The sequence below is a fragment of the Pan troglodytes genome, chromosome 2 (assembly GCF_028858775.2).
Source record: "Pan troglodytes isolate AG18354 chromosome 2, NHGRI_mPanTro3-v2.0_pri, whole genome shotgun sequence".
Taxonomy (NCBI): Eukaryota; Metazoa; Chordata; class Mammalia; order Primates; family Hominidae; genus Pan; species Pan troglodytes.
Window position 1 is genome coordinate 91531294 of NC_086015.1, and position 72089 is coordinate 91603382.

Below are 72089 nucleotides of genomic sequence, written 5' to 3' on the forward strand. Positions count from 1 at the left end.
TTGGAGGGTCTTCCATATGGTTGCTCCTAAGTATTTTGGCATTTTCCCAACTGTTACAATTGGGTCAGTGGGGGGGATTGTATAGGGGTAATAAAACAAGGGTGACTGCAGCAGGGAGGAGTACGATTACTACACACATAACAGCTTATTGCCTCTCATGCGTTCAAGCACAGCTCTATGCCATTCATTACAACAGACAGCCAGGGCAAACTGCCATAGAGCTCACTCCAGAAAAGGCCAGGTCTTGAGTGCAGAGACTAAATCTTCTCACTTACATGTCTTCCTAATGTTTCCTTACTTCATCTTCCCATATCTAGAATAACTTGAGGAGAAGCAAAACAATTACATCTTGCATATTACTACATCATTCTTAAGAAAGTTTTCTTGAACAGACTCTCAGCTAACTTTTAGCAGCAGCAGCAGCAGCAGCATTATCAGCGGCTATGAGGGCTTGGATATCTCAGGAGGGGAAAAAATGGGAAAGGCTGGCCTGATTATCATAAATAATAATCCTTGAGACATGATTCATAAATCCAGAAGTGGCTAATAATATTGGCATTATTGTTATAGTGTCAATATTACTAGCCACTTCTGGATTTCTTCCATATCAGAGATCATATTTATGAAAAAAAATGCTACCATTATTTTTATCCTGTGGAAGGCAGTGTTGCTTTAAACAGTAGAGACTATATACACGTACGCACGCATAGGTTGTATTTTCCATTTTATACATGCAAGGATTCTTTAAATAATTCATTACATTTTTTCTTTAACATGATATGCAGTTTTTCACAAAAAGCCCAAATAAACGGCTGTGAGGAATTCTAACAGGATCACCGTATAGCCATGACACTTTATGATTCATGATTTACAAGAAATCAAGAAATAGAGTTGGAGACATTTAGACCAGCCTACAAATTTGTGTGTGTGTGTGTGTGTGTGTGTGTGTGCGCGCGTGCGTTTTAATGTTTCCAGGCAAGAACCTTAAACAAAAAGTGTAGCATTAAAAAACTTCCCTTCGTCCCCGAGACCCCCCAACTCTAGACACTGGATCCCCGGAGACCCACGCTGGGTCGTCGGAGTCTGGAGCCGGGGTCGGCAGGTGAGCGGCTAGGGTCCTGCAGGGGTCTGCGCGGTGCGGGACAGGTCGCCGAGCCAGTCAGTGCCGAAAGGACCGTGAACTCCAGGGGCCAACAATCACCGGGTACGGAACTCAACGTTTCCGCCACTTCCTGGATTACTCGAATAAAAACAAACAAACAACAACAACAACAAAAATACTAACAGCAATGGGACCATAATAAATCAACTCGGAGTGGGTACAGGCGGTTCCGGGACAACCCACACTTAGTCTAGGAGCCCGGAGATCCCTCATCCAGCTTTCCCCGGGGCAACGGGTGAAGCGCTAAGCAAGGCTGATCACTGTCCTCAATCATCACCCAACCCACGCACAGAAGCCGTAGCCCCACGCTCTCCTATCCCCGCCAGCCCCAGACTCGCCCCGCCGCCAACTCCCGGCGCGGGAGGAACTGGCAGCCGCGGACGTGAGGAAAGCGGCCGCGGCTTCAAACTCCGTAGTGCGCAGGCGCGACACACAACGCGCAGGCGCCGCCTAGAAGTGACTTCTCCAAAAAGTGTCTTAGTTCCCGGTCACCTGAGCTCCGGGTGACGCGGCTGCGGTAGCTGCGGATACAAGCCTTCCGCGGGTCCTGCCTGGCGACCCCGACCTCCTCCTGCTGTCTCTCCGCTCCGCCACCCCGAACCCGCCAAGGTCCTGTCCTTTTCCTCCTGTCCGTTGCCAGCGTTGGGCCGGACCGGGCCGAGCCGGGCCGCCCGGGCGCGGTCTTTAACCATGGCGTCCCTCTTCAAGAAGAAAACCGTGGATGGTGAGTTCCAGGCCGGGCAGAAGGGGCCCAGCTCTGCGTTTTCTCGGCGTCTTTCGAGGCCTGCTGGCCGCGATTCTGCCTACTGTCCCTGGAGGCGGGGCTGGATCAAGTGGTCCCACAGGTGACCGCCCTCGCCGCACCACTTCTCTGCCTCCCTCTTGCTTCTGACTCACCTCACCTTAGGCTCACCTAGGCAGTCTGGTTGCTTCCCTATCCTCACAATTCCCCCACCCTCGGGTTTTCCTCAGCAGGATCCTGAGCGTTTCGAGGAGGCTAGCGGGGTGCTGCTGGCCCTTGAGTGTCAGTAGACTTGGAAATCCGATGGATTTCTTGTTGGTTTCCTCTGCTTCGATTGTTGCTCTTCAGTTGGGCGATATACTACTTGTAGGCATCCATACAGGAAACTGGCAGTCTCGGAATGGGGAGGGGAGGGGATAACAGGCTCCAGTTAGGAAATGAAGTTGGGTCTGGGTGAGTTGCTTCTTTAAGAACACCCCATCAGTAAAGAGATGTGAAACAAATGCTTTTTTGATTAACCCCAGTAGAAAAATAAACCCAAGGGAAGTGCCCAGATTTAGTTTTCATAATGGATTTTTCTCCCTTATGATTATTTTTTGCCAACTAAAGTAAGAGATGGGGTATATATTGTCTTCATAGAAGTTTAACATGTAAAGATAATTGTGTTGTTTCCCGCATTTAGCTTAATATCATCTTAAGAGGGGAAAAAAGTGAATGTAAAGGAATGTACAAGTTTTATGGTGCTCATATGCGATGCCTATAATGTGTTTATATAACACTTGATGTTTTCATTGATTGCTACCAGGAATTAAATTCATTCAAGTTATTTAAAAATTGTGTTCCCCATTATATGTTTAGTCTAGGTTGTTGCTGGTTCAACCAAAGAATCACTTCTTTGTAAGGGTCTAATTCTGCCACAAAAGGAGCAGTGGTAGCTAGACAGTGATTGGTACAAATAGGGTGCTCAGTCCAGACCTGGACGTAACTCCTTCATTCCTTTGTGTTGACTGTTCCAATGCCAGCAAAATTATTTTGGGGAGGATAACAAAGAAGTCATCTCTGCTCTGCTGCTGTACACTTCATTTCAACACATAATCTACTTTACCTCTAATTTATCAGATGACATAATACATTTTTCCTTACTCTGGGTGACTGAACATTTTTTTGATTTATTGACTTTTTATTAAGTACCATTTGCAATACCTGGAATAACTACCAACTTGGTATATAAGGTGATACAGTGATGTGAAATGGATTTTATGTGTGCTTTTCATGAGAATGCTGCTTAATCTTTAATATGGCACTTTATTTTTTCAGTGTTTTAGCTGCCACTGTTGAGAGCTTCACTTATTTTACAGTACTCCAGGGAGTGGGGGTGGGGGAACGATTTATTTTCTTTTTGCTTGAGTTTTATATAGTTACAGTTTTTTTTTGTTGTTGTTTAGTTTTATATAGTGAGAATTTACTAAATGGAGAAAAAATGGTTTCATCTCCCTTACTGTGTTGTTACAATTAGAGTTAATTTTTTTTTTTAACAATAAAAGCCAAGCATACTAGTTTTAATCGCCTAATACCTGTCAAATATTTTCAAAGACATAAATCTCAGTTCTGTGCTTCCTGGTGCTTTTGGAAATTTAGTGACTATTGTACTTGAAGTGTAGAGGAGAGAAAAAAAGACAATGGGGATGTGCAATGAGTGTTTAACTGTATACTCATTTGCAGTTAATTCTTCCAAGAAATAATGTTTTTGCTGAATAGACTTATTTGTAAAAGAGTCTTAAGGACTCTTGCTAGGAACTATGCCACTAAATTAACCATATGTGCAATTTCCAAATGTAAATTTGGCCAGCAGGTACATTTACTATAAACTACCAAGATGCATACTTGATGTTTTCTTATATTATTGTGTCAATTCCAGTCATTTACTGACATCTTAATAAATAGATCTGTATTTTCGTTATTTTGACATAGAGCTTTACTTTTTTTATTCCCTGTTTTATTGAAAGGAAGGTTTTTTTGTTTTGTCTAAAAGGTGACAACATTCTTCTTGGTAATGAGGCTGTATATTATGAATATGAAGTTTAATGTATTTTTATTTCTCTCAGATCGTTGGATTGATCATGAGCTCTTTTATTGTATGCTGACTTTTAAATCTGTTCCAGCAGTAATGAAATTCTGATAAATAAGGGAAATATGTACCTGCCTATAGATATGGGGAATAATTGAATCTTTTTTTCTGTTTGGATTGGCTGGAAGAGTTATATACTGTATCATTAAAGACTACTGCACATGTAAATTTAAAAGGAAGACAACATTACAGCACTTATTACTATTCAGAGTTATGTTTAATTCATTTTGACACAAAGATGAACAAGTCTCTGCAGTGTATACTTTGCTAAAGAAATTAATGAGATGTATACCTAAGAGAAGGGAAGGATTCTTTGGAATTTGAAATTACAGTTGAGTACTACTTGGTTTTTCTTTTACCTGTGTAAGGATATACATATATATAGTGTATTATGTTTACCTACAGTGTTTATTTTCCCCCTTTGTAGATTAATAGTGACCTATTTAGGGAAGCTAATTATGAACCTGTAAATCAGGATCCCGCTAGGACTTGTCACAAAAGCACAACTAAACATGCTTAAAAGTGAAGTTCTTTAAACACTATATAATTTTTGTCTGTTAACCTCAGTAAAGACAAATTTGACTAAGCCAACACTGTGCCAAGCATTGTGCATGCCATGTCTTATTTCTCATAAAACGTATAAGCACTCATATAACATCCTTATAAAATGAGAAAAGCAAAGGACTAAGTCGTGTGTTCAAGATCATACAGCTATTAAGTGTCAGAACTAGGACCTCATCCCTTTGAGTATTATTATTACTTTTTTCTTATTAGAGATGGATGCATGACTCAGTTTAATTTTGCTCTTATCAAGCACATGGAATTCTCAGCTTTTGGTAGATACCATGCAACGTTTACATTCTTTCTGGAACCAGACTTTTCTTTTGGAATTAGTGGTAGAACTTTACTTTCTAATGGTGGTGGAACTGGAAATAACCCACTCCTGACTCTCCCTGGACACAGCATTTCTTCGAAAGTATGGCCAGTTTCTTTTTGCTTTTCATCTAAACCTTTTGAAGGAGGAGTGATGTCTTATCTCCACTTCTTTACTTAATAGACTGCCTCCCCCACCTTACAGCAGTTTGCCTTGCATGGCATGCAATGAGATGTTGCTTAGATCATCAGTAACTTCTAGATTGTCAAATCTAATGGCCATTATTAGTGATCATCTCTTGGGCCTATGTTTTGCATTTGATCCTGATAATTAATTTATTCTCTGAAATTCCCTCTCTTAACTTCCAAGACATAGCACTCTCTTAATTTTCCTCAAATTCCTCTGACCACTCCTTTCTTTCTCCTTTCCGTATTTATTTTATTTTTTTTTCTTTTTCTTAAACCTACCCGTTATATGTTAGTGTTCTTCTTGGTTCCTTCCTACGCTACCACTGTTCTAACTGCATTCTCTCCCTGCATGATCTTATTTACTCCTATTTTAATTATAACTTAAGTACTGATGGATCCCAAATTTGTGTCTCTAGATGTATTTTTGAGTTTCAGGCCAGATATCCAACAATTTGCTGAATATCTGTACCTAGGTGTCTCACAGTACCTCAAACTCAAGATCCCAAACAGAACTCATCATCATATCCTTTGAGGTATCCTCTTCCAGTGTTGACAGTGCTTGATGTTGCCTTCTACCATCAACTAATTACCAAGTCATGCTTCTTTCGCTTCTTAAATATTGGACACATAGGATCTTCCTCTCTGTGTCTGCAACTCTTTCCTCTATTCAGATCCTACTTACCTTGCACTTTACGATATCACCTTTTTGCTTTTCTTTCCTGTAGCTTCATAGCCCTTAAATCCTTCATCCACAAAGTTGGGTATGTAATTGAAGCTTGAACCCAAATCTGACTATGTTACTCCTCAGTGTAAACCCCTTTATGAAATCTCTGGCACCAACAGGATCCACTGTGAGTGTTTTAATAATGCGTGTATGGCTCTCCTTGAACTGGCCCTTCCCTTTCTTTCTAGCCATGTCTCTGGACATTTTAGCATCCAGCAGCACTGTTCTTCTGTTCATTGTTATCTCCCATACTCTTTCTCACCCTGACATATTTTTGCTTTTGATGCCCTTATGCCTAGAATTCCCTTTTTCTCTTCCTCTAGCTAAGCTGAACTATCCTAGGTTTATTTCTTCTCAAAGTCTCTATGAAGTACTCCTTATGTTCCCCTTTTGTGGCATTTCTTTCTGACTTGGATTCACTAGAACCATAGTAGACCCTCCTGCACTTTCAAAGTTGGATAATGCTTATTCTGAGTCTCTTCTACATTCCATATTTGTAAGGGGCTTCAGAGTCTTCAGCAGAAATGAAAATATATCTGCAAGAGTTTCTAATTTAGAGATTAAATATCTAAAATAATATCATTTACTAACCAAAGTAGTGTTCCAATATCCAGGGCTTAGAAGAGTCTGGATCCACACTTTGCCACCCATTGTGAACTTTAGTGCAAGTTAGAGGTAATTTGAAGAACCCTACAGAGAAAAGAGGAACAAAGCTTCTTGGCTTTTGCCTCATTGGGATGATATTTGTATATGCTAGTTGTCTAGAGTTCAGAAACTGTGAGGTTTTGACTAAGTTGGGATAAATCCCCTTTCAATGTATTAGTTGTGATGCCACATTTCTGATGTTAAAAGGAAATAAAACGGAATACCCTTCAGAAACATTTTTTCTGTATTCCAGAATAAAATACACTATTCTCATGGTGGTACCTGCGGAATTCAGATCTTTCCCAGGATGCTGTGTGTTCCTTTAGTGCTTCTTATTCTGGATATTTAAAAAACTCAAATTTTACTTTCTACTTAACCCCTACATTCTTGACATACCAAAGAAAAATAATTGAACATGGGATTGAGGAACACAGTATACTCTTCTGAGCATTTTCTTAGAAAAAAACATTCTCCCTACTTTTAGAACAGATATTTCTGTAGGAAAAATGTGTTCCCTCTGTATTTCTGCATCCCCAGCATGACACCAAAGACAGACATTTCCTTTCTGGCTACCATTTCCTATCTTCAGGTCCATTGGCCTGTGAGGCTTTTCTTCCAGGACACATTGCCTCTCATTCTCTCATTTATCTAAGATGAAAAATGTGCTTTGACAGTTTTCTGAACTGCAGTTTTATTGATGATGTTACTAAAGCCTTTGCCGTTGAGGACCAAACGAGACTCAAAAGTCTACTGACATGAGCCCATCTCAAAACCATCTTTTAGCTCTTGAAAACCACTGGCATTTTTATGTTTATAAATTGGTTCACATGAATTCCTCAGGGCTTGAGTGACTTTTGAGAGTTACTAGTAGGAGAAAAAAATTATTTTTGCTACCGCATATGCTACTGTAGGGCTTGGCTTGACTCCCCAATTTCTCTTCAGTATTTTGCCTCTTCCAAGTCCTGCTGTTTTTCAGTTTAAACCTGGTTCTTAAGTTAGTTGGCTCTCTTGACGATGTATAGGTAGAATAAAGCTGTTGGCATGAACCCCCTTTGTTCTTTTTGTTTTCTATAGTTGCCTTTTGTTTTCTTTTTACCGTGTATTAGAACTGATTAGTTAAGCTGATAATATTTGTCCCTGAGTGTCAGATATACCATTCCCAAAACCTGAGAAGCAAATTTGGTTTGCATATCAAATTCTAATTACTTTGTACCCACTCTCACTGTCATTTTCCTTCTGCATTTGAATAAATCTTGTTCCTAGAACCAGAACTTTCTGGATAGTGACCTTTAATGTTTCTTTTTAATGCCTTAGCTTTTGAGTTTGTCATATTTTTGCAGTTTTTTTTTCTCTTCATCAAGTCAAGATGAAACATCCTTACGTAGCCAGGACTTCTTTTCACGTTACTGTTCATTGGCAAGCTCCATCATGCCTAGTTAGCTGAATTGACGCTCACTCTGGGCTTTTCTTATATCCATAGCACAATCAGGGTTTGTCCAGTGCTGTTACCAGTGTCACAGTGCTCACTATTCCCACTTACACTAGCTGTTACAGAGCTTGCAGGTAAAGTCTAAAGTAGAAGCTACCTCTTCCCTGGAGATCTTGATACCTTAAAACCAGTTAGTGGAGATTATAAAGTAGGATGTGGGAACATTTTGTTTCTATCTCAATTGATATGATGATTAGGTTTAGAGTAACTGATAGGCAATAAAATCAATAGATAAAAATATTTTCTCAAAAGAAATACATTTAATAGTAGGAAATTTGGCTTATTAGATTTAAAAGTCTGTTATGACCTTATAGTGAAAAACACAGCATACAGTATAGTGGCTACTTGTCTAGTAGATCAGCTTGAATCCTGCTGACCGATGGTGATTTGCATACTGTCCCAGCATTCTTGAGGCATTCATCCTGAACTGCCTTGCAAACTTGAGATAGCTCCCCACCTTCCCCCAAAAGAAAGGCACTTTAAAAATAGTATTACTCACAAATTAATGAATGTCCATATTTATACTTGATAATTACTTTTTGCTTTTATCCTCAAATGTACAAATTATATCTGAACTAATGGTAGGGAGGACAGGCATGATTCAAGTTGGGGCTTGGCCTCAAACCCCAAGTAGAGAATTCTGGTGAGCTAGACTGGACCATATGGGAGACCTTTTTTGTTTTGTTTTTATTTTTTATTTTTTGACTTTTTATTTTTTGTAAGCAGATAAACCATATTGACTCAGAACCAAAAAAGGCAGAAACACCTTGTGTCTCTTAAGTCCAAGATTTAAGTCTATGATCTTATCACTCTACTGTAGACCTGTGTATTTCCTTCAGTAAGAAGAACCTGAAAGACTTGAGATAGGCTTTTAATGCCCAGAGTGGAGCCGGCCTGGGTGGCCTTTTCTAAGTGTTGTGCTGGGCGTGGGTGAAAAGAGGGTGGTGGATGAATCAAGCTTCCAGACCCTTTTTATCTCACTGAATGGTAAGAGAGAGAATATACCATATCATATCCATGTACCTTTGGCATTTTTACAGTGTGAAGTTTTCTATTACCACCTATTATGATGTCTTTGAAACAAACCACAAGGTAGATGAAGTCCTAGAGAATGAAAAATTCTGTGTACACCTTTATCTGCCTGAAGAAAGAAGCAGAGGATAGACAGGAGTCAAGCACTCCATCTCTCTTAGGTGGCAGCAGTACCCTGTACATGTTTCTGTCATGATCTTGCCTCACATTGAAAAATCGGGAAAGTAGAAAGTTATAAGGAAAACAGCCAATTATTTCAATGTTCCACATTTCCATTGTAGAAAGCTACCTATCATGTTTCAGATTTTACTATTGTTAAATTATCTTTTTTGACAACTGATTTTGTTTTACGTTTTAAAGACATGTGTTAAATATGCCTGTAAGAGGAATCCTTTCACATTTCAATGTATATGTTTGTACTCCCATAGATCGCTAGTAAGTATGATATATTGGGATGCTATTTGCATGAAGAAAGGTGGGACTACAAACAAGCAAATAAATAAATATATGTATTCCCTTCTCTTAAAGAGATTGTAATCTTGGGATGGAATCATACCTACTAAGAAATAAATCTAGTGGATAATAAATTTGGCTGTAAAAACATTAAAATTGCCTCAGACCGTTGTCATATTATTCCTTCTGAATTATCTAGAAGACCAAATTATTAAATGTGGATTTAATATAGAGATTGTTTTAAAAAGAGAAGAGTAATATGTTAGTTTTATAGTATATTTCTATTGTCTCGTATGAAAATATGTTTTACTGTCTTTTCCTACTTACCATAATATGTTTTAAGGTGTTGTGATTATGTTTTAGTATGTAACATTAGCCGCTCTGAGTTTATAGCTTAGAACTGTTTAAATATTAATAGGCCTATTAACAACTATGAGGCTGTGGAATATGCAGTAGTTAATTTTCTTTATTTTTCTTTTTATGATATACAGTGACTGTTATGATACATATAGTTACATTAAATTGAGAAAAGTTAAAACAAACTATTTTAATTAAATTACATGTTTTGTTGAATTCTCATGTAATAATACTTGTTTTTCAGTAAAGATGGCTATATCTAGCCTTGACTCTGATTCTCAGACACCTATTGGGTGTTCAGCAATTCAGTTCACTTCTGACGGTAATTATCTAGAGTTAGGGCAGACTCTATAGGTGAAAGACAGTCCCACAAGACTGCCCTACTTCAGATGCCACTTGAAAGATACAGGTTGTGCTTCTGGTGAGTACTTCTGACTGACCAGGGTTTTCCTACAACTTCATCTTCAACTTTGATAATTCACTAGGACAACTCTCAGAACTCATCAGAGTGCTTTATTTACTGTTACTGGTTTATTTTAAAGTATACAATTAGTAATAGCCAAAGGGAAGTGATCCATAGGTCAAGGGTCGAAGGTGGAGGACAGAGCTCCCATGCCCTCTCTGTGTGTGCCATCTTCCTAGCATATCAGTGTGTTCACCAATTGAGAGGTTCTCTGAATCTCTTAGGTAAGGTTTTTTTATAACCTAGTCTCAAGCACCCACCTCTCCTGACATATGGGGGTGGAGTTAAAAGTTCCCACCCTTTAGTCAAGTGTTTGGTCTTTCTGGTGACCAACCTCATTCTGAGGCTATCAGCTACCCTCCCACACCTACCCCATATACTCAGATATGGTACAAGGAAGCTTGTTGTGAATAACAAAAGACATTCCTATCATTCAGGAAATTCCAAGGGTTTTAGGCCCTCTGTGCCAGGCACCCAGGATGAAGACCACACTTATATTTTTAATATCACCCTCGTAATGAAAAAAAAAGTATGTAGATAGAATTTTAGATCTTAACTTTCAGCAGTTGCTGTGCACCTGTGTCAATTATCTGGCCACAGTTTAACTTCTGAGTATAGTGGCTTGTCTTTCTGAGCAGTACTGTTGTAGCTTGTATAAGACCATCATCACCACCGGGCATGGTGGCTCACACCTGTAATCCCAGCACTTTGGGAGGCCGAGACGGTTGGATCACCTGAGGTCAGAAGTTCGAGATCAGCCTGGCCAGCATGGTGAAACCCCGTCTCTACTAAAAATACCTAAAAATACAAAAATTAGCCAGGCATGGTGGCGCATGCCTGTAATCTCAGCTACTTGGGAAGCTGAGGCAGGAGAATCGCTTGAACCTGGGAGGCGAACCGAGATCGTGCCGTTGTACTCCAGTCTGGGTGACAAGAGCGAAACTCCATCTCAAAACAAAACAAAACAAAACAAAACATCACTATCTGATACTGACAATTCATCTTATACTAGTTGAGTTTAGGGAGTCCTTAGTCCTTAGTACACAAAGGGGTTGTACTCCAGAAGTTCATTTATTATTTGAGTTTAAAAATTAGAGCACATTTTCTATGGAAACCGTGGGGTAAGTGGTAAATGTTTTTTATATCAGTCCATTGGCTTTGACAAAATAGGGAAGTAAGTCCAGAAGAGGATCGCGTGTGTTTGGGTGTTAGCGGATGAAGAGGTTCGTGATTCCTTTGAAAGACAGGGAAATGAGAGCATTTTTGTTATTTGGGGTCAGCCTATAGATGTCTGAGGAAAGATGTGTATTATGGGCTGAATTGTCCCTCCTGCCTCCCACAATTCGTATGACAAAGCTCTGACCACTCATGTGACTGTATTTGGGGATAGGGCCCTTAAGTATGTAATCGAGGTTAAATAAAGTCAGATGGGGCCCTGATTCAATGACTGCTATCCTTAGAAGAAGAGAAAGATCCACAAGGAAAAGGCCATCTGAGAACACAGCAAGAAGGTGGCCATCTGCAAGCCAAGGAGAGAGGCCTCAGGAAAAATTAAACCTGCTGGCACCTTGACTCCTTTCAGCCATCTGAACTATGAGAAAATACGTTTCCATTGTTTAAGCCATCTACTTTGCGATATTTCATTGTGGCAGCCCTGGCAAACTAATACAGCATGTTCCAATCCATGCTCTAGGGGACACTAGTATCTAGGAAATATTAATAGGTATTTCTTAAAAACAGTTCTTAATACGTTTGGTCAATAATCTATGATATATTCTTCATTTAAGGATTGACAATGCATACCCATGTATTAAACATTCCCAGAAGCCTTGAAGCAAAGAAATGTGTTTAATTTTTTTTTCAGTTTCAACATTTCCCAAATATATTTATCTGTGGATCATCCATGCCCTCTCTTTTAAATGAAATGTGTGTTTCCCATCAAGTCTCACTCATTTTAGAAGAAGAAAGTAGGTGGCAGAAGAGAAAGCCCCTTCTTTCTTTATCTCTGTTGGAGATGTGCTATGGTTTCATATTCCTGTATTTCAACAACAGGTAGAATAAATACCTCATTAGTAAATCCTGAGTATTAGATGCCCACCAGTATAAAATTGAGAAACAGAATAAGCAAAGGAGATACGATAGATGTCTTGTAGGTAGGATATAGGAGCTTTGACATCTTATTTTAGCTTTTATTCAGAAAGTAATTGTGGTTGATTAGTTTTATCAATAATATGACTATAGTAACTATTAACTGTAACTATTATAACTATAGAATAACTATAATTATGCTAAAAAAGATAAAGATTTTTGGCTTTGATGTTTTAATTGAAGTTAAATTCTATAACATTAACCATTTTAAAGTGAACAGTTCAGTGGCATTTAGTACATTCATTCACAATGGTGTGTTACCACTACCTGTATCTAGTTCTAAAACATTTTCATCACCTCAAAATAAAATCCTGTACCCATTAAGCAGTTCACAATGGTGTGTTACCACCACCTGTATCTAGTTCTAAAACATTTTCATCACCTTAGAATAAAATCCTGTAACCATTAAGCAGTGACTTAACCATTGTCTCTTCTCCCCAACCCCTGCCATATACCAATTTGTTCTGTCTGTATGGATTTACCTCTGATATTTCATATAAATGTAATTATAAATTGTGACCCTTTCTATCTGGCATCTTCGCTTACCATAATGTTTTTGAGGTTCACGCATGTTGTAGTATGTGTCAGTACTTCATTTCTTTTGATAGCTACATGATACTCCATTGTATTTATATACCACAATTTGTTTATCTGTGCATCTAGTTGTGATCGTTTGGGTTATTTCCACCTTTTGGCTAATGTTACTAATGCTGTGAACATTCATGTAGAAGTATTTGTTTGAATACTTATTTCACTTCTTTCGATCTAAGAGTAGAATTACTCGGTCATACAGTAATTTGATGTTTCACTTTTTGAGGAATCACCAAACTGTTAAGCATAGTAACCAAACCATTTTACATTCTGACGAGCAATATGCAAGGGTTCCAATTTTCACATCTTCATTAACACTTGTTATTTTCCTTTCATAAAAAATTATCCTTTCTAATACATGTGAAGTAGTATTATTTTCTTTAGGACTAATGATGTGGAGCACACTTTTTATGTGTTCATCGGCCATTTGTGTATCTTCTTTGGCGAAACGTCTGTTCAAGCCTTTAGCTCATTTAAAAGTTGGGTTGTTTGTATCTCGTTTCTTGAGTTATAAGAATTTTTTGTGTATTCTGCATACCAAACTCTTATCAGATATATTGTTTGCATATATTTTCTCTTATTCTATAGGTTGTCTTTTCACCTAATAATGTTCTTTAATGCATAAAATTTTTAATTTTCACCAAGTCCAATTTATCTTTTTTTTCTTTTGTTCTTTATGCTTTTAATGTCATATTTAAGAATGTAATGCCAAATCCCAGGTCATAAAGATTTACTTCTATGTGTTCTAAGGTTTAGCTCTTACATTTAGGTTATTGGTCTTTTTTGAGTTAATGTTTGTATACAGTGTGACGTAAAGGTCCAACTTTATTCTTTTTCATGTGGATGTTCAGATTTCCCAGTACTATTTGATGAAGAGACTGTTCTTTCTCTTGTTGTTGTTGTTGTTTTTAAATCTCTTTATTAAAAAGTTAGCCTAGTGAAGTAGTTAAGATCACTGGTTCAAGAGACAGAATGGTTGGATCCAACCAAATCTGGTATTACTACTTGCTATCTATGTGGCTTTGGGCAAGTCACTTAACCTTCCTAACATTCAGTTTTCTTAATTAAAAAATACTTTAATTCTTCAAAAGGTAGGTCTAAAGAATCCAAATGAATTCAGATAAATTAGAAAGATACTATAATTGAGAGGATACTTGCAGTTATCAGAGCATTTGTATGTTATTTACTCCTTACTATCCTTTTTTATGAAAAAGAAAGCTGAGGTTTCGAGTATTAACTAACTCTTCCAAGGTATAATCATGATGATCAAGTGGCTGAGGTGAGATTCAAATCCAGATCTGCCTCATTGGAAAGTCTGGTGTTTCAGTCTGTTAATATTTACTGCAGAAAACCAAACAGATTTAATAAACATATAACCTGTCTTCCTTCCTGAATTTCATATAGTATTGGAGTAAGGAAACATGAAAAGGGTGTGTGTGTGTGTGTGTGTGTGTGTGTGTGTGTGTGTGTGTGTGACATATATATGTGCTATATTTAACACTGTATACTAATCAGTTCTGTAGGGGAATATTTTATTGTGATGTAATACTTTTGGTTAAATCTCAGACTGTAGCATATTTGCATTCACCTGCTATCAATTCTTTGTATTTTATTAATATTTATAATTCAGGTTTTAATATTTAATTTTTTAGCATATTAAAGTAAAAAAATATTTTAACATCTAGTAAATCTAAGGGTTTTGTTTTTTTTTTTTTTTTTTTGGAGACAGAGTTTCGCTCTTGTTGCCCAGGCTGGAGTGCTGGAGTGCAATGGCATGATCTCGGCTCAACGCAACCATCACCTCCCAGGTTCAAGCAATTCTACCTCAGCCTACCGAGTAGCTCGGATTACAGGCATGTGCCACCACACCTGGCTAATTTTCTATTTTTAGTAGAGACGGGGTTTCTCCATGTTGGTCAGGCTGGTCTCGAACTCCTGACCTCAGGTGATCCACCCAAAGTGCTGGGATTACAGGCGTGAGCCACTGCGCCCAGCCAATATAAGATTTTTTTTTAAATCATGATCTGTGAATCCAGTGTTTTAAATGGTATTGAAAATTTTACAACCCATAAATTTAGGTTTCTTTTGTGATTCTCCTAGATGTAATAAAGGAACAGAATCGAGAGTTACGAGGTACACAGAGGGCTATAATCAGAGATCGAGCCGCTTTAGAGAAACAAGAAAAACAGCTGGTAAGTAGAACGTTAAATTTCAGTTTAACTTTTCAAACAAATTTGGAAATTACTGTAGGAATAATTAGCTAACTAGGAAGAAGGCACATGGCAGGTGGTAAGTGATTTACTTAACTAAGAAATGGCAGTTAATGATTTTTGTATCTTCTGCTTACCTTTGTTTATTGTGTCATTCTGCTGAATTTTATTGGGATTCTGTGTATTCTGTTGATTATAGAATCAAATTATTCTTCAGTTTGTGAGAGTCATAAGTATCTAGGAAGAAAGATTGCTCCAGACAGAACCACCTTCTTAGTTAACAGGAAGATGAAATAGTCATGGAAAACAAAGGAAGGTTATTTTAAAAATTACATTAACTCATAGGAGTCTTGCTTGATATTTTAAAGATCATTGTGTCTTTGACAATGAATGTACTTTTATAATAGACTGGTCTGGTTCATTTTTAAATATTCTTTATGCTATGTTTTTATGTGTATGTTGCCTCAAATCTTTAAAAAATATCTTTATTGAGGGATAATTGACATGCAATAAACTGTACATATTTCAGGTGTACAATTTGATAGGTTTTTGACATATGTATAAACTCGTGAAACCATTATTACAGTCAAGGTAATGAACATACCTGTCTTCCCTAAAAGTTTCCTTATGCCCCTGGAAATCCCTCCTACCCATCCCTGCCTGTCTCCCTTTTTCCTGGTGAAGCAAATACTGATCTGTCTCTGTAGATTACTTTTCATTTCTAGAATTTTATATAAATGGAATCATATAATATCAACTCCTTTTTTATGGCATCTTTCATTCAGCATAATTATTTTTAGGTTAATTAGTGCTGTTTCATGCATTAGTGTTAATTACTTTTTATTGATGAGTATTATTCAATTGTTTGAATATTTCACAATTTGTTTATCTGTTTACCAGCCAGTGGACGTTTGAGTTGTTTCCAGGTATTGGTTATTTGAATAAAGTTACTTTAAACATTCAATCAAAGTTTTTGTGAACATGGTTTTCATTTTTCTTGGGTATATTCCTGAGAGTGAGATTGCTGGGTCATAGGGTAAATGTATGTTTAACTGCTAAAAAATTAAAATTAAAGTGCTGAAAAATTTGCAGAGTGCCTGTGATGTTTTCTCTTCCCATTAGCAATGTATGAAAGTTACAGTTGTTTCACATACTTGGAGTTGACAGTCTTTAATTTTAGCCATTTTTGTGGGTGTATAGTACGTTGTCATTTTAAATTTCATTTTCTTAATCACTAATGATGTTGAACATCTTTTTATATACCTGTTTACTATTTACTTATCTTTTTTGCCAGAGTGTCTATTCAAATATTTTACCCATTTTTTCATCAAATTGTTTTCTTACTTAGTTACAATAGATTTTTATATATTGTGGAAACAAATGCTTTATTAAGTATATGTTGTACAAATATTATTTCCAAGTTCTTAACCTTGTCCTTCATTGTCCTAAGTGTGTTTTGAGGAATGAAAGGGTTTTTTGGGTTATTTTGATCAAGTACAATTTTTTATTATTTTATTCTTTTTTTCAATGTTGGAGTTTCTTACAAACGTCAATTAGGTCAAATTGGCGATAGTGTTTTCTAAGTCTTCTGTATCATTGCAGATCTTCTGTCTACTTGTCACAATTAGAGTGTATACATAAGAGTGGAGTTGTTAATATTTCTCATCCTTTTTTCTGTGATTAGTACTTTTAGTGTACTACTTAACTTTTAGTGTACTAGCCACGAGTGCCTAACTCAAAGTCAGTAATATTTTCTCCTATGTTTTCTTCTAGAAATATTACAGTTTTGGTTCTCACATTTAAAACTGTGAACCATATTGAATTAAGTTTCAGTATGGTGTCAGGTAAGGGTAGAGGTTCACTTTTTGCATATGGAAAGTCAGTTGTTTCAACATAATTATTGCTGACACTTTCCCTTGTCGTCTTTGTGGAAAATCAGTTGTCCAAACGTAGGCATCTTTCTGCGCTCTGTTCCATTGATTTACACGACTGCTTTTAAGCTAATACCGCATTATTTTTGTTAATAAAGGTTTAAAGTAAGTCTAAAAGCGTTAATCCTTCCACTTTGTACTTCTTTTTTCATAATTGTTTTGGCTATTTTAGGTGCTTTGCATTTCTATAGGAACTTTAGAATACAAATCAATTTCTACAAGAAAGATCAGATTTTGATTGGGATTACATTGAATAGTTACATATTAACATTGTGTCATAAGACATAATAACATAATGTTAACATTAACAGAAGACATATTAACATCATGTCTTCTGACCTATGAAGTTATTATGTATCTCTCCATTATTTAGATCTCCATTTATTTAGATCTTCAATTTTCCTCAGCAGTGTTTTGTACTTGTTGAAATGGTTGTGTGGTTTTCTTTTTTAGTCTGTCAATACAGTGAATTACTTTGATTATCAAAAGTTGAATCAACCTTTTGTTCCAGGGACACACCCCACTTGGTAATGATGTATTTTTTTTTAATGTATTTTCAGTTTGCTGAAATTTTAAGAATATCTGCATCTGTGTTCATAAAACATACTGATTTGTAGTTTTCTTTTTGTGTGGTGGTTTTTTTTTTGTTTGTTTGTTTTGAGATGGAGTTTCACTTTTATTGCCCAGGCGGCAGTGCAGTGTTTTTATTTGATTTTGGTATCAGGGTAATAATGCTGGCCTAGTAATGCTGGCCCCATAGCTTGAGTTGGCAAGGGTCCCATACTCTTTTCTTTACTGGAAGGGTTTGTGTAGTTCTTCCTTAAATGTGTGATAGGATTCATCAGTAAAGTCATCTGTGAGTGAAGATTTTCTTTGTGGGTAGATTATTAAACTACAAATTCTTTTTTAAAATAGATATAATAGATTAGGTTATCTGTCTTATTGAATGAGCTTTGGTGGCTTTAGTCTGTCAAGTAACTTGTCCATTTCTACTAAATTGTAAAATATACTGATATATTGTTTATAATATGCCCTTACTATCCTTTAACATCTTTAGGATAAGAAGTGATGCCCTTCTTTGCATTCTCGGTATTTGTAACTGTGTTCTCTCTCTCTCTGTCTCTTTCTCAGTTGTTTTCATCATCAGCCTGGCTAGTGGTTTATCAATTTGATTGATCTCTTATTTAAAAAAAGAAAATAGCTTTTGATTTTTGGTTTCATTGATTTTCAATATGGATTTTTCTTTGTTTTTGTTTTTGTTTTTTGTTTTTTTTTTTGAGATGGAGTCTTGCTCTGTCACCAGGCTGGAGTGCAGTGGCATGATCTCAGCTCACTGCAACCTCTGCCTCCCGGGTTCAAGCAATTCTTCTGCCTCAGCCTCCCAAGTAGCTGGGACTACAGGTGTGTGCCACCACGCCCAGCTAATTTTTGTATTTTTAGTAGAGAGGGGTTTCACCATGTTGGCCAGGATGGTCTTGATTTCTTGACCTCATTATCTGCCCGCCTCGGCCTCCCAAAGTGTTGGGATTACAGGCGTGAGCCACAGATTTTTCTTTCCTAGTTTATATATATATATATTTTGTTTATCTTATTTCCCTACTTTGTGTTTCACTTGTACTTCTTTTTTCTATGTTATGTTGAAGCTTATGAAGTATTCATTTTTTTTCAAATACAAACTTCAATGCTGTAAACTCTTCTAAGAGCAGTTTTAACTGCAACTCACAAATTTTTATGTTGCATTTTCACTTAAGTTCAAAATATTATTTTCTCTGTGGTTTTTTTCTTTAACCCATGACTTATTTAGAACTATTATTTTAAAATTTCTGCTTATTTCTGATTTTCTTTTCATATTTTTCTTATGAATTTTGAGTTTCATTGTAGTTAGAGAGCATACTTTGCGTGATTCCAGTCCTTTAAAATTTATTGAGCCCTGTTTTCTGATGTAGAATATGGAATACTTTGGTGATTGTTTAGTGACACTTGTAAATAATATATATTCTGCTTTCAATGTTGGAGTTTCCTACAAATGTCAGTTAGGTCAAATTGGTGATAGTGTTTTTTAAGCCTTCTATATCACTGCAGATTTTCTGTCTACTTGTAACAATTAGACTTTATGCTTAAGAGTGGAGTTGTTGATATTTCTCATGCTAATTATGCATTTGTCTATTTCTCCTTTCAGTTCTGTCCATTGTGTTTTATATATTTTGAAGCACTTTTATTACACATTGAAGATTGTCCTGGTATCTTTATGTATTGATTCCCTTATATCATTATGAAATACCCCTGTTTATTTCTGGTAGTATTCCTTGGTCTCAAGTTTATTTCATCTCTATTAATATAGCCACTCTAGATTGGCAGGTTTTGATAAGTACATATATAGCATATATTTTTCTGTCCTTTTACTTGACTTTGTTTTTGTATAAGTTGGTGTCTTGAGATAGCATATAGTTAGGTTTGCTTTCTTATCTAATCCGACAGTCTGTCTTACAATTGAGGTATAAAATGGACTATTTTATTTAATGTAATTATCTATATTATTAGTTTTAGATCTATCACTTTGCCCTTTATTGCTCTGTCCCACCAACTCTTTGCTTGTATGTTTTTTCCTTTTCTCTTACCTTCTTTTGGATAGTCTTTTTTTTTTTTTTTTAATTTTCTTCTGGGCTCTACATGTGCACTGTTTTGTAGACTTGCTTTGTATTCATGGATGGAGATACTAGTTCTGTCCTTTCCAGTAAACATGTAGACTAAATTGCCTCCTTAGATTACTCTTTTGCTCTATGACTTTATAATAGCTTCTTCCCCTCTTCATGATCGGGGACAAAGGGTCTGTTATGTGTATTAGATCTGTTCTTCTGAAATAAATTATTGAGGACTGCCCTTTAATAATTTTATTTTCTTTTGTTTGTTTCTTCTCTTAGGAATTAGAAATTAAGAAAATGGCCAAGATTGGTAATAAGGAAGCTTGCAAAGTTTTAGCCAAACAACTTGTGCATCTACGGAAACAGAAGACGAGAACTTTTGCTGTAAGTTCAAAAGTTACTTCTATGTCTACACAAACAAAAGTGATGAATTCCCAAATGAAGATGGCTGGAGCAATGTCTACCACAGCAAAAGTAAGTGAGAGCTTTTATATTCATAGATTTATAATTTTCTCAACAATATTTAAATATCAATATTGAAAGCAGATGTAAAAGCACCTCCTGGTGTACATGTGGTACAAAATGTGTGTAATTTTTAGTAAAATGAGTTATAATACTAGATAATCCAGGTAATTACTTCTAGATTCTTTATTGATATGTTTTAATACAAAATTTCTTGTTTGAGGACAATCCGTTTTCTTTCTTCTTTTCTTTTTTTTTTTGAGATGGAGTCTTGCTCTGTCACACAGGCTGGGGTGCAGTGGCAAGATTTTGGCTCCCTGCAAGTGATTCTCCTGCCTCAGCCTCCTGAGTAGCTGGGATTACAGGCATGCACCTCCACACCTGGCTAATTTTTGTATTTTTAGTAGAGACGAGGTTTCACATGCTGGCCAGGCTGGTCTTAAATCCCTGATCTCAGATGATTCGCCTGCCTCAGCCTCCCAAATTGCTGGGATTACAGACATGAGCCACCACGCCCAGCCAACAATCCCTTTTTCTAAAGATCACATGTAGCTTCTAATTCTATGAAATTGACTTTTAAAAGTATTTGCTTTTTTCCCCTCGAATTGTCAGAAGATTTTTGACCTTCTTATCTCATGATATGTTCTGACTACTTTTGAGTGATAATTTCCTCTTGATTCATTTTTATGAATGTGTGAGAAGGTCACATGAATAATAAGAAAGATTTATCAGAATGTTTGTCTAGAACTTATGTTTAACTTACTGCATACACACACAAACACATTTTTCTATATCTGTAATCAGTGTTTTTACTGTAGTTTAAAGGACTCTGAGTCTTTCAGTCATTTGATAAATAAAGCACTCCTTGATACTGTTAGTCATCAAAAGAGGTTAAGACAGAAACTGTGCTTTCACAAATTTTATAGTTCAATTGGGGGCTTAAGATATGTCTCTTGGAACCTACCCACTATATATCAGTCATGCTAAGCTTTATGAACTGCACAGACCTTTGAGTAGGGTGATCTAAAAGACATTGCATAAGACAAAGGTTTTAAGAATATCATTAGATGTTAGATGTACAGAAGAGGGATTGTGAATATGAAGTGCAAAAGAAAAAAAATAGCCTCAGAGGAAAGTACAAGCTTTATGTTAGGGAAATGGTATACACAGGCAATTTATGTTATTCATAGTAGTTATGTCCCATGAAGTCGGGAACACTGAAATAGTGCATATTGAACCATTGCTCCCAGGGGAAATACTGAGTTATATTTCTGTGAGCCTTTGCCCACAACATTTTTTCATCACCTAATCTGTACCTAACTAACCTTGTGTTTCTGTTTAAAGATGCCATATTTAATATATAGCTGATTTGCTCATATTGAGCTTATGACTAATGGGACTATACCTCATTCTGGAACAAAGCTTATCTAATGTGTATTTTCTCCATAAAGCACATCATGTCCTTCTTTCACTTAGGAACACTGGGCAGCATGTTAATACAATGCTTGGGGATCATTTTTTATCAGTGAAATCACCAACAAAAAGCACAAAAGTGAGAAAAATGTGACACTAAGTAAACTATGGAAAGGACATTTAATTTGCAGTAAGAAGGCAGAACATCCCCTTGTTTGACCTCAGCTGGAAATGTGCATGTTGGGTGACTCACATGTTTTGCTGCTTTGTAAATGTCCACAGATGAGCATTAAAACACTGCAGGTATTCATTTGAGGTTACAAATAAATTTTAATGAGTAGGTAAATTCTCAAATATGGAATCTACAAATAAGGAGTATTAACTGTAATTGCGTTTTAGACAGCAGAGCACATGAAAGTCGAATGCTGTGCAAACATACAGTTAGAAGGAATAAATTCAATCTTTGATAGCAGAGTAGGTTGATTATACTTAACAAAAATATGTTGTACTTGGGTGGTGGACACCCTAAACACTCTGACTTGATCACTACGCATTATATACATGTAACAAAATTTTATATGTAACCAATACATTTGTGCAAATAAAGAGTAGAATGCATCCATTTTGTGAAGTACAAAAAGTACAGTGACACATTATAATCTTTAAAAAGAGAAAGTTTCAAGCCTCAAGCCGGGCATGGTGGCTCATGCCTGTAATCTCAGCACTTTGGGAGGTCAAGGTGGGCAGATCACTTGAGGCCAGGAGTTCAAGACCAGTCTGGCCAACATGGCAAAACCCCACCTCTACTAAAAATACAAAAATTAGCTGGGCGTGGTGGTGGGCAACTGTAATCCCAGCTACTTGGGAGTCTGAGGCAAGAGAATTGCAGAAACCTGAGAGGCAGAGGTTGCAGTGAGCTGAGATCACGCCACTGCACTCCAGCCTGGGTGACAGAGAGAGAGACTGTCTCAAAAAAAAAAAGAGAGAGAGAGAACATTTCGGTATACATTTTGTTTCTCAGTTACCTTATTCTTTTTGAGTGTCTGATTTTTGAGACAGTCTCGCTCTGTTGCCCAGGCTGGAGTGCAATGGCGTGATCTTGGCTCACTGCAACCCCTGCCTCCAGGTTCAAGTGATTCTCCTGCCACAGCCCCCTGAGTAGCTGATATTGCAGGCATGAGCTACCATGCCTGGCTAATTTTTGTGTATTTGGTAGAGATGGGTTTTCACCATGTTGGCTAGGCTAGTCTCAAACTCCTAGCCTCAAGTGGCAGGAGAAAACATAGCACATTTAAGGAATAAAAGATGTGTGTCTAGAGGGCAATAGTGCAAAGTTTAATCCATGTTAGTTCTCATAGGCATATTATGGAATTTAGCTTTTAGCTAAATTTAACAGCACTGGGAAGCCACTAGAGAGTTAGGTGTGTTGGGGGTGGGGAGGGATGGGGGGAATGCAGTGTCATACTTGGAAAGAATACTTGGGCTACAGCATTGCATGCCATTGAGAAAGGACTGTTTGCTTCATATCTTTGAAATCAACATGTTTTCTATTGTATGGTTTCTTTTAATATACTGAATTAGCTATATAATGCATACATATATGTTTATCATGTATGTATTATGCATCATATATATAAAAATGCAGTCATGTCTGGCTTAACAATAGGGATACATTCTGAAAAATTCATCTTAGGCAATTTCATCATTGTGCAAACATTACGGAGTATACTTATATAAACCTAGGTGATACAGCCTACTACGCATCTAGGCTATATGGTATATAGCCTGTTGGTCCTAGGCTACACTGTACTGGATTTTGCAGGCAGTTGTAACATAATGGTTTAAGTATCTGTGTATCTAAACATAGCTAAACATAAGAAAGGTATAGTAAAAATGCAGTATTATAATCTTATGGGGCCACTGTCGTATATGCTGTGGGTAATTAACCAAAATGTAAGCACATGAAACATGATTGTAAATAAATTTTGGTGGTACTAGAGAACATGAATCTCTTAATGAAATGAGTTGTGAATATATAATGTAAGAGAATTGTTTTCACATAGTTTTTCAAAGCTCACATTTTTATATTTTTTTAAACCATGGTTTAAAATGTGTTAATAGATTAAGTATATATGCTAGTATATCTTCTAATCTTTTTTAATTTAGACATTAAGGTTTTAATGAAAGTTTTTATAAAAATTAAATTTAAAAATTTATTGACATTACCTACTTGCCACATAAACAGGTAAATTTTATTTTCCTATTTGAATAGCAAAGGATTTTATGCTGATAATGTTTTTTATTACATAATTCCTTGCCTGCTGTTCAGATGAGGTTTTTCACAGTGGTCTTTATTATATAGATGTTAAGCAGATGGTTTCCAAATGACTATTTCATTTTTTTCTAGAATATTTAACAGTCTATGTTTGATTACGGCAGGATGGATATCTTTTTAAAGCCTATCTATATTTGATGTGTTCCCTTTTGACTTATTTCATAGTAAAATTTTCATAATTATGAAAGTAACATGAATCTTGTAAATACATTTAAAGACAATGCAGGCAGTTAACAAGAAGATGGATCCACAAAAGACATTACAAACAATGCAGAATTTCCAGAAGGAAAACATGAAAATGGAAATGACTGAAGAAATGAGTAAGTTTAATAAGTTATAATGAAATTTATAGTTTTCTCATCTTTGAATTAGCCATTTATTTACTATAAGTCTCATATTCTCATTCACGAAGGCAGAAATGATGAAGCCAAAAATGATAGGCTCAAAATTCTATTTGTATTTAACTGAGGGAAGGTATAAACTATGTTATGCCACATCTCTATTACACATTGGCTTCAGCAGTTTTACTTTACTGATTAGTATACCAAAACCAACTTGTGAGGTACATAATTCATGATATAAGTCAAGCAGTTTCAGAGTTATGTCAACTCTTTGATACTGTAGAAGATTTGCCTGTATTAGAGGTAGAGGTAATGGAGCTCTTTTTTTGTTTGTTTTTATTCTCACTTTTTTTCCCTCTCACAAGAGTCTTCTAATATTTAGTTTTTGTCTTTTTGAATATAAACTAATTACATGTTATGGTGGAAACACAGAGAATACAGAGACAGAGCATATAAAAATTATCACAGCACTCAGATGTAGTTACCGTTAATGTTGTACGTTTATTTTCTGTTTTTTTCTCATAATCTTGATCTACAAAAGTGAGATCACCTTACATGTACAATTATGAATATCTTGCTTTTTAAAAACATAATAGTATAACATAAGCAGATACTCGTGACCTTGACATTAAATCTTCTCTGAAGTCTTTTTAAAAAATAGCTTTAATATCATTTAACATCAGTATACCCTAGTTTATCAAACCATTCTTGTGTTGGTCAATAAGATTGTTGTAAAACTTTTAATGTGTTTGATAATCCTTTGAAAAATACGTGTAAGTATTATCTTTGACTGAATTTCTTAAATCTCCTCAGAATATTAACTTTTATAAGGCTGTTGGTTTGTACTACCAATTCTTTCCGGAAGACTACACCAATTTTTATTTCACCAATAATGAATGACTGACCCTTCATAGCACCCTGGTCAACATTAGATTATTGCTTATATTATGTCAAAAACTGGCATCATTGTTTTGAAAGTATGTTTTCTAAATGTTTTACAACTATAAAAAATGAAAAATAGAAAAATAAATGTTTTACAACTATGTAGGGATATACCAGTTTAGCTTTGCTTATCTGCTATCATTTTAGTTAACAGCATTTAATAACATTTAGTGTATAAAATAGTATCTAATTAAGTTACCAGGGTTAATAAACTCATTGTTCTAGTATTCTATTTCAGTATACCTATTTTTATTCTTGGTTGTAATAATACTGTATGTTTATCTTTGGCAGCTCCAAAAGTTCTGTAGTTTTTACTTCAGGCCTTTAGTTTGAAAACTATGAGTTTTTTCAGGTTGTTGAAGCATCATCAATGATTTTTTAATGACTGAGAGAATTGTTATTTATATAATGATCTTAGTACTTAACATGTGGTTTCCAATGCCAGTGATGGCAGTTCTCAGCAGAGAAATTAACTTTTCCATTAAGCTATAATGAAAAGAATCAATAACCCTTACTTAATCAGATATCTATAATACCTACTGCAGTTGTTCTCATTTGTATTTTAATACATTACAAGTTAGTCTGTAATATAATTTAATGCATAGCAAGTTAGTCTGTAGTATAATAGTAGTTATTGATGGTTACTCATTTTTTTAATAACGTAGTAAAATTCACTAACAATATTTTCATCCAAAAATAAATTCAAGGTGTAAATCAGCATATCTTTTTCAAGTTGGAATTTATATTCTGCCATGTTGCTCCAAAGCTTGTTCACAGTTAAGACACAAGATCTTTGGGAAATCTTATACTATACCTCTGATGAGCGTTATTACACTTTTTCTGAAAGCATTCTTCTTTGTTAGTCTGATTACACCTTTCTAATCTTTTTCTTCTATCTACTTCATTCATTTTTTTTTTCTGCAACTACTACTTTACTTATACTTATAAACTCCGCATGACCTGGACTTTGCATCTCCTGTATTACTTTGCTAAGTTACATCTGAGTAACATACCGCTAAATTATTTTTTTCCAGAGGCTTACCTTTGAGCATATTGACTAAATTCCTTTAGGGGTTTTCTGCTTCCTACAAAATAAAATCCCCAAATTTTAAATAAAAGACAAGAAGGAAGTATTTAGCTTATGAAACATCTTCAGTTTATACCCTAGATGACTGACTACCTTATGTGACATTTCCAGGGAGTCATGGCTCATAGATTATAGGTTTGTTACTATAGCAGTCCTAAACCAGGACACCCTGGTAAGAGCATTGCATAGACAAGGACTCTCTTGCTAGTAAATATTAAGCCTATTTGCCAGGAGCCCCAGTTACCAACATGATTACAAGGAAATCACACTAGGTTACCTGTCTTTCTTTTTCTGGGGACATTCCCCAGATACCAGGAGAGGAACAATTTTAGGCTAGCTGCTTTAATTTTTTTTTTCTCCCAGACATTTGCCATTTATGTACCTTAAATAACAACCAAACAGAAGAACTTATTCCTTCTTGCTTGTGTCCCTGTTGCCTCACAGTGACTTTGCCCAGGCCATTCCATTTATGTATCTCTGTGTGGTTAAACCCTGTGTATCCTTGCCAGATTACTTCACATGTAACTTCCTCCGAGTTGGATGTGATCTCCTTCTCTGAAACTTTATAATCATTTATCTTTTCTCTTACCACAATCTGTTTCTTAATTTTTTTCTTTTATACTCAAGTGTCAACTACCCGAGGTCTTTGTTTTTCTCCGTCTATATACCCATTGTATTTATATTGCATTTCAGGCACTAGGTGCCCAAGTTTCAAAGATAAAAAAGACATAATCTCAATCCATCAAAAATTGCTTCCCCACAACTCAACATGATGCATTCTATACAGAGTGCTTTCAATAAATACTTTGGGGAGGTAAGAGAGGTAGAAAAGGTTGTAGCAGTAATAATCCTGTTAAATCGGACATCATTCTTTGGGCAAATTTAATAAAATATTGAACCTTAGATTTCTCTAGAATATTCTACCTGTATCTTGAATGTAAATTTAAGAGGTATAAAAATATGATTATAGATATAAAAAGAGTAAATCGTTTTCCAGATATTAACAGGATATTTATTCTTGCATATTCTTCCTCTGCCAGCTTAATGGATACAATTTGTGAAATAATATTTAAAAATCTTAAACATGTAGCTGTGACTATCACATGGTTTTTGTCTATTAGAATTAATTTTTTAAAAAACAGAGTAGACTTGTTTGCTATAAGATAATTTGTGTTGAAATGAACATTATTCCAGATTTAATGGCTCAAATATGTATTTATCAATTTACTTCACTGACATTTTGAAGGATTTTTTTAGTTTGTTCACTGAGTTTGCCTTCTGTAATATACAAAATAGTTGGGCTAGACTGTAAATATGTAAGTCTAACCTGAAGTTTGTTTGAAAGTAACTGCTTTGCTCCTTCTCCTATATCCCCTAGTCAATGATACACTTGATGACATCTTTGACGGTTCTGATGACGAAGAAGAAAGCCAGGATATTGTGAATCAAGTTCTTGATGAAATTGGAATTGAAATTTCTGGAAAGGTATGAACATCATCTTTTCTTAGTTGGAAATAGTTTCTGCCTACCACGTTTGTCACTTAATTGTTTTGTTTTTACTAGGAGGTGCATGGTTTTTATTTCTGTTTCAAAAGTAAATTAAACAGACCTCTTCACAGCACATCCTGTATGTCCTAGTCCAAATGTTTCCTAATGCACGTTTGTCTTTTTCATTGTTTAATATAGATGGCCAAAGCTCCATCAGCTGCTCGAAGCTTACCATCTGCCTCTACTTCAAAGGCTACAATCTCAGATGAAGAGATTGAACGGCAACTCAAGGCTTTAGGAGTAGATTAGTCAAAAGAAGTCATACTATTTTGCTTACTTATAATTATGTAGTATAAACCAAGCACAGTGCAGATTTCTTTTACAAAACACATGTATTTTGCAAAAAAAAAAAAAATGAAGACCATGAGTGAACAGTTGTTTCCTAACCCATGGCTATTTAGAATCTTTTGCCAAAGAATGACAATGATGCAAAAATGGGAACAGTTTGGATTTTAATTAGAACTATTTAGGAGTGATGATGTGTAAAAAGTTGACTTCTCTTTTGCATGGCACAGAGAAATTATATTCCTTACTTCATGTCAGTTTATGTTCTAAATCTTTTTCACTGAATATAAAAATCTTGTTAAATGCCATTAGGCACCAACTTAAAGAGGGTTGTAAAAATATTAAAAGTATATCGTTAATTCTGTATCTGTTGCTTGTCTTTTGTAAGTGATTATGTGTTATGACCATAGGTGGTTACAGCTGCCAAATTATTTTTAAATGGTCAAAAAGAAGAGTGCTATTTAAACATCTGTCTTAAACAAAAACTGTCATAACTTTTCTTTTTTCTTTTTCCATTAGGAGAACATTCTAGTTGGTAAATTTCAAAATGTGCTTGACACCTGCCTTAAATAGCACAGACCTATTGTGCACATCTTTAAATTATTTCAGCTGGCAGAAAAGAATTACATTTAAAACTGAAATCAAGGCCTCAATACAAAGATTATCCTGGCTCTTTTCTATCTCTGTGGGCCTAATTGAAATATGTACTCTTATTTTAGACACTCCTCTGTTAAAACAGACCAGGTTTTCCTGGTCTCAGACCTATGATGACTTGTCCCTTTGATGTCACTACTGTGAATTGAATATAATTAGTAAAAATAGATGATGAATAAATAACACTTTATAGTAAGAAAACAATATATTTTGGCCATCTAAAAATGAGAATTATAATTATATGAATTATAATTTAAACTGTTTAATTTTGTTTAATGTGTATATTGAATCTTCCAAATTGAAGCCATTATTCTCAATTAAGTACTACGACTGTGATAATGCTTGACCTACATTTCTAAAATAAAAATTCACATTTTTTTGATAAATAAACTACAGGTTTACCAGAAATTACTATCTAAATGTGTATTAGCAGTATTTTTTAAGGTGAAATTGCCTTGGTATCTAATGAATGTGTAGACAGGGAGATAAAATGAAGGATTGCCAGACTAGTTAGAATAGAATTTAGGATTAGGTTAGTTTTGAAAAATGATGTTGTAATATATGGGTTCTAACACATCCTACCATGAAAACTGGAGGAGATATGTGTAACCTGGTTAATTTGGGATGGTGGACATTTTGGGCTAATACTGACAAAATACATCTTAGGACTAGTATACATGTGACACGGATTGCTAGGAGGAACAAAAAACTAAACTGTATAGTTTATATTCCGTAAACCATTTTATAATGTTCAAAGATTAGGTTTCGTTATTGATAGTATTAAATACACAGTTTCTCTTAACAGTGATGGGTCAAAACATTTTACCGGATTATGGAATGTTTACCAGAACATGTTTTGATTCTTGGATGTACATAATAATGCCATCTAACTTATTTACGTTCCTGTTTACATGTGGGAGCTTTTGTTTTTAAAAATTATTTTGTTAAAAAATCTCAATAAAGATTTATTATTGTTGTTCTTTTCTTATCTTTTTTGCTCTTTTTGGTTCCTGCTAAAATTAAAAATTTTATGCATATTTGGTAATTTTTCAAAAGAATGATCTTTATTATTTTCCTAGAAGTACAATTAGATAAACTCTGCTACTTAACACTAAAAAAAAAACTATCTTCTTAAGAAATAATTTGTATTAGACAAATGTTTGTGAATGTAATAAGCCTAAGAATTGGTGGTTTCACATTAATTTGTTCCCAGTATTCTCAGGGATTAAACATTTTTAAGTTTTATTTTTGAATGTATAAGTCCCAGTGACTTATTTCATTTCAGTCAAACATGGATACCACAAAAGAATTTGGACATAAAAGACAGAGAGATCATTCTGATTTGGCTACATTTATAAAGTGTTCTGGTGGTAGTTTTCACAATCACTGTCACTGTGAATTTGTAATGTTATTCTATCCTTTGCTAAAAAGAAAACAGTTACTTTTGAGCCCTTAAAGAATAAGAAATAAGGGTTCTTATAGATTGAGCTTAATGAAAACACTGGGTTTTTTTTAACCTGTTTTTTCTAACTTCTTTAGGCACAAAAATAAATATTTAACAATTGTAATCAAACAAGAGGTTGCTGTAATCAAACAAGAGGTTGCCATAGAAAGAATAGAAGAGTATCTCTATGACTAAAAAGGATGCAGCCCAAAGCCACATTTTGTTACCAAATGAAAAAGTTATTTATGGGGGAAATTTCGGAGTACCAGAGAAGTAGAATGTGATACGAAAATGTCAATACTAATGATAACACCTGTTCTTAGAAAACATAAAATGACCATCTGTCAGATGATTATGTTGCACACACTGTGCTGTGTGCTCTGAGGGGAGTTTCTGGTTATTGCAAGAGCTAATGGAAAGGGGCTCAAGATTGTGACCCTATGGACCAGAGAGAGGAAGCTGTCAGCCTATGGGCTTTATGTTGTTTGACTTGCACAGTGATATATCTTTTACTTTTTGCATTTGAATGCCTTTAGAGAAAACCTGGTACTCTCTTTTTCCGCCAAAATGTGCATTTCCTACCATCCTAGTGGCCATACTTCTCACCTGATCTCTGTGGGCCTAATTGAAATATCTACTCTTATTTTAGACACTCCTCTGTTAAAACAGACCAGGTTTTCCTGGTCTCAAAAGAGACCTGTGATGACTTGTCCCTTTGATGCCATTACTGTGCATGAAAAGGTTTTGGCAACTTCAGAAACACAGATCAACTTTCCAGTTTCCTCTCTGTAGAAGCTGAGGATTCAAAACCATTCTAAGCTTAGTTGTTTTAGTAGTCAATTGGATTGATGTTGCCTTAGAGGAAGCCTGAAGATTGTGAAGCCTGATTTCAGGTGTCCTACTGTTGGAACACCACATTCCCCCAACAGCTTGAAAATACACCCCCCCCCCCCCCCCCGCCGCCATCCCCAAACACTGAAAATATTTCTCTGACTACACAAATCCTTTCCACCTTTAGAGATGGAAAGGTAAATTGTATGAATGAGTTTATCAGCCACCTTTACTAGGTAAAGTTGAATGTACCAAACTAGTAGAAATGACAAACATCTTTCTTCCATTTTAATGGACAAATCTACTGAATTCCTGAAGACTTAAAGAGTTCACAAATATGTAAGAGGGAAAGACTATGGCTACAGTCAGCCTTTGTCATTTATTCTCCAAAGTATGAACATATCAGTCTACACAGTGAATTGTATGTCATTTGTTTAATTGAGGTTTAGGATTCTAAATGGCATTAACCATTTTCTATTGTTTTGAAGATTAATCAAAATAAAGTATTATTTTAATGTAGTTAGAAAGTAGTCTCAATATAAATGAGTTTTGTATAATACAAAACATTAATACAAATGAGTTACTGGTATCTACTGGCCGGGGAGGCCTCAGGAAACTTACAATCATGGTGGAAGGTACCTCTTTGCAGGGCGGCAGGAGAGAGAATGAGAGCCCAGCTAAGCGGAAAGCCCCTTATAAGACCATCAGATCTCATGAGAACCAACATGCGGGACATGTAAGAACAGCATGCGGGAAACAGCCCCCCTAATCTTCATCTGGTCCCTCCCACCACACGTGGGGATTATGGGAACTACAATTCAAGATGAGGTTTGGGTGGGGACACAGCCAAACCATATCAGTTAGCAAATAATTGCTATTTCACTGGGCACAGTGGTTCATGTCTGTAATTCCAGCACTTTGGGAGGCTGAGGAGGGAGGATCACTTAGGTCTAGGAGTTCAAGATCAGGCTGGGCAACACAGGGAGACCCTGTCTCTACAAAAATTTTGAACATAGCCAGGCATGGTGGCGTGGCACCTGTAGTCCCAGCTACTCAGGAGACTGAGGTGGAGAGCCCAAGAGACTGAGGCTGCAGTGAACAATAATCGTGCCACTGTACTCCAGCCTGGGTGACAGAGCAAGATTCTGTCTCAATAATAATAATAATAATAATAATAATAATAATAATAATAATTTGCTATTTCATTAGTATTAACTCAAAATAATTTCTTTTAGGGAAAATACATGGTTCCCAATACTGGTAGTGTCTAAACTTGAAAATAATGACCTTATGGATGGATGTTTGATAATACTACTTATGATCTAAACATATTGATGATTTAAGCATATATACATGCTTATTTTTGTTACATAAAGTAAGAGTAAACATTACCAGAGGAATCATATTTAAAATGCAAAACAATCACTAATCTAGATTTATATTGCATGACATTTTGTTTCTATTTGCAAGTTTCAAAGTACATATATACATTTTTGCATATATACGTATACATTTATGTATACATGATCTGGCTTTTAGCAAACTAAAGAATCCCTTCCCCAGTTAATGTGTTTTAAGTAGGCGAAGAAATACTGAGTTATCCAGAGAAGGAGCTTGAATGCCTGTGTGGCTGAATAATTTGGAATTTACTCTTAAATAAGAATGTTGTATTTAATATCTTTTGGATGCTAAATGTGTGCTTAAGCATGGATGATTAGGCCACCGAAAGCTGTTTTGTTAGTTAAATGTCTATCTTTGTTAGTAATATATCAAATTTTACCCATCTAATTGATGGTGATTATGTATGAACATACATATATGATCTGTGTAGATTATGACCTGTAAAAATGCTAGGTCTTTAATAATATCATAAAAAGAGACTGGACAGTATAATTTATTTAGTAAGCATTCTAATTCAACAATAAAATTTGGTCTAATTGTTACCACTTTTGTTATATAAAATAAGTTAGATAAACATAGCCAGCAGATTTACATTCCAAATGCAAAACAGTCACTATTCTAAGTTAATATCACATTACAGTTTGCTTCTACTAGCATGATTCAAGGAAATGCATTCTTATAATTTAAATAAATATGTTCTTGTCTATAAAATTCTCAGAATTAAAATTAAAATCTCAATATGTCAAACTTTTTACAAATAGTAAATCAGATTCTAATCGATTATACCAAAAGTGATCATGTCTTGTTATAGAAACCTGGATGATTTTCTAGATTGTGAGATTTCAAAAACATTATAATTTAAAATTAGGTGACACCATTCACATTTGTAGCCATTGTTAACCTTAAACACTCCTTCATTTAACAAAGATTGCATGCCTAATATGATCAAGAACTTTCCCAAGCCCTGGAGAGGGAACACCAAACAAGCCAGATCTCTTCTGTCCTGTTGCAGCTTACAGACTAATGGTTTGAGGCTCAAGAATCCATAAAGCATTATCTTCTACAGCTACACATCAAAAAGCTAATATTTAGGAAGAATAAAAAGATCAAAAATTAATGTTTCTACACATCTCTTTTGAAACAGTTCTATCAGCTATGCCCTAAATTTTAGCTTCAAAGTATCAATTCTGATTGAGGTTTATTCCTAAAGGGAGTAAGAAAACTATAAGACACCTCCAGCTCTAAGTTCAAAACTTTTAGTTCAGACAAACTAGTAGAGTTGGTAGAAAGCAGAACATTGGTTAATTTTTGAATTGGATATTTCTGGTGATGTGCTTTACATATGTGTCATTACTGACTTACATGTTAAAAAGCTAATAAACATGTTTGGAAAAGTAACTTATAAACCCATACTCATATGTCTGCGTGTGTGTGAGAAAGAGAGCGGGAGAGACAGAGAGATCATTTTATTACTGTTAATATATTTGGCTTAAAATGGATAATGTGGCTTCTGAGAATAATTATTTTAAGTAAATAACATCAATATAATTTAAATTGTTGGTTTCTTTTTTTAAAAAAAAAAGTGGAAAAGTAAAGCTTCTGTAAAAGCTATTGATATAAAATGATTTTAATTCAACCAAGTAATTTCTGTTTTTGTTGAGGAAGAGAAAGGAATGAAACAGGGGAAAAAAAGGCTATTATACAATAGAAAAATCTTATCTGCACTCAAGATGTTCCTTAGAAATAGAAAATAAACTCTGATTCAGACTTGTTTTCACCCGTTTTTCTCTCTGCCTCCGGTTGCAAAACCAAACTCTTACTACTTCTTTCTCCAGATTCAGTTCTTCAGCCATCCTCATGATCTCTTGAGAAGAAGGTTTATTCTGTTCTCCAAAGTGTCTCTCCAGAGCATCTTTAGCAGCAATACTGGGGTGGGGTGGACATAGGGGGTGAAATTATGTTGTTTTTAGTGAAGTTTTTGGCAGATCAAAATTAAGGTAGGTTGAATTTCCTCAATATTAACATGAAAAGGAAACTTAAAAACTCTGAACACACTTGCAGGACACTTTAACAAGGACAAATGTATAATGTGTTAAATATGTAGATGTTTTGTCTTATGAAAGGTAGAGTTACACGAGAGTCACGGAAAGCATTAAGTAGGGGACCCAGGCTTTCTATGTTTTTCCCACTTTGTGCCACCAGAGGGCACTGAGTTCTTGAGAAGAAAACGAACATTTTCCTAGACATTTCTAAATATCTCCCCAAAATCATTTAGGGCTGTTTACGATAAAGGAAATCTCTAGTAAACAACTGACCAACCAAAACAAAACTTTCTTTTAGTATTTCCTAAGCATGTCTCACAGAAACTACAAAAAGATCAATGAACAATCTTTCTGGGTTGAAATGCAAGAGGTCATGTTGAACTTTAAGAGACCGAAACACTGATTACTACTGTCACATTTTTAAATACTATAGACACCATGGATACTACATTGTCAGAGCAATAAGTTATAGCTAAAAGAGGAGAAGATATGGCCAGTCTCTTAGAAATGACTGTTTTCTTTCTGTTTGTATTCAAAATTTTGGAGCAAAAGTGTTCTTGAATCAAACAATACATAATTTTCCATCAAATGTTGAAAATTATTAGCTCTCCATTTCTCAAAATTAAGTTATTACATTATTATTATTTTTATTTATTTATTTATTTGTTTGTTTATTTATTTATTTATTTATTTTGAGACGGTGTCTCGCTCTGTCGCCCAAGCTGGAGTGCAGTGGCGCAAGCTCGGATCACTGCAACCTCCGCCTCCCGGGTTCAAGCCATTCTCCTGCCTCAGTCTCCTGAGTAGCTGGGATTATAGGCACCCACCACCATGCCCGGCTAAATTTTGTATTTTTAGTAGAAACAGAGTTTCAGCATGTTGGCTAGACTGGTCTCGAGCTCCTGACCTCAGGCCCGCCTTGGCCTCCGAATTCACCTTACATTTATATGTTATGTTACACCTGCATTACACTCAAATGCTCATTCCATTTATAAAATACCAGTTTTGTCCTCTAGTAACTTTTAATATAAAGAATACCTTATAGTTGTTCTTCGTTTTCTTTTCCTTTCATTTGCTCCCACTTTTTCATTGTACAAAGCTATAATGTGGAAAAGAGAGATAATTACAAACACAAAGTAGACTTTTTATAAAAAACGATCTGATTTGGATTTCAAATTTTCTTCATAAAACAATGCAAAATAAAAATGCTAGACATTTTTGTCTTAAATTTTTGCAGTCTTTTTCTATTACAGACCTTAGAGAAAAATCTCAATGCAGAAATAAATATTAACCTTGCAAAGACACTTTCTACAAATAATATCCTCACTTTACTTTTGTTGGAATGCTTGCTGTAAATACTCTCAAACCTCACTCTATCAAGCCCTGACATTTGTATGAGTAGATAATTTTATCTCATTAAGTTGCATATCTAGCAATTGCTTATATTATTTACTTGGAAGACTGGTGTGTGCAAATGTTTTGTGTACACTAATATTAGGATACAAATGTGATTCATATATAATTTCTCTAGTATAAAAGAGAGGAAAAAAATGGATGTGTAAAAAAATAAGTATTTTACCCCTTCATGCTGATGCCAACAAGCTTTCCTTATATAGGTTATTCTATCCTCAATAAATTTATTTCCACACTTATATTGCCCTTCCTTTTTTGTTGTTTGTTTTAGTGTGATATAACAAAATGTTTATTTTTCATCTCAAAGAGAAAAGGCGGAAAAAAACCCCTCAAACCTCCTGCTTTAGCATTAATCCTACCTATTGAAGCCATTATTTTTAGGTTAAAACACAGCACAGCCTTCAGAGACACAATTTAGTACCTCCTACTTGCTCAGCTTCCTCCAGCCATTTGGATAATATTGCTTTCAGTTTGCATGCATTTTTAAAGCTGAGCTGCAGATTTTCAAATCGGCAGATTGTTGTTTGACTGAATTCAGAGCCATGCACAGCTGCCAGGGCCTCCCCAACATTTGTCTGGGTGTATCCTGTGAAGGGACAATAAAGACCATCAGCTCCAACTTTCCAGGAAATGTTAATTTTGGTTCATTGTCACACAAATCTGTGTATCTTTGTCAACTATTACACACTGTTTTTTAACTATATACTCTTGGCAAATCAGAATTATTTAGTAAGATTCATTATACTTTGAAGTACTTGTCCAATACTTCAAAACATATTTCTTCTAGTTAATAAATTACTTTTATCTAGTCACTGAAAGAATTCAGATAGAAACATCTGCCATTCATAATATTTAACCAGTGTTTAGGTGTGTCCTAAACACTTTATAAGGCACTTGAAAATTATGGCTTTTTTTATCATTATTGTTAGGTATCAAATAATATATGCTCAAAAAATTTTAATATATTAACTATAATGCATAAAATATACGGTTATATATCATAAAATTTTTATTTCAACTCTAAAAGATTCAATGATATTGTTGAAGGGTACTAAATAAAACTAAGAATTATGCCACTTTCCCTAAAACCATATTTATTAAGAGGCTATGATTACACATTTCATGTATACCTCTGAGCCCATTTTATAGTTTTTGATAATGCCTCTGTCTTCAGACTAATGATCCTTATTGTTTGTCGCAAACATTTTTAGAGTACAGCTGAAATAACATATAATTTGAAACATTCACAGTAATATAAATAGAAAACTGAAAATGAATTTCACAAAGATTCCTACTACTGTGCTTATCACATGTAATAGCTACATATTATTTCAGGACCTAAGGCTACATACCTATATGTATAAAATGGTTGCATATGATGCCCATCAATAAATATTCTTATTACATTATCTATGGTTCATTCTGCAAGTGCAGAGGTTTGAACTATTATTTCAATCCATTAAAAAATATACACAATTTTATGCAATTTAACCAAAGTCAATTGTTATAGTTGTTTATTTTAAAAACACTTCAGTAGAAAATGAGCAAAGGCTCTGAACAGATAGTTCACAGAAAAAGAAATATGAATGATTGTCAAGCATATTAAATAATATACTTTACAATCATAATAAAAGAAATTTTAAATGAAATAACAGTGAGATGTCACTTTGACCTGTCTGATTTGCAAAGATCTAAAAGATTAACAGCATATTTTTTCTTTCAACCACCATTTATTTATTTTGTGTTCTAGTTATACTCTTCTAGATGCTGGAGATATCATTAAGGAGAAAATAAAAAGAAATAGATTTTAAAAACTCATGCTGTTTTGGAGTTTATATAGCCTGAGGATGGTGAAAAAGATTCTCATGGTAGTAGTAAAATTTGGTACAACTTCTCTAGAGACTAGTTTGACAACATCTATCAAATTTACCAGTACACATACTTTTGATCAAGCAATTGTGCTTCTAACATTTTTCCTGCGCATATATTTATATGAGTGCAAAATAACATTTATAGGGTTAATCATCGTGGTATTGTTTTTATCAGCCAAAGATCAGAAACCACCTAAATTTCATCAGTAGAGGACTGGTCAAATAAATTGCAGTATATTCATAAAGTGGAACTTGACAGCCCCACAAAGGAAAAGGAGCTCTAGAAAAATTACTACTGAAAACTTCAAATAATACATATGTTTGGCACAATACATATATTTCCATATATATTTACTTATATATCCATGAGATATCATTGGAAAGATACACAAGGAACTAACAACAATGATATACAGAAAAAGCAAGCAGAAGGGATACATGTCACTTATACTCTTTTGTACTTTTGAATCATATAAATGTGTGGCCTATTCAAAAGTTCAAATAAAATATAAATAAAAATGGGCACTTCAAAACTAATGTTGAGGTAAGGTTTGAAAGAGTATTATTAATTTAAAAATTATGTATTTAGGCTCTTAAGAAATTATAAGGAAACAAATGTTTTTGGAGGATTTCCATAACGACTAACTACGTCCACAGTAGAGATGAAGAATGAGAATCATCTTGTACTTTTTAGCAATATATAAGAGATTTAACAGCAATAAAGATTTGCAAACCAAGTTCTTTTTCCTGTTGCCTTTAACAAGCACATACCTAACTTAATTCTTCTCACTTTAAATTCATTGGCAAACTTTTCAAGTTCTCTGATTTCTGGAGAATCCATGTCTATTGGCTCTTCCACCAATTTACTTTTCCGCCTGAGTTCCTGCTTGAAATCAGCAGCTGTGGGGTCCTCTGCCAGGAGAGGCTGGTGTATAGGAGGAAATCCATGACTCAAGGTGTGGTCAGGAAATTTATAAAGACAAGGGGTTAAACTACCTGTGAGTAAACAAAGAAATAAAATGAAAAAGACCATTTGTCATTCTCCTTATTTCTATATAAGAAAGGGTTTTGCCTGACTTAGCCCATTATTCTGCTCTAGCCTGTCTCAGTACTTACAAGGTTACCTTACATTCAGTCTTCCGAAGAAGGAGTCAAAGTAGTTTAGTAGAATTGAGATTATTTGTCTTCTACCTTCTCCAGAGCAGCAAAACCAAAGATAGGGTTAAAGGAAAGAAGCAGGGGACTGCGAATAACTAAAATAGAAACAAACAACTTCTCTCAGAAGTGTACATATTCTATCATGTTTTTCTCTTAAATGACACCTATTCCTGGGAATCTGAGGTTGAACTCTAACCAGAGTCTATGCATTGAACTCTGTTTTCTTAATTCATTGAATAAATAATGGGTGATGTTTGTTGTGATCATGGCACTAAATGCTTCGGCTAAGTGCTATGCTGAGAAGTTTTCTTGTGATTGGGAAATTGATTTCACAATATAAAAACGCCCCACTATTTAATCAGTAAAAACTTGATTTTATTAAGAAATAATCACATCTTTTTTAATTAAATGAAGGTAGGCAGAAAGAGAATGATGAGAATATAAAGTGTATTAATATGGCTAAATAGGCTTGAGGAGTGATTAAATATTAACAAAAGGTAACCTTAAAAGTTCTATTAAAAAGTCACTAACAAGATTTCTTGAAAAATATACAATATAATAGAATAATTTCTTGATTATTATTTAAGGAAAAGCAAATATAAGAAGCAAGAAAGTTTGCAAATTTATATATGATAAGTGATTACCGATAAATGGTAAAGCATTGACTCTACTGAGTGGATATGTTAAATCACAAAAAATGTAAAAAGGTCTGAAATTATTACACAATTGCTTCCAGATTTCCTTTTTCATTGGAAGAGTCTATCTCAGTTGGGAAGTATAGGTGAGAGGACGGTATATAAGCCAAATTCCAACACATTTTGTTTCCTGTTTTCTTTATCAATACATTACAATTTTTATCGACAAAGATTCTACTTCAATTTATATTAAATGACATGTCTAGTATGCCTTCCATATCCATGGGTTCTGCATTCATGGATTGATGCAACCGTGAATTAAATACACTTAAAAAATAAAGTAAAAAATAACAACACAAGAATAAAAATGATACAAATAAAAAACCCAATACAGTATAACAATTATTTACGTAGCATTTACATTGATTTAGATATTATAAGTAATCTGGAGATGATTTAAGGTAGAAGATGTGCCTAGGTTATATGCAAATACTACACCATTTTATACCAGGAACTTGAGCATCCAAAGATTTTGGTATCCTTGGGGGTCCTGGAACCAATGTGCCACATAGAAGGATGATTGTATAAGCAAGACATTTTTATATAAAAATATTGAGTAATTAATCATTTTCTTATAAATATAAATATTTTAAAATAAATTACTATGGAATACATGCAATAATTATTCTTAGAAACTTACTGGAAAAAAATGCATCAAGAGTTCATGCTACCTATAATTTCTCCACACATACATTCTCAAATCAAAGACATGAGTAATAATATATTTTCCAGAATACATAAATCTTACATTAATATATCAATATATAATGAGCAAAGAATACTGTAACTCAGCAAATTGTTGGTTTATATTTTTTATATAAAAATATGTAATTATAAATATGTAGTTATTTATTTAATTTAATGTATTATTTATATACAATTTATATTTTATATAAATTTAATTTAATGTATTAAATTTATATAAATTTAATTTAATGTATTATTTATATAAAAATATGTAATTATAAATATATAATTATAAATGTGTAATTATAAATATGTAATTATATCTAATAGGGTACATTATTTTTTCTAAAACAAAGTAAACATACAAATGAGAGATTAAACAAATTAGCATAACATAAATGTATCTGCTCTAAAGCTGGGAAAAAGATGTGAAAGAAATTATTTTTGTCTTTAAAAAATTCCTGCTACTTTTACAAACCAAAATTATCCAGGTTTACTTTTGTAAAAGTCAGTTAACCATCCATTTTATGCTTTATTGTGTGGCATCTTGATCAGACCAGAGAACATTTTTAAAAGCAATTTTACCAACTTTTCTTTTATTATATAGCTTTTCTTGAAAACGTTTATTGCCGTGGGGTTTATTTTTAGCTTTTTATTAATTTTAATTTTCTGCTAAATTAAAAGAAGGACTAATAGATGTAAAAGAAAACTGATGACATTTATGTTAGCATTTATTTAATCTCATATTTATCTGGACTTGTTTTGTGCTTATGCTTTCAGAATTGATTCTCACATATATTTATAAAACCTTCACTTCTTTGATTATTTAGGTCCATCAGGTATCACTTAATACATTTAACGATAAAATACCCTGAGAAAGAGTACAAAGAAAAGCCAGGCTACTGTTAGATTTTGTACATTTAACATATTTTAAGACACTTTAGATAACTCATTTAACCTATGTCAAATTATGTTTATTTTATATAAAAAATTTGTGTGTTTTTTACTTACGCATACTAAAAGGTCTAAATTTGTTATCAATTATTATTATTATTTTGAATTTCTCATGCTGATCATAATCATGTACTGCTACAAATCTATGCAACACTTTGTGTCGTGTTAATTTCACATTCGTCATCATCTTTATCCTTATACAAAAAATGAGTCAGGAAAGATATATATTTTTCCCCATAATTTACAATGGAGGAAATTAAAGTAGAAAGAAAGTAAATAACTTGCCTCCAGTGCCCAACGAATTAACTTTGCAGTTTAAACCAGAACTAAAGTCTAATAAGCATTGCAGTAAGCCACATCAAAATCATTGCCTGGTTCATTCTCCAGGCAGTCTATACTCAGGTAAACTAAATAACTTCTCTTTAAAAGGTTTTCTCTGCATTTAAACACCTTTGGCTATATTAAAGAAACACTGTTCCACAAAAATATTACAATAAAATATATATAAAGTGTGTCATCTCTGTTTCCGTAAAATTATTTGTTTGTTTGCTTATTTATTCTTTATTTTTAGAGATGGGGTCTCACTCTGTCTCCTAGACTGGAGTGCAGTGGTAAAATCTTAGCTCACTGCAATCTCAAATTTCTGGCCTCAAGCCATCCTCCCACCTCAGCATCCTAAGTAGAATCTACAGGCATGCACCGCCATGCTCATCTACTTTTTTAAATTTTTTGCACAGACGAGATCTCACTATGTTGCCCAGGCTGGTCTCAAAACTCCTGGCTTCAAGCAATCCTCCAGCCACAGCTTCCTATAGTGCTAGAATTATAGGTATAAGCCACAGAACCCAGCCACAAAAATTGAAAGGTAGTTTATATATTATAAGTACTCTGGGAAAGTGGACACGCAGAAAACAAATTTGAATGGAATCCATGAAAAGTACACAGAAAATACCATGCTCCAAGGTTTGGCATCCAGAACAAGAAGGAAAATGTGATGTGTGATACATTTTTTTATTTTTTTCCCTTTCCTTTTTTTTTTTTTTTTTTTTTTGAGACAGCGTCTCGCTCTTGTTCCCTAGGCTGGAGTGCAGTGGCGCCATCTCTGCTCACTGAAACCTATGACTCCTGGCTTCAAGCAATTCTCCCGCCTCAGCCTCCCTAGTAGCTGGGACTACAGGCGCCTGCCACCACACCCGGCTAATTTTTATATTTTTTAATTTATTTTTTATTTATAATTTTTTATTTAGAGACAGGGTTTCACCACATTGGCCAGGCTATTCTCGGACTCCTGACCTCAGGTGATCTGCCTGCCTCGGCCTCCTAAAGTGCTGGGATTACAGTTGTGAGCCACTGCACCTGGCTTACTTTCATTTTTCATTATATGAAAGTATCTTCAATTATCTGCAAGGTCACAGATTTCCTGGAACTAACTTCACACAGAATTTCATCACAACAATTTAAAAGAACAGCCAAACGAATCTCCGTTTCTAGCATCTGAGCCTGCATTTGGGGGAGTGTGGAGAGTGATTGGGATGATATGTATAGCAATATGTTTTTCAAATCTTTTTAAAACCCAGATTACTGCAAAAAGTAGGAATAAGACAAAAGATGTTGTGAGTCATGTGCGACAGAGGTCTCATCAACATTTTCTGAAACATGGATAAAGAAAAATTATCTTGAGGCCTGGACAGCACACACACACATAGCTCAGAAGTGTTTGCACACTGTAGTTCCAAATACATTTTCACATTGAAGATTAATTCACCAGAGCCTTTCTAAATTGCTATGTATGCATTTCTGTGTGACAGAGGAGAGAGAAGAACAGAGGTAAATCTTTTAAAGCAGGCAATGGGGGTCAGAGATAGGGCTGCCTTACTAGGCGCTGACTCAATGTACCATAGCATGGGGCAAATTGATCTTTGCAGCATGTGGTTAGCTGACAACATCATCTCACGTTACTGGCTTGATGCCTTAAAAAAACAAACAGGGGAAGCAGAGGGACATAGTAAAATATGCCACCCTGCTGTGCTTGTAACATGCACAGGAACATGTATCTGAATATTTCCATATATTCCCCTCTGTTGCTTAGGCATAAAAATTCAAAGGAAATTATAAACTTCCACTGTGATCTTTTCACTTTTGTGCATTGGTAAATCCTATCCGTGTACAACTGGGGCCTATTGCCTGTGTTTGTAAATTAAGTTTAATTTGAAATGCCTATTTCTTTACACACAGCCTGTGACTGCTTTCCTACTACAATGACAGGTTGAATAGTTGCAACAAAAACTAGAAAGGTTGAGATATTTACTGTCTGGTTCTTTACAGAAAGGGGTTGCCAACCCCTAGTCTGGAAGTGAAAATACATCATGTTACTGCTACCAAAAGACCTTTCACGATGCGGAAGCAAAAGATCTTCAGAATTACTTGTTTCCTTAGAGTTGTTACAACCAGAACAATTTAAGGCCAGATAAAACAAAGAACTAAACAAAAGAAGTAAATTAAGAAAAAAAAATTTCAAATTTCAAAAAATGAAAAGATGGGTTCCAAAATAGACTATTTCTCCCTGTCAGTTGCCAGGCTGATTTCCGTTTTCTTCTGTATTAGCCCAGGCAGCAAGAATATTTTCAGCCATAACAATCTTTTCTTTTAATATCCACTTCTCATCAAAAAGAATTGGATGCTCATCATCTTGTTTAAGTCCCAAGAGTTTGGGACTTAAACAAGTTTGTTTGTTTTGTTTTGTTTTCCCCTTGAAATTAACTTTTAAAGCAAGGACTTTCACACTACTTCTTGGTTTGGCCACTACATCATGTAAAGATGGTGGGTTTAACATTTATTACAGTGAGGTTGATTTGCTGTTTCCACAGGACAGCAGAAAGGGTGAACCCCCATTGAGCTTGTTTCCTGAATTGTACTCTGCTTCAGATACTGGAGAACAGAAACAATCTCAGAAACCAAAGAGTCAGAGTTTTGAGACCTTTTTTTTTGATACTTTGTTTTGTTTTGTGTTTATCTAGGAGAGACTTTGAACAGCATCTGTAATTCTCGGTTTTCTATTATTTGTACTGTAAGGTGTTGATTTGAATTTTCTAAGTTCTCAGGAGTGAAAGGACAGAAGGAATTTAGTTGCAAGAGTACCTGAAGAGAAGGTCAAAAGAGAAATCATTTTGAGCTGACACAAATTTGCTACTACTCAACCCCAGTAGAGTTGTAGTACCCACCACAACTTAGATATGAAGAGATTGGAACTCAGAGGTGTTAATCACTTGAACAATGTTAGTAATTAGTTAATGGCATGGATAATTCATTACTCCCAATTAGTCATTCTCTTTATTTTGCCTGCACCTGGACTATTAGGTACAGTGGATTCATCTGATCATTAAAATTCTACCTACCAACCTGACAAAATATTAGTTATAGCTCTTCTTTTCCTGTGAGTTATTAATTTAATGAAATGCTCAAACTAAATGTAAGCATCAGAGTATGAGTAATGAAATAACCATATGAAAATAAAGTAATTTCGCATATTTTAGAAATATAGTTCTTTCTGTAGCTTCACTTTTATATAGAGTATGTGACACCGTGTCGTTGTTGTTGTTAAGACACTTCTGTGGATTGTGTGCAAGTGGCTGATTTGATTAATGCCTTAAGACTTCTCAGAAAATTCAAATGACATAATCAGGTTTCTATTGTGTACTTTATACATTTGTCTCTTATTTACCTTTTCTCTCTTATTTCTGAAGTGCTGTATTTTGTAACTCAATTCATGCAGCTTTACTGGGGATAAAGTCAGGAGAGTTCAGATTCTCTAAGATCTAATCTCTCATGAAGCAAATGCTAATACTGAATTATGTCCCACTATAGACATTCTGACATTTAAAGCATATCACATTTTAACAAAATTTTTGAGAGGGATTTAACAATCCCTCTCAAAAATATTCAAATATCTTTGAGCTTGTGATGGTGAGTTTTTCTTTCAGTCACAGAATATATTTAATCTTAAGACCACAGTGATAGCTCCAAACCTTGGTGTAAGTCTTCTGCTCTTGATGTCACTAAGCCAGGGTTTTGAATCATTTTGAAAGGCTCTTCCAGGGGTCTTTACATTTTAATTGAAATGAGGAAGAGGTTCGTGGAAGAGGGTTTGCTGAGTTCATGCTGGAGGAAACTTGTATCAGAAAGACATGAGCTGCCAACACTCTCAATGTGAACATTGGCATATTGGCTCCAGTCCTGGAAGCAGTAAGGGTGTTAGAATTCTGAGGCCAGCTGCAAACTCCCGAGGCCAGTGGTGGCCCTCTCTGATTTGGCAGGGTGGGAGTTGGTAGCAAAAATTATCTGAAGGTATTTGGGCCAGAGATTATTGGCCCCTGCTCTGTGACTGGTTTTAATCTTGGTGCCAACCTCAATCAACTGGCAGGGACTGCCTCTGTGCTGGGTTAAGAGAGAAACTAACAATGTACCTTGGTTCCTGGGAGTTCCTGTAAATGGACTGTAAGGTCTTTCCTCCAGGAAACAGTGGCATGTGTTTGTCATTTCCTGTCTCATAATCAAAATGTTGTAAAGGCCACAGAAAGCAATCCACCCGCACATCCAGTAGCTAAACACATTTATTTTACTATTTTATAATGACAGTAGTTCATCATTGAGGAGGGCTATTCTCATTAACCATGAATACTAATTAAGCACGTTGATCATAAATAATCAATTTTCAGAGAGGAAGAAAAAATATGGCTTTAATTCTTAATTTTTAAAAAAATACATCAGGATTTACAGGTCATTGTTAAGAACACCAGTCTTCATTTAACCGTAAATGTTAGGATACTGGTTTATTCAGAATGTTGCTTGATAGAATGTAGGAGAAGCTCATATTTTTCTGGATTATTATTTTAAAGTTTTAATGTTCTATTTAGTCTTACATGGACAAATTTTGAGATATCAAAGGTTAAACAATTTAATTAAAATTAAACTATTTGCTCCATTTTACTTGAAAATTGTAGGAATAAATCAATATTTGTTTGGGTTTTTTTTTTTTTTTTTACTGCTTATCTGGATCATAACAAAACACAAGTCAGTTAGAAAAGATTTCCCTAATAAGTGATTCCTTTATCCACAGTTTCTCTCTCAGTATCACACACATACACACACACCATGCACACGCACACACACATTTACTCACACAGTTTGTTTGTCATCAATAAGAATTATTTTCCTGCTGTAGTAATAAAGATAAAATATCAAAGAATTTATTTTATTTTATTTTATTATTATTATACTTTAAGTTTTAGGGTACATGTGTACAATGTGCAGGTTAGTTACATATGTATACATGTGCCATGCTGGTGCGCTGCACCCATTAACTCGTCATTTAGCGTTAGGTATATCTCCTAAAGCTATCTTAAAAATAAACCAACAAATGAAAATCCTGCGCATAATAAAACTGTGTACTTTTTAAAAACAATTAAAATCTTATGTGGCCATGCCATGAAATTAAACAAGAATTTTTGATGAATAGATCTCATAAGCCAGATCTACCCATTCCTCAAAAACTGTGCTTCAATGCCTTTATAGAAGGATCAATAAACAGGTAGCCATAATTGATACAGTCATACTTCACTTACCTATAGGAGAAAAGTAAGTAACTTCAATGATTTCAATCTCACTTAAGACTCACTCAGAAGCAATTCAGAAAGGGCTGCTAAAGCCTGAAACAGCTATCACTAAAGCCCCTACCAATCACTCTTAGCTTCAATCAATGTCTTATTTATGTTTATGGACCAAAGGTCCAGAAGAAATATAATGATGAGGGGGGGTGTTCTGTAAACCTGTGCTGTCTGATATGGGAGTCGCTAGCCACATGTGGTTATAGAGCACTTGAAATGTAGCAAGTGCAACTGAGAAACTGAATTTGAAATCTTGTTTTATTTTACCTAGTTTACATTTAAATTTAAATAGCCACATGTGTCTAGTAGCTACTATATTTTTAGTGAAGGTAAGCCTACCAATAGCATCATGTTACAACTAACAGTTTGACAATAGTGAATTTCAATAAAAACCATACAAAGCAAACTCAAGAAGCACAGCAGTTCAGAGATATGTAAGTAGGGAAATTAGGTATAACCCCTATGGTCTCTGTGGGTGTCACAGAGCAGGAAACAAGAAGTGGTGATTTTTAACAGTAATTTTCAAAGTTAAGAAATCAAATTTCATGTCACACTCTGATCACAATTCTTTCAGGCCCAGAAAATCCATCTAAGTGTCCCCAAATTCAATAACTTGTAAAAGACAACTTTTCTTACCTGCCATCACTCCATAGGTTGATGGCTGGTTTCCATAATGACAGGAAGGAACAGAATAATGAAGTCCTGTTGCTGTGTTTCCCAACGTTGTCACCGAGAAATGTGTGCACAAACATTTAGGAGTTTGGATCAAAGACAAAATAGATGGGACTGGTAAGAAAATGTATAAGGATTCAAGACACATTCGTTTTATTTCAAAAATGCACATTTATGTGGTTCTTAAAGTTACATGCCAATATGTTTTTCTCATTTTGGGTAAGTTCTCTGACGAGTAGGTTAAAACTAGGGGGGATCAAAGTTTGTCTCATGTAACGAGATAATAAATCATCAAAACGGACTTCATTAATTATCCTGTGCTCTGTGCTATGGCTACGAGTGCCCCGTGAAAGGGTGACTGACCAATTTAGAACTTGGCCCTTTGGGAGTTGCAGAATGCTTGTTGGTTCTGTTCAATGCAGACATTGCAACTTGCCGACTAGAAGAATAGTCCTTTAAAATTCTTGTGTTGCATGGTATTATAAAGCAGTCTGTATGAATGAATACAGAAATTCACTCTTGAACAGCGTATTTTTGCTTATTTGTCTAACAAATTTGTTTCATCAAAGTGGAAATGGCAGAGCAAGTAGCCTTTTATGAGATACAATCATAAAAATCTCACTGCATTCAGAGTGCTATTAAAAACCTGTAACAATATATGATCTATTTATTTTGATGTTGAAACCATGAGGTTGTTAGTTGTCTGCATATACACAATTGATACAACCATTCTAATGATAAAGCTGGTCAAAAAATGAGTTCATTCATTGAGTGACTTAATATCCATAAAGCCATAAAGCCGTACATAAACATAACCGTTCATAAATGGTTATATGCTTCAGGAAATCAATGTGTATTTTGGAAGTAAATTGGAATTATTAGACTTTTATCAAGTTTTAAACACAAATCATCAAGTTGATAGGGAGCACAAAATATTGACAATAAAACCAATATTTCCTTATATATTTTATTTTCTCAATTTTTTCCTTCATATTCTGAATATATTGGTTAATTTTCATAAATTAATTTTCTTGAATAAATGAGATATTATAAAGTATGGTTAGAATCCTTTGAGAATACCAATATACAAACTAGTGATTAAAGACATGCCTTTCTTCATAAAGTAAAATAAATTATTTTAAAATGGAGAAAAATCTTTAATTTTTAAAAATCTGTATACATTTTTATTTTATAATTAATAGGTCAAAAGAACTAAAGTCATTTTGCAATATAATGATTACATATAATGCATTACTGTGCATTCCAAAATTAAGCAAATTATCATTAAACACATTTAATACTCAAGTGTTCCCATTAAAGTCAGTGTTTCTATAATAGTTCCTTAGACAATTAGATGTATATGATTCAAATTTCATTAAAAAATTATAAATCAATGCTATTATCATTTAAAACATTTGTAGGTCACTTTTATTAATTATAATTCTTTTTTAATTTTAAGGCTTAAAAAATTTTTGCTTTTCAGATTTTAGGAAGTTAAATACAGGATAGGCTAATTTACTAAATAAATTGTTACTTATTTTAAAGTAAATAAATGGCATTTTGAGCATAAAATTAGATTTTACTAGATTATTACCTCGATTCTGAATTGTATTTTCATGCTGGCCAAATTATCTTCAAACACAGAAATAGTGTATTATTCTCATTATTCTCAATCTATAGGATGACCTACTATTTAAAATATGTGATTAGCTATGTGGTAATTGCTTAGATTTATTTATAGCATATATTTTTGATAAAAACTATTGTGTCTTCCAAAAATTATGTTGGAGGATACTTCCTGTATTACCCTTTAAATTAAATTACAGAAATCTTTGGAGGATTCCTGAAATTTAATTTAAAAGGTAATATTGAAAAATCTCTACATTAAATGATTTTACCAAAGTCTAAATATCTGATCTCTAGATTCTTTAAAATCCACCAGAAGATTGGTGCCAAACTTACGCATGTATTTAGAAAATGCTTAATAATAATAAAAGATAGAGCTTAAATCCTTCAAATCAGAATAATGTATCAACTCAAACTTTGATTTCTAAATGTATATAATTTCATTCCTAAATATGAGAAAAATTGCATTTAAAACAAGTGGAAAGTGAATATTATATTGCTATTCAATGGAAGAAATTTACCCAATTCAAGTCTTTGTCCATTTGTAAATCAACTCTAAAACACTTTGTTACTGCATAAAGAATGAACACACTGGCAAAACATATGTATTTGGCTGATTGTGTTGAGCCTGTGAATTCTTAAGTTTAATTTTTGTTCTAAAAAGTTATGTGAGATAAATGTTAAAACTTAGAAGTGAAGTAAGTCTCTTCAGAATGCAATTTTGAGAAAATTTACCTTAGTTAATGGGCTTTAAATGCCATGTTATTTCTTGCTATAATTTCTGTATCTTATGCTAAAATATGTTAATTAAAACTCTATTTTATTCTATGAAATCCATTGTTGTTGATATTCAGATTGTTCTGTTGTGTTTAATATAAGGTTTATAGCTGTTTTTAGATAGTAGTAAATGTAATTTAACAACCGAATAAACCTTTAAGATAAAGAAGTAGCACCTTTTAAATATTATGTTATTTTATAATATTCATTTCATTTGCTCCTTATTCTATAAATATTTCCATTAAAAAGGTTTTTAGATTTAAAATGTCCAAGTTCATTCTTTTCTTATGTAGAAAACAGATTTTCTTCCTTACAACAAAGCCAACAGTGATTTTAAATTACTACACTTACTAATATTTCTTTAAAAAAATTATTTGGCATGTTGGCTTTTTAGATATGCTTAATGCTTACTTCACTTAAGACAAATTAAATTGGAGGGGTAAAATGAAAGATGCAAAGAGATTATTAACTATCAAGATTCAAAGCATTCATTCTGAAATATTTAGGCCTGGTCATATGTAAACTGTCATAGGAGTCAGTACCTGTAGACATCACATTGGTGGCATGGTTGGAGACTGGTAGACACTCGGCAGCACTGTGATGCATTATCAGAGGCAGAGTTGCAGAGGCGTCAGAATTCAGAGGTATAAAGGTATCAGCCGAAGTAAAAGCTTGGCAACTCATTCCCACAAGAGAGTAGAAAAATAAGGAGAACCGCTGCTCCCCAAATCAGAGTTTTATTATATTACTGTCTCAAAGGGCCGATTCAATTCTCACTACCTGCATATATACATCAGGAAGGCTCTGAGGCACCAGGAGGGTGCGCGCTAGTATTTATATTGCAAGGAAATCCCTTTATACATGTTAATAGTCTTTTCCCAGGAGTATTGCTTTATCAATCTGAACCGTCTTCCTTTTTCACCCCAAACATAATCCATGGCAGAGAAGGAAGCTGATTCTGGGGTATAGATGGAGGGGAAGGGAGAAATCTGAAACCTTATTTGACAACTTCAGTAGTTCAGACCTTTTAGAGAGGAATCAACAATTTTGAAAACACGTCCCTCAAAAAAATAATGCCACAATCAATTGAAAAATAGTAGGTATCTTTTTGCTACTAACACAATTGCAAATGTATAAATATGAGATTTTTTTAAACAACTTCTCATTAAATCTGCGATAAAACATGAAACAAGAGAAGTGCATAGTATTATACATAATTTTAAGAAACAATATTTAAGATTATGTTGAGAGAAGCATGTAATACTAAACATGAGAAAATATGTTGTCAATTAATGATTCATACTCAAAAATGCACAGCTTTTAAAAACGATGACAACCAATATAAGTTTTACTATATTATAAGTGAAAAATGGAAAAAAATTGGATAAAATGTAGTAATGATAGGTTGGTGCAAAAGTGATTGCATTAATGGCAAGAACCGCAACCACTACTGCACCAAAGTTAAATACAACTAAGATATGGGTAATTGTTATCTTTACCTCGATTTCAATTCACTCATCAAGAACCCAATATTTAGTAAGCTGTTACTAGATGCTGACAGTATTCTAGGTATTTATACAGTTATGTCATGCAAATCTCACAACATCTATGTGAGTTATGTACCTTGCCATTCTCACTAAGCTAGACTCTGTGCCACAAAGCCTGAGATAACCATGGTAGTTGCTAACTAGATGCAAACTTCTCACACAAAATATATTGACTTTATATGAGAATGAAAAAAATAATATGCTACAGCCAACTATTTCAAAGATAAATAACAGCATCAAAACTTTACAATGATCATGATTTATGAGTATGTAATGAGTAAATAAAATACTATTTATGTATTGTATATTAAGGTAATATAGCAAATAGAAGTAAGCGAACAGGAATAGATATTATTGATGTGAGTAGACACTAGTTTTGTACTACGGAATGTTTTAAGATAATTTGGAATTGGTTGCTTTGTATCAAATTTCATGTTAATATTGATAAGACATTTTCAAAAACTTGAACACTTTGTCAGTAAGCAGCTGATATTTTGAAGGAAAATATGTAAAAGCTTGCCTAAATCATTAGATATGGAATGAAAATATTTATTCTAAAAATGACATATTTTTTCATTCTGAATTCTATATCTTTGAAGCTCTATTAGTCTTTTCTAATGAGAGAAAGTTTCAAGTAATCAAAAGCATTATTATACCCTTGCAGAATTCTGATCATTTTCAGACTTCACATATACAAAAAGGTGATTTTCAGTATGTCTATTTGGAGTTTCTGTTAAGAAAATTAAATAAAAGTGTGTTTATTGGGTAACATGTATGTTAAAAATTAAGCTAAATGATATTTATAGAAAATGTAATTTGAAAATGTCCCTTAATAATTTTACTATTGTTATATAGAGTCATTGGAATATGTTGGTAAAGTATGTGAAAAATATACTTTATGAAGTATACTGAAGATACTTTATGAAGTACCATAAAACCTGCCTAGCAAACAATATAAAATTTTCCCAGTTATTTACCATGATATCTAAAAAGTTTTAAATTGCAATCGTAGAATTTCTTCCATAATCATTTTTAAAAATTAAACACCTGTTCTGTTAAAATGAGGTAAAGCCAGGAAATAAATGTTTCCATTACAGTCTTCTACTATATAATATATCTATAGGATTATCTGGAATGTACCCCTTTAAGATAGATTCTTAGAAGTAGAATTACTAAGCTTAAGTCTTATAAACTTTTAACATCTTGAAAACATTACTAACTTGCATTTTCAAATAATTAATTATATTATGATTTTGATGTAAAATATCAGGAGTAAGTCAAGCAAAAAGAATTGTTTATTATCAGGAGACACGGGAGTTTCTTGGCACTCACAGAAAAGAAGGAAGTCAGGCCATAGAGACAGACTGAATAGAAAATGAGGGCACACCTCTCTGACTCTCCTACCTGCTTTTTTTTTTTTTTTTTTTTTTTTGTCTCACACTTTTTTCCTTCTCTATAGAACAGCCTAGGCTGATTCTCCATCCATGTTCACCTCAAAAATCTCCAGATCATGCCTTAAACTTTCAAGGAGGCAAACAGACTATCTTGTAGCTTCTCAGTCGACATTTATGATAATTTTTTTTTTTTTTTGGGGGGAGTCTCACTCCGTCACCCAGGCTGGAGTGCAATGGCGTGATCTTGGCTCACTGCAACCTCTGCCTCCCATGTTCAAGAGATTCTTCTGCCTCAGCCTTCCAAGTAGCTGGGATTACAGGCGCTTGCTACCATACCTGGCTAATTTTTGTATTTTTTGTACAGATGGGATTTCACCATGTTGGCCAGGCTGGTCTCGAACTCCTGACCTCAAAAGATCCACCCACCTCGGCCTCTCAAAGTGCTAGGATTACAGATGTGAGCCATGCGCTGGGCCGAGAGAAATACTCTTATTGGCTATAACTTTTTGGTAAGTTCCAGAAGTATAAAGATGGTTCCCAGTGGTCCACACTTATGAATGGGTAGGATAGTCCTGGATACATTCAGATGTTTGTAGACAAGGAGGGATAGAACATTGTCTTGGAAGACACCCTTAAAATATGACTGATGCTCTTATACCATCTTACACTAGCATTAGTGGTGTAAAATCCACAATTGTCTGGCATTCTCATTGTTAGTAATAACGTGTAAATATATATGCCTTATTAATCTGATAGGATAATATTTTAATATTTTAATCTGCATTTTTGATTGCTGATATGCTCTGTTTTCAGGTTTATATTTGCTATCTGTATTTATCATTTTGTTAATTAACAGATTCTATATTTTATCCTTTTATTTAAAGGCCATTCAGTTTTATTATCCATTTGTGTCTTTTACAAATACACTGAAAATTTTAATTTTCATTGCTCTGATCATTGTATGATTAAAATTTTCTTAATGTCTAATCTTTTAAATTTGTGCTGGACCTTGGTATACATAGTATTTTATGTAAGAGCTAAACATGTGGTTCATTTTTTGCATGCATTTTTAATGATTTCAGACTTTAAAATTTGACCTTATCCAAAGGCTTATTTATTTATTTTTACTTTTGTTTTGTTATTTTGGCACCTTAAGAAATTTTCTATTGACATTTTAAGCTGCCATATTCTGTATGTTTCTAGAGCTCATTTATAATCACTTAGATAATAATGAAAATTGTAGCTCAATTTGAAAACTACCAGATAAATAAGAAGAAAATTCTACTTCAATCTAAGATGATAAAAGAAAGTATGCAGAAAAGAAGTCTTCACCAGGTGTTTTTAGCCTGATTTATTCACCGTATTTCCTCTTAAATTAAGCAAAGGATTGATTTTTTTAAATACTCTGAGTTTCAAAAAAAACCACATCTTGAGAAAAATATATATAACCCCAGAAAAAAATCCTGTCATTCTAATATAAAGACACATGCACATGTATGTTTATTGCAGTACTATTCACAATGGCAAAGACTTGGAACCAACCCAAATGCCCACCAATGATAGACTGGATTAAGAATAAGTGGCACATATACACCATGGAATACTATCCAGCCGTAAAAAAGAATGAGTTGATGTCCTTTGCAGGGATATGGATGAAGCTGGAAACCCATCGTTCTCAGCAAACTAACACAGGAACAGAAAACCAAAGATCGCATGCTCTCACTCCTAAGTGGGAGCTGAACAATGAGAACACATGGACACAGGGAGGGAAACCTCATATACCGGGGCCTGTCTGGGAGTGGGGGCTAGTGGAAGGATAGCATTAGAAGAAATACCTAATGTAGATGACGGGTTGATGGGTGCGGCAAACCACCATAGCAGGTGTATACCTATTTAACAAACCTGCACGTTCTGCACATGTAGAACTTAAAGTATAATTTAAAAAAAAATAGCTGGGCGCGGTGGCTCATGCCTGTAATCCCAGCACTTTGGGAGACCGAGGCGGGCGGATCACCTGAAGTCAGGAGATCGAGACCAGCCTGGCCAGCATGACAAAACCCCGTCTCTACTAAAAATTCAAAAATTAGCCAGGCGTGGTGGCGGGCTGTAATTCCAGCTGCTTGGGAGGCTGAGGCCTGGAGAATCGCTTGAACTCGGGAGGCGGAGGTTGCAGTGAGCCGAGGTGGCGCCCTTGCACTCCAGCCTGGGCGACAGAGAAAGACTCTGTCTCAAAAAAAAAAAAAAAAGAAAAAAAAAAAAAGAAAAAAGAAAAAAAGAAAAGAAAAGAGAAAAATATGTAACCCCAGAAAAAAATTCTATTAAGAATTAATATTCAAATCTAATTATCTCTGGGTTATATATAAAATTAAAACCTCTTTTCCTCTATTTTTCATATTTATGTTTTCTAATTTTTCTACTTTTTTTTTTGTGAGTTCAGAAGCAGTATATATATTCAGCATGGAGATAGATTCTGTAATTAAACTGTCTGGCTATAAACCCAAGCTTTATACCTTAGTGGCTATACATTGATGGACAAGTAATTTTACCCTTTAGTGTTTTGGGTTATTTTATCTGTAATATGGAGATAATAGTAATATTAAACCCACTTACAACAATACTTGGCATGTAATAAGCTTTCAATAAATGTTAGCAATTACTAATTGCAAAACTTTTTAACTATTGTTTATGCGTAGTTAGTCTATGTGCTTTATATGTATTATCTCATTTTATTTTCACATTAACCTAGTGATATAGGCACTAGTTTACTGACTGGGAAACTGAGATAAATTCTTACCAAAGGTCATTCAGTAAGTGGTGAAGCTGGTGTAGTAATATAAGCCACTTAAAGCCTGAGCAAGCTACCTAATACTGTCCTCTATTATATAAGGAAAATCTATATAGATATTGATATTTGTCTAAGTCTAGTTCTGTATCTCATCTGTGTATCTTCATATGTAGACTTTTTGTTTGTCACATAGATTCAGAGAGAAAACATGGAAAGAAAGCTGATTCTCAATGACGTGATGATCTTTTCAACTGTATCTCTGTACAATCCTGTATTAGTATTGCGCTATAGTACATGAATGATATGGGCATTATTCCTTGCAGAGCAATAGACTGGAAATGCTGAATAACTTAACCCCATTCAATAATATGTTCAATTGATGCTAATAATTGTTATTTCCACCAACTTGCAATTCAAATTACTTTGAACTGATTACAAGTTGTGGATAATTCATACACACACACACACATGCACACACACATATGATATAAAGACAAAGGAATTAAGATGGGGGCTTCCATTACAATAAGAAAGTGAAAATGAATCTAAATTAATTTATTCAGTTAGCTTAAGTGGCAGTAAAATGTTGTATTTCCACAACTCATAACCTTTGAAAAGATGATAAGTTTTACTCAAAGTAGTTTATTAAGAAAAGATTACTCAGCCATATAGTTTAAAAAGGGACTCTGCCACACTGGAAGCAGACATTATTTAAGGCACATATCAGTCATGCATGCCATGTTGGGCTCTTTATTGATAGTGAAAACAACAATGAATGTACACATTATGTAGATCGCCCTTGCTTAAATTATTTTATATACAGAAATCAAGGTTCTTTATTGCCCAAGGAAGAGATAATGTTGACGGTTTGCAACCTTGCTGAAGATGAATGCTCTCTTAATGCTGTCTAAAGGGTAAACTTGTAACTTATGGCAAATAAATGTCAAGGTGAGACGCTGACTTAGAAATGATGCTCGCCCATAAGGGCTATCTCTCTGTTGTACTATAGCTCAGGGGTAGATTTATCATTTGTCTCACTTAAATAGATCCATCCATGTCCAAACAATATACCACTGTGTCTGAGTTAATTTAGTTGGAAAATCTCTTTGCTCTGAATTTTCTTAGACCACATTAATAGATAATGCATAGAGGTACATTTTAGAGTGTGTAAATCTTTCACAAGAGATATGTTTGCTATTGTACTTGAATAAGAAGTCAGATTTTCATTCCTTATGCCCATGGTGTAAATAAAAGAAAAAATGATTAGCTCTTTAGTAGTCTTACTGGGTGACACAAGGATATCATATGGTGTAATAAGAAATGAATACAGAACATTGCAAATTAAATGACATTGTGCTGAGTGAGTCTGCCACCTTTTTTCATTTAGGCATCTCTAAAGATGAAAGAAGCAGAATGCTTTCTTAGTTACTGCAATAAGATTATTTAATTATAATCATCTGGCTATGGCTTAGTTCATGACACAAGATAATCTAATGTAGGGATTGCAGAAGGGAGATGAGGTAAACAGGGGTACAAAGCAGGAAGAAGAAAGGTGTTTCATTTCCTCTGATGGAGATCAAAAGATATATTTGATTATTTGGGATTTCCCAGTGTTTTGTTTTGATGTTGAGGGGGCCTGGACTATGTTAACTAAAAAATTCAGCCTATCAGGATTGTTTAAGGATATAGAGACTCAGTCATGTCTCTACAATCCACAAAATTTGGTAAAACAATTTCATAAAAGTGAAGGTAGGCAAAACTTACCATAGATCACAATGAAGAATTAGAAGGCTTTCAGAAGACAGATTCATCCCATGTTCTGCTTTAAGACTCTCTATTCTACCATAAATTGTTTATACAATTTCTGCCTATCCTTGTTTATTTTTTAACTACTATGTTTCAAAGTATAATTTATACTGTCTTTTTCCCTACTTAATATTCAGAAATGTAATAGGCAGATGAAGTGCTTATAAATTTTTGTTCCTTCCGTCGAGAAACTGGGTATCTAATAAATTAAATTTTCATAAATCATTGTTATTCTGAATCACTAAGGAAAGTAGATGTGGCTGAATCTTACTTGATTTATGATTCAAGCAGGAAAAAAATGAGTAGTTTGATGGATGCGAGAGAAATAAATGGCAGCATAACTAAATGAATTGAAAAATCCCAGTGACTGGGGGACATTACTTAGTGCTTAAGGCTGTTCCTGGCATGTAGCATAGGAATGCAGTACTCTTTTTGATTATTTAGTGATTAATTATTTAGTAATTAAGAATGCAGTACTCTTTAGTGAAAAGAAAATTGTTTCTTTTATAATAAGATAGTTCTTTCTGAATTCAAAATCAAAATCAGATTCAGTTAATGTTTATTGAACATCTACTTTGTGACATATTTGTACAATGTACTTTAAAATACATTGTTATTCCATCATATGCTATTTAAATTGTTATAATTTTAGTGCTTTCCGAGTTATCTGCTCATCTCTGTCCTATATTTTCACAACATTGTTGGAGAGATTATTGTTTGTAAATTTGTCATTTACCTTTTTATCGGTTTAAAAACAACATGTTCCTATATGTTTCTTATAGTGTTACTATCACAGAAGCATTCAATATTCTGGTTTATATTCAATATTCTGGTTTATATTTAATTCAAAAATCATAATCTTCCCACATACTTTTTTATCAAGTACTAAAATTCTTTCAGTGCAGGAACTGAACAATTATTGTGCAATTAAATGTAGTGATAAACTCAAGCTTAATTCTTAAGTGTCATGCTGAGGAAGTGAAATATGCTGTCCTCTATGCAGGGGAAAATGGAGAGAACAGATTAAAGAAAATTTATATGAGAATACTTTCTTATGTCCCAAATAGCAATGAAATATGCATGTATATGTGTAGGTATGAATATATGTGTGTATATATATGTGCACGCATGTGTGTGTATATATATGTGTGTATGTGATTAATTGCTGTCTAGATAATAAAGCTCTGAATAAAATAAATATAATAACATTACTTTTGACAGGAGGCTGGAAGTTTAATTAAGAAAAATTGAAAGATTCAATAACAGGTAAATAAAATTATAATTTCTCTCACTGAGACACCTGCCTTATACTACATTGATTCTGCAAATGAAAATTGCCACGTTGTGCCCTGCAGAAACTGTCTCTGCAGCTAAAGCTGTTCTTCTCACGGTTCTCAGAGAACACGTAGGATGTTAACTAAGTGCTCTGACAGAATTTTTTAAAAACTAGGTTAGTTAAATTCTGAATTTTAAAGGATGATAAATAATCAATCTGAGTAAAACAGCTGACCTGAAAATGTTTGTAGACAATATATTTAAATGCATAAAATAAATTAAATCAATGACATTGATATTATTAAGATACTACAGATAAGCGAACATTAAAAAGTGAGTTTTCATGAAGTCAGGTAAGGAACTATAAAGTCAGAACTGACTAGAATCTTCTAATTACTTCATCCTATGAAGTAAGATTATTTTTAAGCACATTACATGCCATAATAAATACAGTTATTATTCTTCTAATGAAAAATTGAAAAACCGATTCAGAAGTTACAAATGATTAATAGTTAAAAAGTTGATAATATTTACAAAATATAAAAACACATGACAATGTTTTCTAAAATACATTCCCTCTTAATAAGCCTGTGTATTGACTAGTTAATACACAGTGAAATAAACACGTACCTTAACTTGTCTTACTTTAACTCTATATACTTTCAAGGGATTAAATAGACTGGAGAGGGTGAGGGGAAAGAAAAGGATAAGGAAGAGAAGAGGGGGTCCAGGGAAGAAAGGTGCAGAGACTGAGAAAGATTGACCATTTACCATAAATCTAAAAGGCCCATGTGTGTGTCATGGTAGGTAGGAATATGCACACGGTACATGTGCGGGAGAAAATAGTGTTCATGTTTCATATGTGCCATATGCAAAAGAAAAATATACCATACAGAAAATTCAGTTTATTGTAATAGAGATGGTACAAAGGAAAATATCATAAAGTATTTTGGTTTTGTATTCTTAAATTATTACTTGTAGTATCTGCTCTATTTGTGCTTGATATTCGTAATTTGGAGAGAAAAATTAGGGAGATGGGAAGGATGAAAATAGAATGCATAGAACAAGTTCTTAGGATTAGTCAATTACGCAAGTTTGTAAAGCTAACTACAAAATTCTAGTTTAAAAATGACTAGTAATGAGAACAAAAGTTCTTTAGAGTTCATGGGGCTTTGTAATATTTTAATTGCTTCTTTTGTGTTGAAGAACAAAGTACAAATCATAATGATGTTGAGAAACGATGACCAAATGGAGATTAACGTGAAAGCACTCAGAAAATCCTTTTCATTTTTATTCATACCTGAACTTTGGGCACATACTTCTGTTTAATGAATATTGATGCGATAGAAAGAAAAACATCATCTGTTCAAACATGGTCGGTAGTTTAAGGTTTCATTTTTCTATCAAACATCTTGCAGACCAAGTGATTTCATCAACATATTCAAATCAAAGCCTAGCACTTATTAAAGGTCACTTGTAATACTTTGAAACATAAGACAGAGAAGACAAGATTTTAACCTAAAAACATTATAATGGAGTTTTTTCTAATAAAGTAGTAATTAATATTTCATATTTATAATAATTCATTAAATTCTACTAATAATTTCAAAATCATTTATACAAATCTCATTGTAAACATTTAGTTTCTGATGTAAATGTTCTTAAAATGAGTAGGAAAAAATGTTATTTAATAAATGGTACTGTGACACTTGGCTTACATTGAGAAACATTTTGAGCTTCAGTTCTGACCATATATTATATAAGCACACATAGACTAAAATGTATTTTATAAAAATGCAGTTACACAAGTAGAATTTATAGGAGATTATTTCATCTCATCTTGAAAATTGACCTGTAAAGAAAAAAATAAGGGTTCTTTTTGGAAAAGACATATAGATTTGTGTGTGGGTGTGTGTGTGTGTATATATATATATATACACACACATACATATATACATATAAAAATGTCTATACACTAAAATCACCACAAACATACTAATTTTAACACTTTCAGCTCTGAAAAAATGACAGTCTTATTAATGGAGAAAATGTTCTGCCACAAGAGGAATGATGTATAAAATAAAGTTTTTAAATGTATAACTGGGCTCCCATACACACACGAAAGAAACCACAAAGAAAAGGGGGGAAATAAAAGAAAAAAGAGAATCAGAAATCTTCAGATATCAGGAAAAAGGTGGGTAAATATGTTGGTGAATCTATGCCACACCTGGCTTACTAGTGTGGTAGAACAAATGCCTCGCTTAGCAATAGTTAGCAACTTGGGTTTTAGTCGCACATTTAATGTACAGGAAACAAAGGCATGGATCCATACAAAGTGAACAATTGGATTCTAGACAGCTCAATTACTACATCATCTTCTAAAGCTTGCACTCTCACTGGAAAAAAGAATCAGAGAAAAAGTATCTGCTAACAGAGAAAAAGAAACATGACAAAAAAACCCAAAACAAACAAAAAACCACCAAGAAAAAGCTTATTTCTGCCTGGGCTGCTGGTGAAAACAAACAAAAAAAAAACACAAAAGCTTCCCTTGATACTTTTTCTAGAAAAGAGGTATTTTTCACTCTAAGAAATAATCATAAAAACTATTCCTGTGAGAGTCATAGTCATGCTCCTTTGACAACTGGAAGGACTCACTCATAATGCTAAGTACCGGGGATTCACACAGCTGCACAATCACCATCACTACTGAAAATAAAGCTCATGACTAAAAATGACAAATCACATGAGTAAGAAATCCACCATGAGCAAGAGTGCAAAACCAACAAATTAAAGACTGAGCAGCCCAAGAACTTGAGCTAATGTAAATATTATTCAAAATAAACTAGAAAATAAATAAGGACTAAAAGAAAAACTGGAAGCTGTAAGAAAAGAATAGGCACTAAAGTAAAGAACATGTACATTTAAAAACAAACCAACTTGAAAATATAGAAATGAAAATAAAATAAGTGAAATGAAAAATTCTGTAGATAGCATAAACAGATATAACTGAAGAAATAATGTAAAAAATTCTATTTATATCTGTGGGAATAATTTACAACAAAGTACAAAGAAATAAAGAAATGTGAAATAAGCTAGAAAATTTAAGAGACGGTATAACATGAGGTCTATTATATTATGAATAGGAATTCTAGAAAAAGAACATAAAATCTGGGAGGAGCAATATTCAAATATATGATGGCAAAGAAATTTCTAGATTTCCTGACAGATAATGTTCAGATTCAAGAACAGTAGGCCCCAAGCAAATCACAAAATACCCCAAAGAGCCAAAGCAATCTCAAGTAAAAAGAATAAAGCTGAAGGCATCAAACTATCTCACTTTAAAATATATCGCTAGGTCATGGTAACCAAAGCAGCATGGTATTAGCACAAAAATAGACATATAGACCAATAGAACATAATAGAGAATCTAGAAATAAATGCATGTATTTGCAGCTAATAGATACTTGACAAAGGTGCCAAGAACATCCAATGGGCGAAAGACAGTCTCTTCAATAAATGGTGCTGGGAAAATTGGATATCTATATGCAGATGAATAAAACAAGACCCCTATCTCTCACCATATGCAAAAATCAACTCAAGATGGATTAAATATTTAAACATGAGACCTGAAACTGTAAAACTACTAGAAGAAAACAGGGAAAATACTTCAGAACAATGGTCTAGGCAAAGGTTTTACAGCTATGACCTCAAAAGCACAAGCAACAAGAACAAAAATAGACAAATAGGACTATATGAAACATAAAAAGCTTCTGCATGCAAAAGAAACATTCAGTAGAGTGAATAGGTATCCTGTTGAATGTAAGAAAATGTTTGCAAATTATTTATCCAACATGGGACTAATACCCAGAATATACAAGGAACTTGAACAACTCAACAGTACAAAAAAGTGGACACAGGACACGAATAATTTCTCAAAAGAAAACATAAAAATGGCCAACAAGTATGATATGTTTTGTCTGTGTCCCCACTGAAATCTCAATTCGAATTGTATCTCCCAGAATTCCCACGTGTTGTGGGAGGGAACCAGGGGAGGTATTTGAATCATGGGGGCCGGTCTTTCCCATGCTATTCTGGTGATAGTGAATAAGTCTCACTAGATCTGATGCTTTTCCAGGGGTTTCCGCTTTTGCTTCTTCCTCATTTTCTCTTGCCACTGCCATGTAAGATGAGCCTTTCACCTCTCCTCATCATTCTGAGGCCTCCGCAGCCATGTGGAGCTGCAAGTCCAATTAAATCTTTTTTTGTGTTCCCAGTTTTGGATATGTCTTTATCAGTAATGTGAAAATGAACTAATACAAGGTATATGAAAAAAAATGCTCAACATCACCAGTCATCAGGGAAATGCAAATCAAAACCACAATGAGATATAATATTACCACAGTTATAATGGTTATTATTTAAAAGACAAAACAACAGATGCTGGCAAGGATGAAAAGAGAACTCTTTCATCATTGGTGGGAATGTAAATTAGTACAACCACTATGGAAAACAATATGAAGATTCCTCAAAAATCTAAAAATAGAACTACCATATGACCCAGCAATCCCATTACTGAGTATTTATTCAAAGGAAAAAAATAGTATATCAAAGGGATATCAGCACTTACATGTTTCTCGTAGCACTATTCACAATAACAAAGATATGAAATTAATCCAAGTATCCATCAATGGGTGAATGAATAAAGAAAATGGGGTATATGTTCACAGTGGATGACCATTTGACCATAAGAATGACATCTTGTCATTTGCAGCAACATGAATGGAACTGAAGGTCATTATATTAAGTGAAATAATTCAGGCACAGGAAGACAAATAATGCATGTTCTCATGCATATATCGGAGCTAAAATAATTCATCTCATGGAGGTAGAGAATAGAATGATAGATACCAGAGGCTGTGAAGAGTGTGTGGGTTGAGGGGTGGATGAAGAGAGGTTGGTCAGTGAATATAAACATAAAGTTAGATGATTTTTTTTTTGAGACAGAGCTTCACTCTGTTGCCCAAGCTGGAATGCAGTGCCTCAATCTCAGCTCCACCTCCTGGGATCAAGTGATTCTCATGCTTCAGCCTCCCGAGTAGCTGGGATTACAGGTGCCAACCACCATGCCCAGCTAATTTTTTATATTTTTAGTAGAGACGAGGTTTCATCATGTTGGCCAAGCTGATCTCAAACTCCTGGCCTCAAGTGATCTTCCTGCCTCAGCCTCCCAACCTGGTGGGATTACCAGGCATGACCCACTGCACTCGGCCTCAAAGAAATAAGTCTAATGTTCAATAGCAGAGTAGGGTGACTGGTTGGCAATGATGTATTGTATATGAAAGTGGCTAGAAGAGAGAACTTGAAATGTTCCCATCACACAGAAACACTAAATACTCAAAGTGATGGTTACCCTAAATACCTTGACTTGATCATTATATTAATACATTATATTACTACATTCTAAGCATGTAACAAATACCCACATTTACCCATAAAAATGTAAAATATAATGGATCAGTTAAAAAAGAAAAATCTGGGCCTGGCACAGTGGCTCATCCCTGTAATCCCAGCAGTTTGGGAGGCTGAGGTGGGTGGATCACTTCAGGTCAGGAGTTAGAGACCAGCCTGGCCAACATGGTGAAACCCTGTCTCGACTAAAAATACAAAAATTAGTCAGGTGTGGTGGCACACATCTGCAGTCCCAGCTACTTCGGAGGCTTGGGCAGGAGAATGGCTTGAACTTGGGAGGCTGAGGTTGCAGTGAGCTGAGATCATGCCACCACACTCTAGTCTGGGCGACAGAGCAAAGCTCTGTCTCAAAAAAATAAATAAATAAATAAATATAAAAAAGGAAAATCTAAGCAATAAACAAAGTCAACAACTATTAAATCTGGTGCTAAATATGTCAGTGTCTGAGTTTTTTATACATTAGGAATACAATACAATTGAAAATAAATTAAGATATAAAATACAGTTAATAACAAATTAAAGTATGTTCATGTCCTACTATGTGTCAGGTAGTTTTAGGCCCTGGAGATATAACAAGGAAGGAAACCCTGACAAAGCATACACATAGTCATTAAACAATATAAACAATATTCTGTTATACTAATACTCAAAGGAATAAAAATTATAATAACAATAAGATATGATTGATCATATATTAAGATTGAAAGAATAAAAAAGATAACAAATTGAAAATGTTATTCTCATAACTCTGTGTAGAAATGTAATCTGTATTGCATTTCTTATGAGTACCACATGCTAACTGATTGCACCACTGGAGCTACAAATTGGTATTACGTATCTATACATCTATTTGGCATCATCATCAATATGATGATGAATCTCAAAGTGTTAATGTAGTGTTCTTGCCCATAGAAATGTGTCATAAATATTTAGAGATGCCAACACATATTTCTGTATAAGTGTTTTCATAAAATTATTATTTTCTTAATAAGAAATGAAAAAGTCAGATGATAGGGGAATGTTGAAATAAATAATAGTATTTACATATGAGGAATACAATGCAGCAGTGGAAAAAATGTTTTAAAATAATATTTAATGGAATAGGCAATAAATCTCATTATAGAAATATAAACAAAGCAAGATAAAGAAGAGCTTTCATAGGGATTTTTGACAAGTACTCTGAACCATGTTGATAGTTTAAAATTTTGTAAATAAATACCAGAATTCTTAGAAACTGTAGTTTTTCTTTTCTAAAATGATGATAAAACAGATATGAAAATTCAACAATTATATCAATCAATCAACATAAAATAAAAAATTTCAGTTTTCTGGTGAATCAGGATGTTATTCTAGAAACTGATATTCTCCACACCTTCTTCACCTAGAATGCAAAACACACAAAACAAAATGAAACAACAAACAAAAGAAAACAACTCTAAGGAATTGACATTTTGGGATGACTTAATGGGTTGTTTATTATTTGTTTATCTGTTTTTTGTCATCTGGCTCTATTGTCTTTACCAAGTGAATTCAGTCTTAGTTGATCAAACAATCCACTTCATGTCACAATATTGAGCATAAGGTAAATTACCTTATTTATCAGGTAATTCATCAATTTATCAATTTTGATTTTTTTATGGAAAACTTTTAAAAGGGCTTTCTGATTTAAGGAGAAGTTTATGAATCATTTAAGTAAGAATGTAAGATTAGAAGGGGAATACTTAGAATAGAGGAAAAGCATCGAGGGGAACCATAAATATCCAGATATGGTGTGATGATGACCTCAACTGGGAGATGGAGGGCTGACAGTGGGAAACAGGAAAGGCAAATAATGGAACATATATACTAGATCACACTATCCATATATTTAAGTTAAAACCCATATATAAAAAGAGATACAAACTAATGGCAATTGGAGAAGGCTTAGAATAAACAGTGTTTTATATGTCCTAGGAATTCCAGAATTTCATTCTTAAAATTGAAATATGCTAAAACATTTATACAACATGCCTATATTTATTTACCAAACATTTTTGCAAGTGTATTCCAGAGGTATTTCAATTATATCTTTCAATAGATAAAATATCAGTTCTACAAAACTATTTTTTCCACAGAGAGATAATTTTGAAGAAATGAAAATAATTAAGTTTTTCAATAATTATTTACTAAACATACACAACATACTGGGTACTGTGATTCTTGGTTGGGAGAGAAGCAGAGATGCATAAGATGTTGTCCCTGCTTGAGTTTAGGATATTTTTTAACCAACAAGAAATACTATGTCCTTCATTGTTGCTGGAAAAGTTTATTTCATTGTTTTGGAGAATATGAACTGGTCTAAAGAGACCTGGAATAAGAGTTCTCCCTCAGTGCTCACATAGCCAGTCTAATTTCGGCACTGTTACTCTTTCACAGCCAGATTCTCACATCTTCAATAGAATCACTTAACACTGAGTTGAAAGACACCTTAGAGATCATGTAGTCCAACTTGCTAATCAGTTAATAAAATAAGAAGGCTTTATTGAGATCCAACCATGTAAGACACTATAAGACACTAGGGCTATATATACAGGCCCTACTAAGAAGAAGTTCATGATTTTGAGAGAGTCCTAACCTCAAAACTAAACAATGCAACAAGGCAAGACTATAATATAATTACATACATCACACCTAAGGATTACTGAGAAAAGAGTAATTCATTTGCATTTACAAGTGTGGTCATGGGAGGGGGGAGCAAACTGTGGAAGATTTAATAACATAGTAGGTAGGTGACATTTTAGCTAGATATTGAGATATTAATATACCAATAGAAGAAACAAAGAGAGCAGAGGAGTGTAAGGATGAAGACACAAGAAACAGCATGGTCATCTGCAGAACTGAGTTGTTTTCATTTGACTAGACTGAAGGAAAGAAGACTATCTTGATTGACATCTATATTCTATGAACAGATGCTATAGTTACCCAAAGAAATATTGAGGTTAAATTAAAGAAGAAAATAAAGACATTGGTCAGGAAAAATCAAGAGCTATTCAATACAAAACTAAATTACTCAGTAATGAAGGGAAATCAGTAATTGGAGGCTAAAACTCAGACAGTTTTCTTAAAAAAGAAGTTTGAAGTAAACAGAGTGAGTGATAAATTCTGTGGGGTGGGATATTTCAAAGAAACAAACATTACAGAGACTGCTCTAGATGGGAGCCTATGAGTCTTTTGGCTGCCCCTATTCCACATTTTCTTTCGACCTCTCTACCGTATTACAAGGACCCAGCCTCATCCTGGGCCTTTTAGAAGCATCTGTGGTCTGAGAGTTGCTTCCTGGCTGCATCCAGGAAGGGTAACAGTGCATTTGACATTGGGAGTGGGCATATACAAGCCAAAGGAAGTTGTCTGAATAGCAATCTCTAAATAACACAGAAATCTTTGGTGAAGAGCTCCGAGTGTGGACTGAACCTTCTTCAGTACTTATGCTCATCCTTTCTGAAGTCCTTGAGTTCTGCTTAAGAGTTGCCTGCAAGTCTTCTCTTCTCCAAGTAGCCACACCACTATTCTCTAAGTGGAATAAGATAATAAGTAAACTCTTGATAATAGAAGCTTAAGCTGAAGTGTCACTGTGAAACAAGAATTTGAAGTAAAAATATCAGTCCACCAATGTGCTCATGATATCCTACAACTTTACCCTGTAAATACAGTGCTTAAAATGAAGCATCTTCCAAAGCTTGTATTTAATCCCTTTTCATAAGCTAAGACCATCTTAGTATAGGCTATATAGCCCATCTACACATTTGCTTGAAATATTATTTGCAACTTCCTCTTAAATTGCAAATATTGCTATAGCATTGTCATATGTCAAATGTAACCCAGGAAATATCCAATTTGTGGATACAGAAGATGTCAGAGAGAAAGTATATTTATAGAATGGATAGTTACGGCACAAGAGAAAATCTATTAACATTGTCACATTAATACAATTTGTATTGTATCAAGATTTGTTTAAAGTATTAATAAGAAAATTGTTTAAATACTCCATTTCGTAGTAAAAATGTTTTATACCATTCTTAATGTGCATATTTACCTAGGGTAACTGGCAGTTTTAAACGACAAAAACCTTGATCAGAAAACACTTCAGTCATTTCAGAATTAAGGGTTGTTTACCACAACGTCATAAGCTGTTATAAGTTTGGTGAAGTCTAATTTTAACTATAATGTCAATAGCAAGTACTGTGAGTAGGTGTTAAAACTTTATATACTAAGTATGTATACTAAAACTTCATATACTAAAAGCAGGTTAGGTAGGAAAATGAACTGTGTTAGTCTGTTTGCATTTCTATAAAGGAATAGCTTTGTCAGATGTATAGATCGTGAAGATTTTCTCCCAGTTTGTGGGTTGGCTCTTTACTCTGCTGACTGTTCCTGCATATCTGACAAGGGACTAATATCCAAAATCTACAATGAACTCAAACAAATCAGCAAGAAAAAAACAAACAATCCCATCAAAGAGTGGGCTAAGGACACGAATAGACAATTCTCAAAAGAAGATATACAAATGGCCACCAAACATAAGAAAAAATGCTCAACATCACTAATGATCAGGGAAATGTGAAATGAAACACAATGTGATACCACCTTACTCCTGCAAAAATGGCCATAATAAAAAAATCAAAAACCAGTAGACATTGGCATGGATGTGGCGATCAGGGAACATTTCTACACTGCTGGTGGGAATGTAAACTAGTACAGCCACTGTGGAAAATAGTGTGGAGATTCCTTAAAGAACTAAAAGTAGAACTACCATTTGATCCAGCAATCCCACTACTGGGTATCTACCCCAGAGGAAAAGAAGTCATTATTCGAAAAAGATACTTGCACACACATGTTTACAGCAGACAATTCACAATTGCAAAATCGTGAAACCAATCGAAATGCCCATCAATCAACGAGTGGATAAAGAGACTGTGATATATATATATATATAGTCCCATATCATATCATATATATCTTATATATCATATATATACACATCATATATATATAATGGAATACTACTCAGCCATAAAAAGGAATGTATTAACAGCATTTGCAATGACCTGGATGAGATTGAAGACTATTATTCTAGGTAAATTAACTCAGGAATGGAAAATCAAATATTGTATGTTCTCACTGATATGTGGCAGCTAAGCTATGAGGACACAAAGGCATAAGAATGTGACAAATGGACACTGGGGACTTGGGAGGAAGAGTGGGAGGGGAACAAGGGATAAAAGACACATATATGGTGCAGTGTATACTGCTCGGGTGATGGGTGCACCAGGATCTCACAAATCACCACTAAAGAACTTACTCATGTAACCAAATACCACCTGTAACCCAATAACTTATGGAAAAATAAAAATTTAAAAAAGGCATACCTGAGACTGGGTAATTCATAAAGAAAAGAGGTTTATTTGGCTCACGGTTCTGCAGGCTGCACAGGAAGTGTGATACTGGCATCCATTTCTGGTAAGGGCCTCAGGAAGCTCACAATCATGGTGGAAGGCGAAGGGGGAGCAGGCATATCACATGGCAACAGAGAGCAAGAGAGAGAAGGGAATAGGTGCCAGGCTCTTTAAAACAACTCAGTGCATGAACTCATTCCCACAGGGAGGACACCAAGCCATTCATGAGGGACCACCCCCATGACCCAAACACTTACCACCAGGCCTACCCCCGACATTGGGAAACGTTTCAACATAAAATATGGAGGGGATAGATATCTGGACTATATCATGGGCTTACACTTAAATCTCTTTATTTCCTAGAACAGGTTCTTCATTACTTGAGAACTACCTACTGTATTTCCCATGGCTCCAATTTATGAAATTTGAATGTCATGGCATTTACTGGGCATTCACATTTACCATTACCGTAGCCATGGTTGCATTTATGCAAGTAACAGTCATGTCTTTGTCTTTGAATTAGTTTATGACTAATGTTCATTTAATCAGAATGGACATTAATAAAACACTAGCAGAAAATGTGTCATTATCTTTGTAGCAGCAATAATCTATAGTATAAGCAGGCACTTTCTACTAAATTAGTATCCATTTTTACTAAATCTCATTCTACTAGCTTTCAGTAATTCATGCATCTTCAAAAGTTACCCAATGCAGTACTCAAGAGTGGTTTATTTATTAAGAGGTTCTACATTGTAGGGTGTCAAGGATGGGCTAGGCAGTCCCCAAGTGTAAATTAAAAATTTTAAGCATGATGGTTTGAGTTGTAGTTTTTCTATTCAGACTGAAACTATATCTTAAAACAGTTATTTAGAGACAGGAAAAGCACTTTTAGCAAACATATACAGAGATAAATTGTTTCAGGAAATAAAAATAGGCTTTCTCAATGTTATGTCAACTCAAATTCTCAAGAAATTATCATCGAATAGAATTAGACACTTTTCCTGTTGCTCATTCAAGCAGGTGGTTGGCATTGACCATCATTTAATGATAAAGCAACACAGAACAACAATATGAATTTTCTCCTCAAAAGAATATTAATACTTTGATCAGTATATTCTCTATATAGGTTAAGTAATGAGTGTCTAGATATGTCTCCACAGAGGTACGTGCTACTATGGTTTTGGTGATAAGTTATGGTTTTTCTATAGTTTAGTAGAATATATAAGCATTATGAGACATCACTTTTTTTTGCTATAGAAATTACATTAAATTTGTTTTACGTTAGGAAAGCCTACAAGAGTGTTGGATATTGTTCATTTGTTTGTTTTTTGGTCTGGATGGCAAGTAGAAACTTCAATCAGAGTTGTCTTGGCAACTTCATTATTAAATTCCTGTAGGGTCAGCTCTGATTAGGGAGCAAAAAAGCAATAAACAGATTGTGAACCTCCAGGTTCCCAAAGACTTTGCATCTTTCCCATAATGTGGCACTAATATACTAGGTAGATAAAATGCTCATATTCTTATTACTCCTTTCATTTTAAAGAAGGTTTTGAAAACAATCAACCACACGAAACCTCAACCAAGAATTCTTTAAGTTACTGGTAAAACTGATCATTTTTCCCCAAAAAAGGTCTTCAAGAGAATAAAACCTACAGTAGATTTTTTATTGAGTATATTTATGCTTTGTACCCAGACTATTTTTAAAAAATTTTTTAAGTCACTTACAAAAAAAGTATTGAAAGCCAGAGAATTACAAATGAAGTAAGAAAAGAAATATCCAAGTTATGTAGCAGAAGGGATGCAGAGAGGGGTACTGTGGCCTTCGGTTCATGGCAGGCACATGGATGACTACATTAAGGGAGACAGCAAATATTCCAAGTACTAAATGTTTTCATGGCAGCACTGTGCAACTAGAGCACAGCATAAAGACATGAGCGTTTCTAGAATCCCCTCCGAAAAACGCTCAGAAACGTGACTTTATAAACTTTGCCTGTTACACAATTTCACCTTCAGGGTGCATCTGCTTTGCCATTTCTCCCCTACTTTATTTTTCTGCCCCAGGAAAAGAACAGTAAACTGTTATCCAAAATATGTTTGGAAGGATGGGTTAAACAAAATTAAGAGCCAATTGCTGAGAGTTAATCCAGAGTGGCAAAACTTTTATTTCATTTATTCAATAAAAACAAACAAACTTTCTAAACAGGGATCTGTCATTCCTGGCCTCTCCCCATGCAAACACTCTAGAGTTAAATTATAAGCCTTTTGTAAGCTGGCACCAATACTTCCATTCTAATTATTTTT

The 72089-nt window shown here is 34.3% G+C and overlaps 2 protein-coding genes across 5 annotated transcripts; one reads left to right on the forward strand and one right to left on the reverse strand.

Moving 5' to 3' along the window:
* Window positions 1-1085: 1085 nt before the first annotated feature.
* On the forward strand, window positions 1086-29828 carry CHMP2B (charged multivesicular body protein 2B). 3 transcript variants are annotated; one of them, XM_009445899.5, is made up of 6 exons: window positions 1086-1886; window positions 15097-15188; window positions 20059-20253; window positions 24207-24309; window positions 27738-27844; window positions 28046-29828. In XM_009445899.5, exons 1-6 carry the CDS (start codon window positions 1853-1855, stop codon window positions 28154-28156), a joined length of 642 nt encoding a protein of 213 aa, XP_009444174.2. In that variant the 5' UTR covers window positions 1086-1852; the 3' UTR covers window positions 28157-29828. The 3 variants fall into 3 exon arrangements, with proteins under 3 accessions (XP_009444174.2, XP_054536785.1, XP_063662981.1); XM_063806911.1 differs by lacking the exon at window positions 1086-1886 and adding an exon at window positions 14721-14849; XM_054680810.2 differs by lacking the exon at window positions 15097-15188 and having other exon boundaries at window positions 1602-1886.
* Window positions 29829-34097: 4269 nt separating this feature from the next.
* Window positions 34098-50896, reverse strand: POU1F1 (POU class 1 homeobox 1). Of its 2 annotated transcripts, none has more exons than XM_003318202.6 (6): window positions 50623-50896; window positions 47642-47791; window positions 38620-38844; window positions 36399-36563; window positions 35603-35663; window positions 34098-34448 (listed from the first exon to the last, which is right to left on the reverse strand). In XM_003318202.6, the coding sequence occupies exons 1-6, from the start codon at window positions 50762-50764 to the stop codon at window positions 34238-34240; spliced, it is 954 nt and encodes a 317-aa protein (XP_003318250.2). In that variant the 5' UTR covers window positions 50765-50896; the 3' UTR covers window positions 34098-34237. The 2 variants fall into 2 exon arrangements, with proteins under 2 accessions (XP_003318250.2, XP_526244.3); XM_526244.8 differs by having other exon boundaries at window positions 47642-47713; window positions 50623-50895.
* Between the last annotated feature and the right edge of the window lie 21193 nt (window positions 50897-72089).

Excerpts from the sequence above, each read along its gene's own strand:
- CHMP2B (XM_063806911.1), top strand. The coding sequence starts at position 14,771 with ATGATCTCGGCTCAACGCAACCATCACCTCCCAGGTTCAAGCAATTCT. Across the intron at positions 15,189-20,058 it reads AGAAACAAGAAAAACAGCTG|GAATTAGAAATTAAGAAAAT; the intron begins GTAAGTAGAACG and ends TTCTTCTCTTAG. Across the intron at positions 24,310-27,737 it reads GGAAATGACTGAAGAAATGA|TCAATGATACACTTGATGAC; the intron begins GTAAGTTTAATA and ends TATATCCCCTAG.
- POU1F1 (XM_003318202.6), bottom strand. The coding sequence starts at position 50,764 with ATGAGTTGCCAAGCTTTTACTTCGGCTGATACCTTTATACCTCTGAAT. Across the intron at positions 47,792-50,622 it reads CACCAATGTGATGTCTACAG|TCCCATCTATTTTGTCTTTG; the intron begins GTACTGACTCCT and ends TTTTCTTACCAG. Across the intron at positions 35,664-36,398 it reads GGAAGCTGAGCAAGTAGGAG|CTTTGTACAATGAAAAAGTG; the intron begins GTACTAAATTGT and ends TCCACATTATAG.